We start from the raw sequence: 72,089 nt of genomic DNA on the forward strand, positions 1-72,089 counted from the left end.
ATAAGTCCTTAATGGTCTCTAAACCAAAAATCTTGTGATCAAGTTGAGATAACCTGGTATAATGCCTAGAAAGTGTATCAGCAATCACATTGTCCTTTCCTTTCTTATGTTTTATGACATATGGAAAATACTCAATAAATTCTATCCATTTAGCATATTGTTTATTCAATTGAGCTTGACTTCTAATATGTTTCAGCGATTCATGATCAGAATGTATAACAAATTCTTTGGGCCAGGCCATAGATAATGTTGCCAAGTTTCAAGTACACGAACAAAAGCATACAATTCTTTATCATAAGTGGAATAATTCAAACTTAGCCCACTTAATTTCTCACTGAAATAAGTAACGGGTTTACCTTCTTGAATTAGCACACCTCCAATTCCAATCCCACTAGCATCACATTCTAGTTCAAAGGTCTTACCAAAATCAGGGAGTTGAAGTAATGGAACATGGGTGAGATTCTCTTTCAACAAATTGAATGCTTGTTCTTGTGCAAGTCCCCATTTGAAAACTACTTTCTTTATCAACTCATTTAATAGAGCAGCAATGGTGCTGAAATCTTGCACAAATCGCCGATAGAAGCCCGCATGACCATGAAAGCTTTTCACTTGAGTAATAGTCTCAGGGGTTGGCTAGCTCTTTATGGCTTTAATTTTTGCTTCATCCACCTCTATTCCCTATGGAGTAACAACATAGCTAAGAAATGAAACTCAATTCGTGCAAAAGATGCACTTTTCGAGATTACCAAACAAACGTGCATCTCTCAAAGCGTTAAAAATAGCACATAAGTGATCAAAGTGTAATTCATATGACTTGCTGTAAATCAAGATGTCATCAAAGTAAACGATCACAAATCTCCCAATGAAAGCACGTAAAACTTTGTTCATCTAGCGCATGAAAGTACTAGGTGCTTTAGTTAACCCAAAAGACATTACTAACCACTCATACAAACCAAACCTAGTTTTAAATGCAGTCTTCCATTCATCTCCAAGTTTCATTCTAATTTGGTGGTATCCTAATTTGGTGGTATCCACTTCATAAGTCAATTTTAGCGAAAATTATAGAACCACTCAACTCATCAAGCATATCATCTAACCTAGAGATAGGGTGACGATATCTTATATTAATATTTTTGATAGCTCTACAATCAACACACATACGCTAACTACCGTCTTTCTTAGGAACCAAAAGAACAAGAACGGCACAAGGGCTAAGACTTTCTCGGACATACCCGTGGTCCAAAAGATCTTGAACTTATCATTGAATTTCTTTAGTCTCTTTTGGGTTGGTCCTATATGCAGCACGATTTAGCAATGTTGCTCCCAGAATCAAATCATTTTGATGTCCAATCCCTCGAATAGGTTGTAATCCTGGGGGTACTTCAGCTGGAAATACATCCACAAACTCCTGCAAAAGGTTAGCAACAGCAGGAGGCAAAGAGCTAGATATATTCTCGAGTGAAACTAAAGCATCTTTGCATATCAAAGCATAGCATGGCAGCTCATTATCACAAATTTCAGCAAGATCAGATTTAGTAGCAAGCATAACACACCCTTTTAGTCTAATTCCATCAGACTTAGAAGTTGTTGTTGCTTTCTCCTTTTTGGGTGGAAAAACTTTTTCCGCTACTTGATGATTTTCAGATTCATTATCAAACTCTTTTCTCTTATTTTCAGCTATCTCTTGTTCATATTTCACAATTTCAACAGGGGTTAACGATAGAAAAGTTATTTTCTTTTCTTTATGCATAAGGTTGTACTTATTACTTCTACCATGATGTGTTGCATCAGTATCAAACTCCCGTGGTCATCTATCAAAAGAGAGCATGTTTGAATGGAAACTATATCGAAATCAGCATAATCATGGTATGAACTAATAGAAAAATGCACCCTAGCTGTTTGTATTACCTTGAACTTACCACTGTTGTTGAACCATTGAATATGATATGGGTGAGGATGGTTTCTTGTCGGCAAGGCAAGCTTCTTGATCATATCTGAACTTACCAAGTTGTTGTAGCTTCCCCCATCAATAATGACTCGAACACGATAATCCTTGACTATGAGGAACATCTGAAATAAATTGTGGTATTGTAGCTATTCCACTTACTCCATTTGAGTACTTAACACTCGCTGCACAATGAGTGTCCTATAATTCTCCGTAGCAGCTGAACTCAATTCTTCCTCATTGTCGATATCCATCTCATGTTCGTCCTTATCGCTTGCATGGTTAGTTGCAAGTGCATATTCATCCTCAACATCACTAGCACTAACATATCAACCATCTTCTGTTACAATGTACGCTCGCTGACTTGGGCAATCCTTCATGACGTGGCCCATTCCTTACATCGGTGGTATACAATCCCGTTCAATCGGTCTGTAGAAGTAACCGAAGAAGAGCTCTTGGCTAACCCCTGCACACTTACGGATTTGCTTACCTCGGGAGCGTGTGACGGTGTCGAAGGTACTGCTAAACGCCCCCTACTTGAGAAAGGGGCAGCAGACCGTGGGGCTGAACGTGGGGCTATTTTGACTTGTCACGGTGTTGATTTTGAAGTGGTTGTGCTTCCAAAATTGCTCCTTGGTCTCTGTTGTCATCCCTGCAATTTTTTTTTGCCAGACATGCAAGTTAGAATAATTTAAGAACACTATTGTATTCTTTGTAATCAACTATGTCCTGAATTTCATGCCTTAACCCCCCATAAAAGCGTGCCATTGCAACCTCTTCATCTTCAATAATGTCACAACACAACATACTAATTTGTAGCTCCTAGTAATATTCTTCTACGGATCTATCACCTTGGTTTAAGCGCTGCAATTTCTAATGCAAATCACACTTAAAAGAGGGTGGAATAAATCTGTTATGCATAGCAACCTTTAAAGCATTCTAAGTAGTAGGAGCTAATCCGTCGATGCATACCCTATTCCACGAGATGATTGCAAAATTTTTAAATTCACTAGTGGCTTGCCTAACTCTGTACACTTTAGGAACTAAATGAGCATTAAACTTCTTTTATACCGTCATCTCCCAATCTAAATACCTTTCAGCATCATAAGCACCCTCAAAATATGGTATAGTAAACTTAACCTTAGCAAATGGATCATCATTAATACATGGGTTATATTGCTGAAAATTATTATCTCTCATATCTTCATGGTTGAAGTTCAATCAGTTTCTTTGTCATTCATCAAAGGTGTCATGTTCTTGTCTCAAAATTTTATCATCCGCGACAGACTCCTCTTGTCCATAGGCTGCATCATGATGATCCACTCGACCATTGTTCGGTGGTGGATTAACCAATCGATCAAAGCGTGTAACGATCATTGCAATGATTTCATTAAGTTGTTGCAATGCGGTATTGGTTCCCGCAAGCTTCTTGTCGATGTCGTCATTAATAGTTTGTCGATGATCATCCAACAACATTGTGAGTTCTTCCCTCAAAACAATTTCTTTTGCATCCGATGCTTCTCCTTCCATGGTTAGTCGAAGATAAAAAATAACGAAAGATAAATTATCCATATCGACTACTAGGTGGTGGAGGTGGAGTCACACACTCTCAAGCGTCTTACCACGCTATTGCAAGTGTTCTTACCAATCACCGCAGTTGGCACAACCGATGGCTGGTTCGTGATACCTTATCGGGTGCGAGTGAGGTAGTTGAAAGGGGAGAAACCGTTCTGATTGAGAGAAGGTGTAGCTTGGATAGGAAATATTTAGTAGCAAGGAATGACAATAATTGAAATTAGATTAGCAAAGCTGAATAAAAGTCCATAATACTCATCACAATTGCTAGCCCGAACACGTTCCTAAAACTAGCTCAAACAAGCTGAAAACTATAACAGGCACAAGTACAATAGAACAAAATTTGCAATACAAACTAATTCTCTTTTTGTGAATTCTCTCTCTTCTTTTTTTTTCTTTTTTTTTTTGCACTCTTTGCTTCTTTTTTGGCGAATGTGACACAAACTCCAAAACTCTTCTACTGTCTTTTCAAACTTTGGCTACCTCTATGTGGGCTATCGAGTGATACTCAAACTTTGTCGGACAATGCTTGATATGATGAGTTCGTAGGATGTCCGAGAGCAGCCAGAAACAGAAAGACTCTGACTAGGTTTGGAGGCAAAACAAGTGGGTAGTTGAATCTGACTAGTTGGTCGAAGTGGCTGGTCAGGACCCCGAGTGGGTGGTCGGAGTGGCCGGTCGGACCCTGAGTGGGTGGTCGGAATAACTGGTCGGGACCCCGAGTGGGTGGTCAGAGCGATTAGTGGTCGAACCCGAGTAGATGGTCAAATCGACTAGTGGTCGAATTCGAGTAGATGGTTTAAGCGACTAGTGGTCGAACACGACTTGATGGTCGACTCGACTAGTGGTCGAACTCGAGTAGATGATTAAAGTGACTAGTGGTCGAACACGACTTGATGGTCAACTCAACTAGTGGTCGAACTCGAGTAGATACACAATCTCGGCTATAGCAAACAAGGCCAGACTGAGATACACGGCGACTAAACAGCAAGACTCGACACTAGAAACTAGAACATGATGACTCGACCAGCAACAAAGACACCGACGATGGACTCAAACTCAACGACGCGAATATTGAAAACAAAATTGTGAAGGCTCAATGTGGTTTGGACAGAGGAAAAACTAAGATCTAAATATTTTTGTGGGGCAATTTTCTGGACTCTAGGTGATGGAAAACGATGAAACAAAGGGGATAACTGAGATTACCTAACATGCAACCGAGGCTCTGTTACCACTTGATGCTTGTTTGCCCGATCTTTCGAAAGGTAATATGATAAGTCGATTGGTGGAGCTTCGACGTTGATGATCCAAAGGCTCCGAACAGAACAGATCGAGAACCCTCGCAACCACTACACTACTACTCTGTGGTTATCAACCGTGCCAAGACGCGGTTGACCTCGCCAAGAAGGCTTTTCCTGCAAGCGAATCGAGAACACAAGCAAGAATAGGTAGATGCAATCTGAATATTGCTAATTACCAATGAAGTACTCAAGTTGGGGTTCAACAAACCGATAAACGGTAGAACTGTCTAAAACAGAATAATCTAAGCTAAAACCCGAGCCTAAACTACGACGACTACTATGTATATATAGGGGGGGTGTGAGGAGATCGACCTAGGTTGTGCAGCCATGGAAAGAGGCGTTTACAACCTGGACTCCGACTCTGACATGATTACAAGACCCAACTAGGTCCAAAACGATGGCACAACACCTTAGTCCTTCGACTCTGACTACACCATAAGGAATTTCCAGAATGTCCAAGATTGCCTAAAACGGACTTCGTATGAGAGAGTTATGCCCGTTTTACTGACGTGTTGTCTTGGGACTCGACCACAACCACAACCTCGACTACGACCACAACTAGAGCTCAGCCTCGAGTCCGAGTAGTGGCCTTCGAGGGGTGACGTTTGAGTAAGATTGTGCTGCTTCTCCCACGTTCCTGAGCAATAAAAAATCATAAGAATTTAGTAGTAATCCATTCAAGGAAGCATGAATAGCAAGGGACGAGTTCCCCTAGTGGTCTAATTATCGTGCACATGCTCTTGTAATTGGACTTTGTATGATTTGAGGATTATTTGCGGTATTGATCGTATCCGAAGGAGTCATGGGCTCATCACATACTGATGGGGCTTGGGGCCTCTCGGGTGCAGGAGCAGCATGAGTCCTAATGTCGCCCGGAGGGTCAAAGCTTTGCTATGTAGCCAAACTTTGCTTCGAAGCCACCAACAGTATCGTGGAGTACGAGGTCATTCTCTTAGGTCTCTGAAAGGCGAAGACCCTAGGAGCAAAGCGGGCCATAGTAAAGATGGACTCACAGTTGGTGGCATGCCAGGTAGACAAGACATAATAGTCAAAGAACTCGAAGCTGACCAGATACTTCTAGATGGTAGTACAAATGCAAGAGTACTTCACATGTTTTATGCTAAAGTCCATACCAGGGGGGACCAGGAGGTGGATACCCTTGCTAAGGCTGCTGCTCAGGGCATTCCGTTATCATTTGAAGTCTTCTTCAAAGTCCTCAAGTCCCCAATGTCTGGACAAAATGAAGGGCCGGCTAACATCACCATGATAATAGAACAAGATTGGCGGGAACCTTTGGTAACATATTTGCGAAGGCAGGCACTGCCTGAAGATGATGTGGCAATGAAAAGGGCTTCCTGCAGAGCACAAAATTACCAAATCATTGACGGAGTCCTGTACAAAGGGGGAGTATGTGCGCCATTACTCCGGTGTGTGTCAAGGGCTGAAGGTATAAACCTCATCAAGAAAATACATCAAGGATTGTGCGGATCTCACTTAGGACCAAGGGCCGTAGTAGTGAAAGTGTTCCACCAAGGCTTCTATTGGCCAATGATGATTGCAGACGTGGAGACCTTGATCCACTTGTGTTCGGGATGCCAATGGATGGGACGACAGACGCACATTAAAAAATGTCCTATTCAGCCAATACCCCTAGTGTGGCCGCTAGCACGATGCGCAATCGATATTATTGGCCCTTTCCCTCAAGCATTAGGAGACCTTCGCTATGTTGTGGTAGCAATGGACTATTTCTCAAAGTGGCCCAAAGCTATACCATTGGCTCGCATCATGGCAAAGAACATTCAACGTTTCTTTTGGCTGAACATCATTTGCTGCTTTGGGGTCCCTCGAGAGGTAACCCTCAATAATGGGACTTAGTTCAACTCAGCACTATTCAAGAACTTTTGCGATGGTCTGGGAACCAAGCTGTATTTCGCATCAGTAGGCCATCTGCAGTCTAATGGAGTAGTAGAGCGGGCTAACAGGGGAACATCAATGGCAGTAGCAAAACAATTGGTAGGATTGCCTAAAGGAAAATAAGTAGAGGAGCTGCTAAAGGTTCTATGGTCCCTTCGCACAATGCTTACCAGGTCAAAGAGCTTCACACCATTCTGCCTAATATTAGAAGAAGAAGAAATGACACTGGAGGAGGATCAAGTTAAGTCATTAAGGGTTATATTATTAGCCAACAACGGCGATGAAGAGGTGTTGAAGGATCTCATGGAGGAGACTCACCTTTTTGCGATCGCTAACTTTGCAAAGTTTCAAGAGGAGATTAGGCGTTGAGTTGATAAGAAAATCACAGGTGTAACCTATCGGCCTAGTGACCTAGTACTTCAGCTCAAACTAAACCATGAAACAGTAGGAAAGCTACAAACTAAGTGGGATGGTATGTTTGTCATAGTGGAATTCCGAAGACCAGGTTCGTACCACTTAGCCACCCTAGAGGTGAAGCACTAAACCACATGTGGAATGCGGACTCACTCCGCAAGTACTGGGTCTAAGGACCGGCCTTTGTGCAACATCGCAGGATAGGTAGGATTAGCCATGGCTTTTTACTTTTCTATAAATTATATAACTCCAGAGCTATACTTTTTTCCTTGCAGGAGAAACCTCACTCTGGGGTGCAAGGTTTTTAACGAGGCACCTCCTATGTAATTCCTAAGAGGAAATGAAAATTATTTCTCCAAAAAAGGAAATGTGCATTTGTGTTTCGATTAGCCAAAGGTGAAAGTGTAAGCACTCACCTATGCCTAAAACTGGATGAGCCTGAGGGCTTTGGAGGTTCAGGCCTAAGGGACAACAACAACAAAAGACCTAAGGGTTCCGAATGATTGATGTCTAAGAACTCACCCATAATAATCAAAGGTCAATACACACTTGAATGGGGTTGATCCTCCCGATAAGTCGCCCAGACCTAAGGGTTCTGAATGGCTGATGTCTAAGGACTCGTCCATAATAATCAAAGGGTCGATACCCACTTGAATGGGATCGATCCTTCCGATAAGCCATCCGGACCTAAGGGTTTTAAAGGGCTGATGTCTAAGGACTCACCCATAATAATCGAAGGGTTGGTACCCACTTGAATGGGGTCAATCCTTCCGATAAGCCAGCCAGACCTAAGGGTTCTAAAGGGCTGATGTCTAAGGACTTGTCCATAATAATTGAAGGGTCAATACCCGCTTGAATAGGGTTGATCCTTCTGATAAGCCATCAACACCTAAGGGTTTAGAAGGGCCAATTTCTAAAGACTTGGCCACAATAACTGGGGGTCATTACCCACTCATAAGGGGACGACCCCTCCAATGAGCTATCCGGGCCTAAGGGTCCTGGGAGGGTTAAAGTCAAACAAATCCCACATAACAAAAGAGGGTGCACCTTCACACATGGGCCTGATTTTTTTCCTAAAAAGCCAACTGAACCTAATGTTACAAACACTCAATAACTCAGAACGAACGAAAGAGTACGCAGTTTCACGATGGATGCCAACCGAATTATGGACCATTATTGAACATAAATTATTACAACATTAAGGAGAGGCCGGGGGCCGGCCAAAGATCCCGAAGGATCACGGGGAAAAATCTCCTTATACCTACGGCTGCATTCAGATTGAAAAGGGACGTCGTGCCTCACATCAAAAGGTGCTTTCGAATCCTTTTCCTATGTAGACAGGCTCTCAGATGAAGGCGACTTCGATGACAAAGACACAGCAAAGCCTTCGTTCATCACAACCTCATCTTCTTCAATAGGCTCCTCTTTTGGGGTAAGGAACTCGGTCGCAAAAAGATGTCAAGCTCTCCTGCGTTCTCGTCGAGCCCCTAAAACTGACCTGTCAAAGGCACTCCAAAATGCACGAGTCAAGCATCAGAGGCATCTTGAATGGCACTTCGCCAATGATAATAGTCTTTGAACTCCCCTTGCGGATACTAGCGCAGAAATGTTTGCCATGTTGCACAACACATATAAAGACCTTCGTACTCCATCTCAAGAGGAATTTCATCCAAAACAACTCTCTTCGGGCTAGGCCCGATGACAATGTCTTCTCTTGCCTATAAACAGGATGAGGACCATGTCCGGCTATTTGTGTGAAACGTTGAAAGACGCGAAGAGAACAAATAACCAACCCTAACGAAGAGTCATCTCATTAATAAGGGTTCATATTACAAAAGACCACAAAAGATCCATATCCTTACAAAATCAGGGCACATGCTCTGGCCTACAACCTATCATATGACCTCATAAAGCATATTTGTGCAGCCAGGGTTACAAAGTCACACCTAGGCTTCACCAATATTAACCTCGCCACCTTAGATGCCTTCTATGGCATCTCCATCACACACTCCATCTGTTCCAATCACCACTAAAGTCAAAGCGCCAGACCCAACATCCTGGGTGCTAGTGATGACTTCAGGTTGCCCACGGATACACCAGTACTTGTTGAAGAATACACGAGTGGTTGTCTTCACCCTGTGACTTGCAAACTTCAAAGTGGCTCTCGTTGGGAGCTTATAGTCTAGCATGCCAAAGGTCTCAACATGGTTGCAACCGACAATATTTAGAGCAGCCAAGGTATCCTTGATAGATACCCTAGTGCAAAAGTAACCAAAGTGGTGCACGCCAGTCTTCAAGAAAGACGTCGGCTCATTGATCCACTTGAGGGCACCTCAGAGTTCAGACCCAGCTGCAAAGGGGGAGTGTCAGTCAATCCCAACTAGATGAATACCTTAGACATTGCCTCAGAAATGGTGTAAGCAGTCTATGTGTGCTCGGACAACTTATTTTCCAAAGTTGCCTTCTGATGCTCGAGTGTCGCCTTCTCCTGCCCGAGGGTAGTGATGAGCTTCTCCTTTGTCGCATTCTCTAGATCAAAGGAGGTGGCTAGCTTTTCTTGCTTCGCTTTCTGACCACAAGGGTTGCAGCATATTCAAGAACTAGCCCTTGCTCCCGCTCGAGGGCAGCCTCAATGTTGAGCCTCCTTCATTTTTCCTCTTCTTGAGCGGAGTCCAGAGCGCATTGCTGCTTCTTCTCCACCTCGAGGGCATCTTCAGAGGCATGCCATTTTCCTTTTTCCACTTTGAGGGCACTTTCTGAGGCAAGCCAAGCTTGACACTCCTCCTCTATCATAGCCCGGAAGTCCTTAACCTCATCTTCGGCGTGATAGTATCAGGTCCTAGCCTCGTCAAGCTGAGCCACTATGTGGCTAATGACAGTCCGAGCGCATGTTAGGATTGGATAAACGACACAAAAACGCAATGAATCGTGAAGTCATACCTTCGTTTAAGCCATGAAAAGCTTACCAATCAGGTCATTAGGGGCATAATGAGTCACCATTGTCTCAGCTGCAATTTTGTCCAGCGACTCACCAAGCGCAATGAGATCCTGATGCGTAGAGGGCCTAAAAAAGAAATCCCTATTGTTGAAACCCTATAAAGCGGAGGTACTGCCACTCAGTTGAGGAATCCTTCGGGTCCTCATCAATGATTTACCCTTCCCCAATCCTAGCATCGACGAAAAGGCATATGGGGAAATGGCATTCTCTAATGAACAAGCATAAGTATAATATAAGACATAGTACATAAATCAAATAAGTGTACAAGAGAGGTACCCGAAGCATTTTCTCCACTCGCGTCCAGATGGGTATCACCTCCATCGCCAGAAGACCCTTTGGGATCTGCAATGGGGCTTTCGGCGTCTATGGCTGAACCTTCGACATCCGTGACAAAGTCTTCGGGGTCCAAAGTAGAGCTACTACGAGACGCAATGGACCCTGCGGGGGCCACAGTGAGGGGTCAGTTTATGACATCCCCCTCTCTGATGCCCTCCTCGTCATCACCCCCGAAGTCAGAATCAAAGAGCCTATCACACACATCGTCCGTTGTGCGAGCACCCATACCAGTAGGAGTCAAGGACGTAAGAGGCACCATGGCGATGGCAGGCCAGCTGCGAGGTATGGGAGCCGAAGAGGTTGGTGTCGCATCCCCATCGCCAGTTACATTCAAAGGCAGGCCGCTAGAGCTATCACCATGTCCTTCGATGACAAGCATAATTTGTCGCTTCTTCGATCTTGGCTTATTGCATGATAGAACCACATCGGGGGGCCCTTCGCGTGACCACGAGAGGCGCAGTTCGAGGCCCATAGCACAAAGATGCACTTTCCATGATGCGTTTCAAACTTCCACCCGCTACCTTCAACATCAATTCTTTGTGCTTGCCCTGAGTTTACGACCCAAGGAGAGCCTCTGCCTCTGCCACGATATCCTCAATGCTCTGTACGATAAAAGGTAGGTAACCACAACATCCATAGAAAAGAAGGGGGATATTGAACGCATGAGGATACTTACTAGGTGCCCCTTCGAGACGTATTTTAAAGATCTAAAGTTTGGTCGAAGATTCCTTGGGTGCTACTTCAAACTTCCAGCTGAAGGAGAGCAAACTAACCCTAGCTGCACAATACTCTTCAACAAGGTCGCGAAAGCCAAGATGCTTCACAACAAGTGTGACGGCCTTGAGCTTCATGTCGATCTCAGTACTCATCTCCATAGAGGGCCTCCTTTGAAATAATATCTCCTTTTTTTCCGATGCAAGACAAACATGACGTAGGGTTATTATCCTCATGGAGGCTCCAATATGTATAAAAATCACTGTGTGTTTCCCTTGTGATTCGTCTACTCAAAGCATCCCCCTATTCTTTAACAAGTTCAATAGATCAGCGATTTACCAATCGTCGACAGGTGGCATCGTCCGTGGGGATCATGACAAAAGGCGTTGAAAAGTATACACATGGCATACCGTCGACATCGCCTAAAGCTTCGCTGAAAATTAGTTTTTCAGATAAGGGGTTCTACGATAACTTTACCGCCCTTCCCAACAAACCGGTGATCAATCAGGTAGATTTTAGCGGCGAACTTTCTAGTGACAATTCAAGCAACGAGGTAAGTCAATTTATAGATAAATGTGCCAAAGATTATGGTATCGAGTTCAAACCACTTGGTTGCCAAGACAACTATGGATGTCTGATTCATAGTAAGTCAGGATCAATCCCCGCATTCTCTACCAACATGGATTGTCAATATTCCAATCTAGAGCAATATGATGAAACATCTATGATGGATCTAGACACCTCCTCCAACGGAGGTTACCCCTAAGAAGTTTTCGCTATCGGAAACGAGGGAGATGATCTGGCTCATCATGACAACGACCCTGCAAATGCTCAGGGTACTCTGGCCACAGCGGCTAGCATGAGTTTGTCCGACACTTCATCAGCACCTAGAATACTATCCCAAGATTAGTGACCATGACATTATCGAGGCATTCACTCAAGGGGTTAAGAGTCGGTGTTGCACTGAAGATATCGCCCAAAAGGAGTCTGAGACGGTTAAGGAGCTCATGCAGATTGTTGATAAGTCTATCGGGGCCGAGGATGCATTCCTTTACATCAAGGAAAAGACTCAGGGCTCAAGCGTCCTCAACCCGGTACGAAGTTTATAGCAGATTTGTCTGATGTTAGTCCTGACTAGCGCTTTGATCATTCTTGGTGCAGAAGCTTTACACCAGGTTCTAGTGAATGTGACGGGAAGCCGTGGGGCGACTTCCATAAAACCAACAACCATAACATCTTCGAATGCCACCTCTGAAAAAAGTTGGTCAAGGCGGAAGTCAAAAAAGCGGCCAAGCGAAAGAAGGTCTAGGTCGCGACCCAAAGCTGGGGCTCCGACTCGGATGATAGCAGGGATGACATGGACACGATGTCTTTCTAGCCAGGCGAGAGTACGATGGACCACATGTTCAGTGGTTCTACGTCCTACGAGTCCAAGCGGTAGTACAAGACAGTGGGTAGATAAGTCCTAGCTGCTATTCCAAAGGGTCATCAAGCCGTGAAGTGGTCAGACACAGAAATCTCTTTCAGCCAAGAAAACTGCTCTGATAATTTCGTACGGCTAGGCTGCTTTCTGATAGTGGTCGAGCCTACGATAAACAATTGCAGGGTAACCCGAGTCCTTATCGATGGTGGAAGTTCCTTAAATATTCTATTCGCTAGTGCACTCAGAGGGATGCAAATCTCATGGTCTGCAATCAAACCAATTACTTAAGCCTTCCATGGTATAGTACTTGGATCTTCAGTCACTCATTGGCCAGATATCACTACCCGTTACCTTTGGGAAGCCCAGCAATTTCCGAATAGAAAAAATCCTATTTGATGTGGTCGATTTCGAGACGACATATAATGCCATCTTAGAAAGATCTACTCTTGCCAAATTCATAGCAGTCACGCACTACGCTTACCAGTGCATGAAGTTCCCAGGACCCAATAAAGCAATCACCATCCAAGGTTGCACAAAAATAGGCTTACGCTATGACAAACGAAGTTTAGATATGGCCACATAACATCAACCCGACAATGAGACGAAGGACTCCAGGTCAAAGTCCATTGTGAATTCTCACGACAAAGTCAAATCACTTCCTTTGGATCCAACAGAGCTATCCAAGACCGTCTGGATCAGTTCTAAACTGATTCCAAATAGGAACTTGCGCTCATCACTTTCCTCCGGGAAAACGCTAACATGTTTGCTTGGCAACCATCAGACATGCCCAGTATCCTCAGGGAAGTGATTGAGAATAAATTAGCTATCTGAACCGATGGAAAGCCAGTTAAATAGAAACTCCAATGGTTCGCACCTGATTGAAAAGAAGCTATTAAAGAGGAAATTGAAAGGCTCTCTAAGGCAAGCTTTATTTGAGAAGTGGATCACCTCAGGTGGTTTGCAAAGCTTGTTATGATAAAAAAAATCAAACGCTAAATAGCGAATGTGTGTCGATTTCATGGACCTAAGCAAAGCCTGCCCTAAGGACACTTTTCATCTACCACGAATAGATCAGATAGTTGATTGTGACTATCTAAGCCTTCTTGATGCTTATTCTGGTTATCACCAGATTAGCATGAATACAAAAGATGAGGAGAAAAGCTCCTTTATTACCCTGATTGCACCTCCTTTATTACCCTATTTGGGGTCTACTGCTATATTAAAATGCCCTTCGGATTGAAAAATGATGGTGCCACATACCAATGAGAAATGCAAATAACACTACATGATTAGATCGGTCGAAACGTAAAGGCCTACGTCGATGATCTCGTTGTCAAAACCAAAAAGAAGGAAATTTTCATCTCTGATCAATGCACGTTGGGAGTTGATACAGGGAAATTGCTCGGATATCTAGTGTCTTACTGGGGAATAGAAGTCAATCTCAAAAAGGTCAAAGCTATCAAAGAGAAGCAACCACCCAAGTCGGTGCGAGAAGTTCAAAGAGTAACCAGATGCATGGCAGCCCTTAGTCGATTTATTTCTCAACTCGGAGATCGAGGACTTCCCTTCTTCAAGTTGTTAAGACAACATGACAAGTTTGAGTTGTCAAAAGAAGAAGATGAGGCATTAAACAATTTAAAGAGGTATCTTTCTTCTCGCATTTGTTAGTCGCTCCCAATCCTAATAAAGATTTACTCTTATACATCATGGCCAGACCATGAGCTGTAACATGGGTATTAGAGATGGAAAGGGAAGTGCAAGAGAAGTGAGAGAAGAGCTAGCGACTGGTGTACTACATCACTAAAGTACTCCACAGTCATAAAGAATGCTATCCGCACGTACAAAATTCTTATATGCGGTAATGATGGCTTCTCATAAGTTATGACATTACTTCTAAGCTCATAAGATCACCATACCATCAATATTCCCATTAGGCGTGATCCAACACAACAAATATGCAATCGGCCAAATTGCCAAGTGGTCAATTAAACTTGGAGAATTCGATGTCCATTTTGTGCCTCAAAGAACAATCAAGTCACAAGCACTTGCTGACTTCGTCGCCGAATGGACAGAACCAGATCAACCCCAGGATGACTGCAACAATCTATTGGATTTATGGACTTTATTCTTTGACAGATCACTCATGCTTCAAGGCACGGGGGTTGGGATTATATTGATTTCTCCAACAGGAGAAAGCCTGCAATACATCTCTTAGATCGATTTTTCGGCTACAAATAATGTAGCCGAATATGAGGGTATGCTCGTCGAACTCTAAGTAGCTTCTATTCTTAGCATCCGCTGCCTGCTTGTGAAAGGGGATTCACAGTTTGTGGTGAAGCAAGTTAGCAAGGAGTATCAAACTTCAGATAAAACCATGACAGACTACCTAGTAGAGGTGAGGATGCTGGAAAAGAAATTTGTCGAACTCGATGTTAAGTATATCCTAATTAAGGAAGGATAATTGTCTTGCTAATAGTCTTGCCCGCACGACTTCCTCATAGTTTCCAGGACAACCCGGGATTTTCATATAGAAACTCTCGAAGCCGTCTGTGAAATCATCCTAAAACGTAACCAAAGGAGTGGTGGTCTATGAGACTTATAACCAGTTTGAGGTCTTGCCAGTGCTTGATGCCCTAAAGGGAGTCGCAGGGGAACTCGTGGCTTAGCTCCAAAGCGAAGTTTCATGGATGACTACAATCCACAAGTACTTTCAAGATCAAGTTGTTCCTGAGCAGGAAGCACTAATCGAGCAATTTTCTCGTCGATCCAAGATGTATACCTTGGTGGATGGCGTTCTTTATCGAAAAGGCACTTACAGAGTACTCATAAAATGCATCTCTCAGAAGTAGGGTAGAGAACTACTCGATAAAATCCATGAAGGGGGTGTGTGAAGCTCACGCTTCCTTCTGAACCTGGTCAAAAAGGCTTTTAGACAAGGTTTCTATTGGCCTATGGCTCTCTATGATGCAAGCGAGTTGGTAAAAAAAAAATATGCAAGCTGTCAATTTCACGGCAGAAGAGTACATCAACCCACTCAAGCCTTATAAACGATCCCTTTCTTGTGGCTATTCACAAGGGCTGGATATTCTGGGGCCCTTTCCAGTAGCACCTGGAGGCTTAAGTTCCTATTCGTTGCAATTGACACCTTTATCAAGTGGATTGAAGTGGAGCCAGTTGGAAAAATCACATCTGCGACTGCCAAGAAATTTATCATGAAAAACGTCATGACAAGATTTGGCGTCATGAGTAGAATCAACATCGACAATGGCACTCAATTATCCAACACGACGTTCATCGATTATTGCAAACAACTCGGCACTACAGTCTACTTTGCGTCAGTAGCACACCCATAAAGCAATGGATAGGTCGAGCATGCAAATGGCCGAGTACTTCAGGGAATCAAAACCCGCATCTTCAGGGCCTGTTTGTTTGAGCTTCTGCTTTTGAGATTTTCTGAAAAGCTGTGCTTTTGGCTTGTCTGAAAAACTGCTTTTGGAAATAGGCTGTTGGCTTTTAGAACAAATTTTTGGCTTCTCAGCACATAGCTTCTCAGAAAAGTGTATCTCAGCGAGCTTCTTAGCTTTAGTTTATTTTCCTCAGAAGTAGGCTTCTGGCTTCTCCAGAAACCATTTCTCCAGAATCCTGTTTGTTCTGACTTCTGGCTTCTGGCTTCTGCGAGTAGCAGAAGCAGAACCAAAAGCAAGAAACAAACAGGGCCTCAATCACTTATCCACCTACGCTAAAGCCTGAGCTTCTGAGTTAACTAATGTACCCTAGGCACTTCGAATAACGTCTAGTAGGGTGATGGGTGAAATGCCTTTCTTCGTTATCTATGGGGCTAAAGCAATGTTGCCCAACGAACTAAAGATCAAGTCTCCTTGAGTCGAGTTATATGCTGATAAGGATGAAGTCCCAAGAAGAAAAGATTACCTCAATGCTCTTGAAGAAAAAAGGACACAAGTGTTGATAAGATCAGCACGGTACCAACAAGCTCTTTGATGCTACCACAACCAGAACATATGTAAAAGATCTTCAAACCCAGTGATCTGGCTCTATATTTTGTACAAAGCCAAAAAAAATAGCAATAAGCTATCTCCGAAGTGGGAAGGTCGTTATAGGGTGGTTGAATCCAATCGACTAGGGTCGTATAGGATAGCTATGGAAGATGGTCAGGTTCTTAAAAACTCTTGGAATATCGACCAACTTCATAAGTTATATGTGTAAATACTTAGAAAACATTTGGTAATATTGATATCATATTATTGATATATACCTTTTCGCCTATCTTTGAACGAATACCTTTAAAAACTGAGATAAGTTGCAATTCAGGAACTTATACCCACACACACACTCGATTTTTTGCACTGCCCATCCGGAAATCATTTCCCAATAGCCAGTCGGGGGCTTCATACATATTAGGAGTACAAAACTTGTCATACAAATCTTTTTCTTATTGAGAAGGGAATAATTTTTCTTTTAGGGATTACAGAGGACGTTATTGCCGAAAACTCAAATGTTTCCCACTTGGAATCGAGTCTAAGGTTGTCGCGGGTAGGCCTGAAAATGGTTCGGATATTTTTCGCTCCAGATCTGAAAAATAGATATGGATTGTCTTATCCGGATACGGATACGGATATTTTCGGATCGGATATAGATACGTATATTTCTTATTCTAATAAGGATATGGAAACAAAAGCGCTTTTTGAGACGAATACGGATACGAAAACAGATAATATTCGGATAATATTGTTGAAGATTAGTTCTCGATAATATGTCCGTAAAATAACTAGGTACCTTCAAGTGCAGGGATTATTCACGACACGTGACACACAATGTATACAAGTTAGGGCCTCCGATTGGAGTAATACCCTACGTCCTGTGTGAAAGGACAATGATGTCGCCTAGAGGGGGGTGAATAGGCGTTTTACAAAAATTCGTCCCCTTTTACAGTTGGTCTAAACTTGCAGCGGAATATAAACTAACGGGTTTTTCACAAGTGAGAAACCTAAATATGCTAGGCTCAACTAGTGCACAATCACCCTAAATAAGTGTGAAAATTACAATCCTAAGGTGACAAAAATTATTCAATTCTAGCAAGAGATGCAATAAAACTTAAATTGAAAAAGGCTAAAACACTGTTCATATACCTGAAATTACTGTTTATCCGGAGTATCCGGTGTAGTCCGGATACTCTAGTGTGTACAGGTCTGGAAACTCCGGTAAAGTCCGAATTCTTCGGTTTCTGTACAGAACAGAGCTCGAAACTGAATAAAAAGGATGGGTAGAGAGTTCTAGCTCAAACCAAGTGATGTCGTGTGTTCCTGGAGATGATTCCAAGTAGATCCATGGAGAACCTACACTCAAATACACATAAACAAGTAGATCGAGCAATATGCACAAAGATTTGAGCAAGAATTCAAAAATAGAGGAACAAAGAGGAGACACAAAATTTGTTTCCCGAAGTTCGGATTCACCACCGTAAATCCTACGTCTCCGTTGAGGAAGCTCCAACGAGCCGGGTCTCTTTCAACCGCTTTCCTCGATCCACAAGCTTTATCTCTTCTCTTTCGGAGGCGAGATCGACCTTCACAAACTTTCCCGTAGCTCACCACACGTGCGGGAGCTCACCGGCGACACCTAGCCGGCTAGGAGGCTTCACCTCCAAGAGTAACAAACGCTTCGAGAACTTCTTGTCAAAAACTCAAGTGCTCAAGATTGGATTTGGCTCACTTGCACTGAATCTTCCAATCTCTCAACCCAACTAATTTTTCTTCTCAAATCACACACTAGAATGGAGTGGGAGGGAGTCCTTTTGGCTCTAAAAAGTGTTTCTTTCGTGCCCTTGCAGCAGCCCCAAAGGAGGGGGTGAGTGGGGTATAAATAGCCCACTTCAAACAACTAGCCATTACTGTTCTGACACACATACACCGGAGTATCCGGTGAACACCGGAGTATCCGGTCCTAATTCCAAAAACGACGTCAAAACGGTCACAGAACGTGTCAGAACTAGCCGTTACGCTCTTTTCTGGACTTTTACCGGAGTATCCGGCCTACACCGGAGTCCCCGGTCGGCACTTAACACAGAAAACAGCCCCAAAGACTTCCCGGAGTCTCCAGCCACTCCAGGTACCAGAGTATCCGGACTTCACCGGAGTCTCCGGCCTTTCCAGGTACTGGAGAATCCGGCCTACACTGGAGTCTCCGGCCACAGCACAGCTGACCTCCGAAAAACGGCGATAACTTTTGATCCCGGAGTCCGATTTCGACGATTTTGGACTCTATGGAAAGCTTATTCAGAGGGCTACACATCCCAACTGAATTTATGACCTAAAACATATATGATCAAATTAGGAACACTCCAAAACCCATTTTGGACACTTCCGCACTTTCCGCTCCGGACTCTTAACAACAAACTCTCACTTTGGGTTTGGTTGGGAACTCTTGAGCACTGAGACGTGACAATTAGCTCACGTTGCATCCCTCTTAATAGTGTGGCATACCTAGACTCAATTTCAAAGATAAAACACATTTGAACCAATTTGAGCCTTTTGAATACTTTCAAGTACCGCTTCTTTCTTTCAAACCTTGAGGGTTGCCAACTTCCATATATTCTTCACTTGATTCTTCATATGATTGATGTGAATCATCCATAGCTTCCCATGACCTTGCACGGTCCATCGGTGCAAAGCCTTCACTCGCTCTTCACCACCGTCTTGGTCCTTCGGCGCCAAGCCATTTGCTTGCCCTTCACCACGGATGGTCCATCGCAGTCGAGTCTTGCTTGCCCTTCACCGTCTTGCTATAGAAAACCACTTTGAATTCAACATCTTCAAGGAATTCATTTTATCAAATATGGAGTCCACTCTTGTTCTTCACTCTTGGCATATATGATTTCAATTCAACTTATGCCTTCTTATGCATCCTAACCCCAACTCACTCTCAAGCATAAAGCACATGGGTTAGTCCATAAAACCTAAATGACAGCATTTATACCTTAAGTTACTTGATCTCCACAAGTAACTTGTTAGACTTCATGCATATTGTCAATCTTCATATAGAACCTAACCCCACTCATTCTTAAACACATAGCACACGGGTTAGTCCATAAAACTCTATTAAAAGTCATACCTTTAGTTACTTGATCTCCACAAGTAACTTAGCCTTCAAGCTTATTACTAATCTTATTGAGCTTCTTCTTCTTCTTATGAGCATCACTAAACTCTCAATGACTTTTGATGCAATTCTTTGAACTCATGGCATTTCTTAAAGAATCCATGCTTCATCATTTATGCATCTTCTATGGAATAACCTAATAGCAATTCTCAATATGATTGTTAGTCCATAGGCATTATCATCACTTACCCGAGCATCACCTAGAGCTCATTCATCTCGATGCATTTTCAATCTCCCCATTTACCTAGAGCTCATGCATATCTCTCATCCATGCATCACCTATGGAACAACCTACTAACAAACTCAACACCATTGTTAGTCCATAGGTATTATCATTAATTACCAAAACCACACATAGGGGCTAGATGCACTTTCACTGTGGGGGTGTTGTTGCCGTATATTGATGATCTCGAGTACAAACAATGTGGCTAAGACTATTACAAGGAGTTAATCGGATCTAATCTAACCTAGAGCTAAAGATATCGATTAGCTCCTCTGCTAGGGTCTTGATGCTTGCCTCTCTCTTTTCGTCATCTTTTCTGTTGTCCACTTCCTCTCCCAGCCTTTTCACCTTATATAGGGGTGAGATACCAACTACTATCCAGCCGTAGTCGATAGTGTGTTGTCTTCCTTGATGTCCAAGTAGATAGATCTGTTTAGAGTACTGATCGTATCAAGTTGGGTAACCAATCTAAACCTTCCTAGTATGTACTTCCTTGATTCTGGGTGTGTCAGGTACTGCTGATTCAGTTCCGTGATATCTGGAGCTACCTAATATGTGTTATACATACCCTGTCTGTGTATGATATACTCCTTATGTGCATATACCCTATAGTTATATATTCAATAAATATCCAAATAAGGATACGTATAATATCAGATTCACCCGACCCATTGAAGAACAAACCCATCACCATTGCCAACAGGGCAAGAGCCCACCACGGCCCTAACTACTTAGACTACATTATTATTTTTGTTGTTTTTATATGCATAATTTATTTCCCTTATGTGTGATGTTATACTACATTGTTATTTTATTATTTTTATACGCACAATTCAAGGGGTCTTAATAACTTGACAAATATCTAGAACCGTATTTGTATTCGAATCATATTCACACAATATTTGTTTCCGTTACTATCCATATCCGCGATTTCTATATTCGTTTTTGTTTCCAATTAAAAATAAGGATAAGGATATGGAATGACCATTATCCATCCGTATTCGATCTGTTTTCATCCCTAGTCACGGCAAACATCTCGATAACAAATTTCGCAAATCTCAAAACTATCCGAAAGAGATGTCAAACACTTGTTAAAACCTCCTTGTATTCAAAAGAAGGATTACTGTCATACACATGTACTCTAGTAGAAGTATAAATCTTCCATTTAACAAGATTTTTTTTGGTCTTTTACAGATAAAACTAATGGAGAGATGACTACAAAAAGTCCTAAAAGAGCTACCCAACGAAGAGGAAGGAGAGACTGCTTTAACATACCCAATGAGAGGTTAAGGTTAGTGACGCCCTAACTCTCAGCTGAACTTGCCAGTGTCGCAGTCCGAGATCATTGACATCCCCGATGACAATGATTTGGAATCCCCACCGTGGGTTGCTACTCTACGACCATGGTTTTGGTGAGGGATTTTCTACTAATCACCATCGTCGGAGTCGCTACCCTTGTTCCTCCCTCCGTCCATCCTCACCAGAATAACACGAGGAAGGAGAAGATGAAGCCGCGAGTGTCTTGCCGTTTTTAACGGAGAAGCCGTCAAGCGCCTCGTTCTTCTCCACCATAGTGCTATATATTTTGCCTTCAAATTCCCCCCAGGCGAGCTAATAAACATATTATTCTTCATCATAACCATAGGCAATCCATGCTTTGTGACATATTGAATGGTGATAAAAGAATGCGAAGCTCCAGAATCAAACAAAACATATGCAGGTCAGGAGTTAACGAGGAACATACCGTACACCACATCTTGAGCATCAATAGCCTCTTCTACTGTGACATGGTTGACCTTCCCATGCACATAGTTCTGTTGTCCACAATTATTCTGGCTGGGGTTCTGACTTCCATTGCGTGACTGGGCTGGGGTTGGAGTTGTCCTTGGTGTGTTGTTGGTTCGGGCCAGATCTTGCGTCTTCTTAGGGTATTTATTCACATAGTGCCCTTCTTCTCCACAATAGAAACATCCTTTGTTCGGGCCTGGAGTTGCTGGGCTGCTCTTGATTTGAGGTGTGGCCGGTGGGGTCGATCGGGGCGTCTGGTAGTTGGAGCGCTGAACGGAGTTTTGTGTCTGAGTCCGATACTGAACGATGGAACGAAACATGGGGCCTTGCGGAGACATCTGGGTAGCTCCACGGGATCGTGTGTTGCTTCCTTGTCCTTGGAATGACATCTTCCTCTTCTTCTCTTCCAGCTGGCGGCGCTTGTGCTCAACCATTAGGGCTTTGTTTACCAATGCTTGGAAATTGGAAAACTCCTGGGGTAGCAAAGCATATTCTATGGCGTCATTCAGGCCTTCCAGGAAATGTTCCTGTTTCTTCTCCTCCGTGTCCACTTCATTTGGTGCGTATCTGGATAACTGAGTAAACTTGGTCAGGTACTCCCTCACAATCATGGGTCCTTGCTTCAAACTCATGAACTCCTTCTTTTTCAGACGTACATCTCCAGAGGAAAGATGATGGGTGCGGAAACTAGCTTTAAACTCCATCCATGTGAAAGATGCAGGGTTTTCATGTGCTACGCAGTAGACTTCCCACCAATCTAGGGCTTGACCAGTGAGTTGATGTGAGGCGTAGAGAACCATCTCCCTATCATTACACTGTGCAACGTGTAGCTTCCTATCTGTATCCTTCAGCCAATCATCTGCATCCATTGGTTCCACTGCATGACTGAAGACTAGGGGTTGAGTTCGTTTGAATTCTCCAAGCCTTGATGGTTGATGTGGTTGAGGAACATGGTTTGGTTGTTGTTGTTGCATATGCACCATTGTTTGAGCTAAAGCTTGCAAGATTTGAGTTTGCATAGCCATCTGCTGCTCCAAGGTTGATGGAGGGAGCGGGGATGGATTCTGGTTGTTGTTGTTCTCCTCTTGAGTGTTAATGCTCCTCCTTGTGTTAACCATCTGGTTAGGGTTGAAGAAAAGAACAGAAGTAGATGAGCAAGTCTGGAGAAGTTTAACTAAAGGAACCCATCTATATTATATTATATAGAAATAAAGATGCGTCTGTGGACAAAGTGCCAAAGCATCCCACAGCTCGCATCAGCACTCAAGCAAAAACTCCAACTTGCACACTTAGCACCATAACAAAGCTCACACTAACATTAATATTACCCTTAACGATTACATCGATGCTAGGTTCTAATAAGGAAAAGACTACTATGGAAAGACTACACTACTGGGACTCCTCTCTAGTGTGGGACCCTGAGGGGGAGGAATCAACTGATCCATCCTCAGAGGTAGCGGGGGTGTTGAAGCAGATCCTCTTGCGCGGGGGTGAGTGGATAGACAAGTCTTCTTCGTCATCTTCAAATTCCTCTTGATTTGCATCTTGTTCATCCTCAAGGGAAGCGGAGACGAAGGCAAGGTGCTGGTGAACTTCTCCCAACTCCCATAAAGCACAGTTGAGCTCGTCCTCCAAGGCCATGGTAAGGGCAACTTGCTCTCGTAGCTTGGGGTTTTCTCCAAAGGTGCTCTTCACGAACGGTTCGTCACTTCCCCGAGTTCTGCGGGGACAATAAGCATACGGAGAATTGTCCATCTTGTTGTTGTATTGATCACGAACACGGGATATGGCTTGACGAGCCGCATCTCGAACTCCAGCGGTGAAGGTTGCTCTCGGGACCATTGCTGAGTGAATGCCCACCACTCTTCGAACTTCCATACCCTCGTCTTGACTTCGTTCGTAGTCATAAATAGTGACTTCAACCTTCCATTCCACATATCCAGGGTATAGTTTCTTTACTCCCCTGTAGACTGGCTTCCGAGTATGTCCAAGTCCAGAAAGTATCCCCCAAATAAGACGCGAAAGATGTCCAGCATGAAGACCATCACTCTCATAAACATCAGGAACGGGATCCATATTCCGGAAGGTGGGGTCATCAATCTCCTCTTCAGTTGGCACACGTGGTAGAATAGGTGGACGTCCTCCGGTTAACTTGCGGGCAGTAAGTAGCTGGCGAACCATCTAAAAAGGAAGAGATGGGATGTAAGAAATAGTCTTATGGATAGCAAGAGACAAGTTTGAGATCTATAGAAAGGCTTGGATGGGTTTAGACGACTAGGAAATTCCTTAGGATGACCATGCTAACTAGGCTTGCGATCCTACAGTCAGTATGACTCTGATACCACCTCTGTCACACCCGGTTTTAACGATCAAAACCAAGTGCGGCTTATGTGTGCCCAGGAAGTTTAACACACAAAAGTAATACTTTATTTATTTAAACATTCACCTCTTACAATAAAAAGACTTTACCTAAGCAATCTCAAAATTTAACCTAAATGACATCATCTAAACGAGGGCAGCGGAACGAAAGCATTGGCGACCAAAACTCCACAGGCACTGACTGGAAGATACGCTCCTTAGAACACCAGGTCGTCGTCTTGGAAATCCTCAAAGTCTTCCACTGAGCAGCATATATTTTTGGTAGGAGAAAGCAAAGGTGAGCACATAATGTACTCAGCAAGTGTGGGAAAATAATGACATGCAGGCTTATATCAAGAGTAGGATGACACAAGGTATTATTTGCGCAAATGCGAGTAATGAAAACATATTTGGACTCAAAAGCATTAGACATGTATTAAATGAATGTAACCCAGCAATCCATCATCTAGCATACAAGGTTCTCCACCCTGCATACCACAACCGTCTAGTACTCCCCGTACTAAGACTAAACCACAACATCTAGTACTCCCTGTACCAGAATCAAAACCAAACCACCATCTAATCATGTGAGGATCCAAGTCTCTCATATCCGTGAGCACGGCTGTTATAACAGTTTTACACTCTGCAGAGGTTGTCCAACTTTACCCACGAGTCAGTGAATTCCATGTTGCCGTGTTTGCAAGACACTTAACACACGCCAGTGGTGTGCCGCCAAGAATCACTGTATGACACTTTCCACTGACCGGAGACTAATCCAGTGCATGTCTGCCCACTAGGTTTCACCACCAGGCTTTACGCAAGCAAAGCTCCTACCCAGAAGCCCTCTTTTGTGCTGACCCAACGCACACTGGACAGACTTTAATCAGTATATCACACTTTACCCATATCAGCCTCGTGGTTGGTACGTTACTTCTTGGGTTGTCGCTCCACGAACCGGTCCTTACTTAGGTTACTTGAGCAAACACAAAACCAATATCATAACCATGACAACCATCACCAACATCCCTATGCTCAAGACCTAAGGTTCCATGTTGCTAAAACATTATCATATTAACCATCATTACTGCATATGCTCATTAGTCAAAATTATGACACTTCCCAATATCTCAAAAGCAAGGCTAAGAAATCTACCCACAAAGGACATCTAACCATATACCATCTAGGTTCCAAAGGATGATAAGGGAAAATCTAGGGAAAACCCTAACATAGGTGACTACCCATCATATTGAAAGACATTGCATGCAGTTTTGTAAAACAAAACATTTAAAAATGTAGGTTCAATATGATCAAGGACAGTTGCCTTCTCCTTGCTGCTGCTTAGTGTATTCTTGCTCCTGGTCTTGATGTTCTTCAAATTGATCCGGGACGCTATCGGCTAATCGCACAATTACCGGCAAACAAACAAACAAGATATACTAAGAACAGAGCACAAAACAAAAGAACAACAAGATAAAAACTGGCTAAAAAGAAAGAGCACTGAAAAACGAATCCATCGACGCAAGAATCGCTTAAATCGGAGTTACGATGGAAAAATTAGGGCTAAAACAAGTCTAGGGTTAAATCTGGAAAAAAGAAAAGAACTTAAATTGAATTATCGGAAAGTCCAGGGACCTTTTTGTAAAAACAGAGGGACCAAAAAGTAATTATGAAAAAGTATAGGGACCTAACTGTAAAAAGATAGGGCTCTTTTATTATTTCAGAAAAGTTCAGGGGCTAAATTGCAAAATTACCAATTAAAGGAATTAACAGATTTATTTTTATACTGAAAAAGGTTTGAATTACTGACTGGGTAGCTCAGGCTGACGTGGCATGGTGACAAGGGTGACACATCAGCTGAAAGGCTGAGGTGGCGGCTGAGGTGGATGGGTGACATGGCATGACTGATGACTGTGTTAAGTGGCCACACGTGGCAGCTACTGATTGGTTGACCGAAGGGGTACGATTAGATCTAATCTGGGCCGATGAGGTTAGATCCAACGGCTGAGCTCAAAGGGGATGGTCGGCGGAGAGGTTCTCGGCGGAGCCGAGCTCGGGCACGGCGGCGACTCACTGGCCGGTCTCGGATCACGACGACAAGCGGCGGAAAAGCATCAGGAGGGAACGACGATCTCGTTTTGGGGCTTACCGAAGGCTGTGCGGCACAGGAAGGTGGTCGGCGACGGAAGGGGGCGGCGGCGGCTTCGGGAACTCGTCGGAGAAGACTCTCCGGCGGCGCAGAGATCAAATCGACGATGGGAAAAGCTTATGTGGTGGCAGGCACTCGCAATGGTGGGCTCGGATAGCACTGCAAGGCTCTGGAACGGCGTGGCGGCGAGCTCGGTCGAAGCGGCGGCGAGGGCAGCGCGGCGAGCTCTGAACTTGGCGTCTAAGGCTCGGGTTTTGGCGAATTCTGTTTGAGATGCGTTCGGGGAGGGAGGCTCTACTTATATAGGAAGCTCGGGGTGTCCAGGGCGACGGCGCAACGCGTTTGACTTGGACACGGCGGCGGAGGACCAAATCCGAGCTCGGTTTCCCCGTTTAAACGCGGAATCCTTAGAGATATGGTAGGTTAGAGATAGAGGGGATCCCGGGGGTTTGATTTGGCATCTCTCTAGAAGCTCTCAGGTTCGGTTTGGCCTCGGATTCGAACGAAAATCGGCGGCTGGCGCGTTCCCGTCTCTGAGTCGGAGTCCGACTGAGGAGGAAGAAGGTCCTGACATGCGGGAACCGCATGTCAGCGACTCGGGTGTGGGCTGCTTGGCGCGGTGTCTTCGGCGTGTGGGCTGGCGCGCGCACGACTGGGCTGAGGCTGGGTTGAGGCCCAGGTGGGAGAGGAAAGCCGGGGCGGCTGGGCCGAGGCCGAGGAGTTGGGCCGAAAAGGAGAAAGACAGCCTGTGAGAGGTTTTAATCTTTTCCTTTTTCCTATGAATTCAAAATCCAAATTCAAATTCAAAAACCAGGCAAAAACTCTTCAAATAAATTCATCAAAAATTCAAATAAAATACCACTTTCCTAATTCAGCATGAATGCAAAATATTCACTTATATCCTATGTCATTTTCTTTTTCTTTCATATAAAATAGGGTTTTCTCTCTTTTAAAATAAAATATTTAAATTCATTTGAATTTTAACAAATATTGAGAAAAATTTGGAATTAGAAAAATTAGTGTGTTACAGCAAGCATCATGGTGGCAAGTCGGTAGCATAGACTGTTGGACATCAGAGCCAATGGAGGAGCTATGGTCATGGATATGGCCCAAAGGGGAAGAAGCTTCGCGGATCATTCCAACGGGAGTGTAGCGAAAATGGCCCTATTAGGCTATACTTGTGATTTTGGTGATTAATGATAACATAGTTATTGGGACTAACGTGTTTGTCAAGAATATATGTTAGAAGGTCTCATGGATGCAATATATGAAGAAGCCACCGCAGCTGGGACAAAGTTTGGTTGAATTGGAGAAATCCCACGAGATTTTTTCTCACCGGATAGTCCGGTGTACTGAAGGCATTACTTACCAGAGTATTTTCAGCAGAGGAGAAAGACCTCACTAGATGATCTAGTGTTAGGCACTGAGCATCACTGGAGTGTTTTGCTTTCGAGCAGAAGAAGAGCAACACACCGGAAGGTCCAACGCTTGTGTCAAACACACCGGACTATTTCTTGCAGAGGCGTTTCGAGAGTTGAAGAGTGAAGATCAAGGCATCACATGGTCCGGTGATCAAATTTGTGTGCACTGGAGACTCACACTGAAGCATTTAATAGAGTGTGTGAAAAATCCTGAGAAGATGAAACTATACACACCGGAAGGTTCAGTGATCAGAAGATCAATACACTGAACAATTGAACAGTGAAGAAGTTGGCTTGGTCAGGTTCAAGTATACACATTGGATAGTCTGGTGATGAAAATGAAGTATACACCAGGCAATCTGGTGTTGAGAAGAAATTTGAGTGGAGTTTCAACGGGTAGTATTAACTGATGTACACACCGGATTGCCCGATGCTTGTACTATTATTATCACCGGATCATCTAGTGTTCACAATAAAATTGAGTCGTTGGAGCAATGGCTAGTTGGCAAGTTTAGGGCTATAAATACTCACCCACTCGTCCATTTGAAGGTACTGGAGTCCAGAGAAACCCATATACACTTGAGAAGACATCCAAGCCATCAAAATGTTAAAAGTGCTCATCCAAGGTAATTAAGCACACAATTAGAGAGTGATTAGTGCTTATAAGCCTAGAGAGAAGTGTTGCTAGGCATTGCAACCTAGAGAGTGGATCAAGGAGTGATCCAATCGTGTACCGAGAGGTACGCTTGCGTCTTGAAGTCTTTGTGACTCGCCGTTAACTTGTTGACGCTCCGACTTGGTGTGGAGCGGCGGTAAGAAGATTATGTGGGGACACGGAGGCCCTTATCTTTGTGACTAAAGCTCTGAAGTGAAGGCAGCGTACAAGTGACTGGAAGAGAGGTTAGTGGTGAAACCTCGCCTTGGTGGCATAGTGGCTCATCGTGCTTGAAGCCTTGTCTTGGTGACTTAGTAGCTCAAGAGTCGTGACCGAAAGAGACTTGGCGATCATGAGCATATCCTTTGTGGAGCTCCAATGTGGACTAGTGGTGGCTCGTGGGCCACCGATATGACGGGATAAAAATCTCTTGTGCCAAGTTTATCTCTCTACCATATTTACGTTTTCGCATTTACATATTTGCAATTTACCTTGCTAGAGTAGGTTACAATCCTCTTCAACATAGAGTAGACACACTAGATAAACCTATAGCACATTTAGATAGAAATTAAGATAGGTTTATCTTGTGAAGTTTTTGGAGCCATTAGTTTCTATGTATCCTAATTCAACCCCCCCCCCCCTCTTAGGATGTCATCGTTCCTCACAGGGAGGTCACGTAATCCTCTCCAAAGTGCCACGCCTGGGGCTATGTCACCAGATAGTGTCCAGTAGATGTCACTTCCGGAGGCACCATATAGCTTCCAAGGCAACAATAGGGAATGGAAGCTCCCCGGTTGTGAAAACTAGATGGCAACCCCAGAGCTCCATAACAAGATCATATTACAGAGCTGGGATGACACATGGTACATCCTAGCAGGAGAAAAGGACCTCATAGGCCTTCGCAAAGGCTGCATTCACTTCATCAAATGGCTCAATGACCAAGGCAGAGCCCAATATTAAGTATGGCAGTGGGACATTATGGCGAATGCCCTAGCCATCGCCTAGGCAGTCCCCGCAGCATATCAGTGGGCGCCGGGCACTTGGTTCATCCCAAGTCTGGAATAGGCTGCCTTGCTAGAGGAGGAGGAGCATCAACCTTCGTGCCATGCATAGATATATTGTATAGGTCACGCAGAAACTATATTTCAAAGACCATTAGCAAGTACTTGAAGGGTTGATGTCATCGGGCACTTAATGTATTTTGTGTCTTTTTCCACCACATGATGGCAGAGGGCTATGCCTTTTATCTAAATATATATATAATATTTTTTGTGTCCTCTGTTTCGTAAGAGGCTAATCCTGTCATTTTTGGGAATTGACATCGGTCAACCGAAGGGAGGAGACCGAGGCCAGGGTACCACCCCACCATCCAAAGATTCTCAGCTTTGTCCCCTGAAGTCAAAACCAAAACCGTGAAGATGATCACAATAGCAGGATCTCGCCAAGTCCGAATATTGATGGTACAGTAATCTTGTGAGCCTGGAGGTAATGTCACAATTTGCGAGAGGCCATTAGTATAGCATATAGTAGCTTCTGCACCTACGAGTAGTGTTCTTTAGTACCATGGAGCACTTCACTAATGTAGTACACCGGTCGTAGGCTTTTCTCTAGTTTGTCTTGCTCTTTTCTTTCCACCATCAATACCCCACTTGCAGCACGTGGTCGGGCCGTGATGTATAAGAGCAGATCTACATTAGGGTTGGGAGCAATTAGCACAGGGGGAAGAAAGATACCTCTTCAAATTTTTGAATGCCTCATCTTCCTCTTTTGACAATTCAAACTTGTCATGTTGTCATAGTAGCTTGAAGAAGGGAAGTCCTCGATCTCCAAGTCGGGAAATAAAATGTCTAAGGTTTGCCATACATCCGGTTAGTATTTGAACTTCTTGCACTGACATGGGAGGTTGCATCTCTTCAATAGCTTTGATCTTCTCAGATTGACTTTGATCCCTGGTTGGACATCAGGTAACCGAGTAGTTTCCCCGCATCAACTCCAAACGTGCACTGCTCCGGGATTAGCATGACTCGATTCTTGCACATGTTGTTGAATGTTTCTTGCAGGTCGGAGATGATATCTTCCGTCTTTTTTGGTTTTGATGATGAGATCATCTACGTAGGCCTCGACATTCTGGCTGATCTGATCATAGAGTGTTATCTGCATTTCCTGTTAGTATGTGGAACTGGTATTCTTCAATCAAAAGGGCATCTTAACATAGCAATAGACTCCAAACAAAGTGATAAAGGAGGTATTATCCTCATCCTCTAGATGCATGCTAATATGGTGATAACCGGAGTAGGCATCAAGAAGGCTTAGATATTCTCAACCAGAGGTGGAGTCAACTATCTGATTTATTCATGGAAGAGGAAAATCGTCCTTAGGGTAGATTTTGTTGAGATCAATGTAGTCAACACACATTCATCATTTGTTGTTCGATTTTTTGACCATGACGGGGTTCGCAAGCCACTCGGGGTGATCCATCTCCCGAAAAACCCGCTTTGGCAAGCCTTTCAATTTCCTCTTTAATGGCTTCTTTTCAGTCAAACACGAACCGTAGGAGTTTCTGCTTGACCAACTTTACATTGGGTTGCATAGTTAGTCTGTGCTCAACCACCTGCTTGGGGATCCCGGGCATGTCTAATGGTTGCCAGGTGAACACGTCGGCGTTTACCCAGAGGAAGGTGATAAGCGTGAGTCCTATTTGGGATCCAGGTTGGAGCTGATCTGAACGGTCTTGGATGGCTCTACTGGGTCCAAAGGAACTGCTTTAACTTCACTGTGAGACTTCATGATGACCTTGGGCCTCGAGTTTTTTGTCTCCTTATCAGGTTGATGCTACGTGGCCATCTCCAAACTTCGTTTATTGCAATCGAGACCTACCATGGGACAACCCTAGACGATGATAACTCCCTTGGGTCCCTGGATTTTTATGCACTGATAAGCATAATACATGGTTGCCATGAATTTGGCAAGAGTAGGTCTTCTCAAGATAGCATTGTATGTCATCTAGAAGTCAACCACGTCGAATAGAATCTTTTCTATCTGGAAGTTGTCGTGCTTCCCAAAGTTAACCGGGAGCGATATCTGGCTAATGGGGGTGGCTGAAGATTTCAGTACTATATCGTGGAAGGCTTAAGTAATTGGCTTGATAGCAGATGGGAGATATGCATCCCTTCGAGCACGTTAATGAAGAGGATGTTTAGGGAACTCCCTCCGTCGATAAGAACTCAGGTAACCCTGTAGTTATTTATCGTAGGCTCGACCACTATCGAGAAGCGGCCTAGCTGTACAAAGTTATCAGGGCAATTTTCTTGGCCAAAGGAGATCTCAATGTTTGACCACTTAACGATCTGACGACCCTTGGGGATGGCAGCTAAGACTTCTCGGGCCACCGTCTTGTGCTATATTTTGGACTTGTTGAAGTAGAACCACCAAATATGTGGTTGAGCGTCCTCTCGCCTGGCTGAAAAGACATTAGATCCATGTCACCCTCACTACTGCTGGAGCTAGAATCCCTACTCTATGCCATGTCCTGGGTCTTCTTTCCTTTGGCTACTTTCCCAACCTCTACTTTGACCATCTTCTTCCAAAGGCGACACTCATGGAGGCTATGGTTGTCGGTCTGGTGAAGGTCGCACCAAGGTTTACCGTCGTGTTTACCAGAGCCTGGTGCAGAGCTCTTGCCCTAGGAAGAACCGAGATGCTTGTTGGGATGGGTGTAAAGCAGATCTACGAAAACTTCCTCAGAATTATTTTTCTTACCCTTACCTCCCTTGATGTTCTTCTTGCGCTTGGCCTTGACCCTTGAGCCTGGGTTGAGGGTGTTTGATGCACTGAGTCTTCTCCTTCATAAAGAGGAGTGCATCTTCAGCCTTGGCTAACTCATCGACGATCTTCATGAGATCTTTGACTGTCTTAGGCTCCTGAATTACGATGTCTTCAATGCATCTTCGGCTCTTGACCCCCCGAGTGAATGCATGTATGACGTCGTAGTCACTGACCTTGGAGATGTTGTTATGGATATTACTGAAGCGACATACGAACTTGAGCAAGGTTTCATTCCCCGTCCGCTCGCAATGGTAGAGATCGTTTTTCATGCCGGGGCGAACTTATGTAACCTAGATGTTGGCTTAGAATGCATCGTAAAGTTGCTCCCATGAATAGATTGTTCTCGGTGATAGGTTTTTAACCATGTCCTGGCTACCCTGTCAAGGATGGTAAGGAGGTAATTCGGCATTACCTTCTCGTCCCCACAACCGCTTAGATGGTCATGGTATAGATCTAGAGAAACTCAACAGGATTTGTACTTCAGTTGTATTTTTCGATTGTCTCGGGACGGAATCTTACTGACTAGCTTACTTTCTATAAATTTGGAGAGAAAGCTAGGTATCAGTTGATGGCGCCCTGCTTGGTTCCAGTAGCCTTATGATTTTTCCCACAGAGATTAAAGATCGGTCCTAATTTGATCGATGTCAGGACATCCCCCGATTAGATTGCTAAGGGTTAGATGAAGCCCTTCAGAGGCCCTCATTCATATTCACAGATCGTCGATGACCTCGCACAAGTCACTAATTGGATGACCATTGATTGGCGGCTCAACGGGGGTTACGCCTCTTCGAGTTTGATACGCCTTGCGATGGGGGATTACGTGGTCTGCCCTGATTAGCACTGTTTCCAGCCAGATGAGAGTTCTCGTCCTAGATGATGACCTCTTTCATGAAGTCGATCGTCGAGTTCATCCAATCCTAACTGGCTGGGGTCACTAGATCTGTAGCCGGAGAACGTATGAGGGTGTCTTGCAGAAGAAGGATCCTCTTAGCGGTTGCAGATCTAAAGCATTTAGCACCCTGCTGATGGTTATAAGATGATAAGACCGATGCTCTATTAATGATGTGGGGAGGTATGCTCATGTGGTGCTGACCGTTGCCCGCACCTAAAGCTAGAGGGCCCTGTCCGTTTATAGGGTCATAATCATGATTACCTAGACCGTCATCCCTGTCTCTGATAGCGAAAACTTCTCAGGTAACCTCCGCTAGAGTAAGTGTCCAGATCCATCATGGATATTTCATCGGATTGCTCCAAGTTGGTGTCTTGACAATCCATGTTGTCAGAAGCTACAGAGATTGATCTCAACATGTTGTGAATAGGACATTCACAATTGTCTTAGCAACCGAGTGGTTCGAACTCGATGCCGTAATCTTAGCATATTGATCCATAAATTGACTTAATCTCATCGCTTGAATCATTGTCAAAAAGTTCATCATGGAAATTCACTTGGTCAATCATCGGCTCGCAAGGAAGAGGGATAAAGAAGTTGTAGAACCCCTCATCCAAAAAATTGGTTCTCAGCGAAGGCTTGGATGACGCTGATGGCATGTTCTGTGTAGACTCTTCAACACCTATTATCATGACCCCACGGACGACACCAGCTATCGACAATTTGTGAACCGCTGATCTAAATAACTTGTTGAAGAGGCAGGGGATGCTTTGAGTCAACAAATCACAGGAGAACACATGGAGGTTTTATACAGGTTCGGGCCTCCTTGAAGATAATAATCATATGTCTTGTTTGTCTTGTATTGATTTGAACTTGTTAAAAGGGGGTATGTGGCTAGCCTAGATTGATATAAACCTAGTCGGCGACTTCCTTGCTTAGCTTTGGGTGTCTTCTGGCTTGTAGAAAGGCTTGTATGACTTATTCCACCTCTCCTCCGTAGGGGCCTAGGCTCCGTATATATACAAGGGTGTCATACGTCCTATGTAGTCTTCCTTCATGTTCTTAGAGATAAACTCTCCTATTTACATGTTGTTCTGGGTACCTACGTATAGTTTTTTTCATCTAGGGATCCCCTTCCTAGAGATAGAGATATACCCCAAGAATTGCAGAAACACTAGGATGCTCGGATATGGTAGTTATCTTATAGTCATCATCACAATGTTCTGCCAGAAAAAGCGTTGAATGTTCTTTGTTGTGATCCAACCAAGCAGAGCAGCTTCGGGCCACTTAGAGAAATAATCCATCACCACCACAGTTACCACAAATCCCCAGGTACGTGAGGAAAAGGACCGATGGTATCGATTCGCCATCATGCTAGCGGACACATGGGGGATGGGCTAGAGAGGATTTTGCCAAACGTGCGATTGTCTTCCCATCCACTGGCATCCCAAACATGAGTGAACCAGGTCCTCTGCGTCCAAAGATGCCTTGGGCCAGTAGAAGACTCGGCTCCAAAAACCCTCGCCTTTCAAAGACCCAGTAGAATGGTATTGTACTCTACGATGTTGTTGGTGGTGTCAAACTGAAGCTTGGCCGCGTAGAAGAGCTTCGACCCTCCAGGTGACGTGAGCACCATTGTTGCGCCTGCACCCGAGAGTTCCTAGGCTCCATCAGTGTGTATGGACTATCTAGGAAGGTTGTGGCTCTTCCAACTCCTTTGCTCTGGGTGTCCAGTTGGAGACAAAGTCCATCAGGGCTTGTAGTTTCCTGGCTGTGCGGGCCGTGAAGGTGACGCACAGTGGGGAGAGTTTGACAACTTGCTTACTGATGCGCCTAGTAGCCTCATGGTTTGAGAAGACCTCCTTCAGGGGGTGCGAGGTCGGAACCATGATAGGGTGAGCCGTGAAATATTTCTTTAGCTTCCGAGAGGCTATGACCATCGTGTAGGCCATTTTATTGATTTTGAAGTACCATTCCTTCACGTCGTTTAGTGCCTCGGAGATGACATAGATCGGTACTTGCCGAATGACCCTTCACCTTTCTTCTCTTGGACCAAAACAATGCTTACTACCAAGGGTGATGCAGTGACGTATAGCAGCAATCCACTTCTAGGCTCCAGGCTGGCCAGAGTGGCCAGCTTTAACAGATAGCTTTTTAGGGCTTTGAAGGCCACCTGTTGTTTGTCCGTCCATCTGAAGGGGTCCGACCCTCGGAGAATCCAGAGAAACGGTATGCTCTTCTCCGCAAATCGAGCGATGAAGCAGTTCAGCGAGGCCATCCTCCCCACCAACCGTTGCATGTCCTTGATAGACCACGAAGGCTTCATGTCGATGACTCTTGTATCTTCTCCGTGTTTGCTTTAATGCCTCTGCGAGATAGTAGGCATCCTAGTAGCTGGCCTGAGTGGACACTAAAAACACAAATTTTCTGTATTCAGCCACATACCTGTCTTCTGAACATGGTCCCCTCCGCACTAGCTTTGGACCACAATGTCATCAACATACGCGGCCACGTTGCTATCCAGCTAGGTACAAAGTCTTTTGCTCATTAGCCTTGCGAAGGTGACCCCAACATTGCGTAGGTTGAAAGGCATCTGGACATAGCAATAGGTCCTCGAATGTATGATGAAGCTCATCTTTACTCGTCCTCTTCAACCATCCAAACTTGGTGGTACCTGGAGTAGGCATCAAGGAAGGCCATTAGCTCTGATCCAATGGTGGCATCAACCAATTAGTCTATCCTGGCTAATGGGAAATCATCCTTCGGGATTGCCTTGTTCAGATTAGTGAAGTCCACACACATGCATCACTTATCATTGTGCTTCTTCATCAGCACAGGGTTTGCTAACCACTACAGGTGCATCACCTCACGAATCACCCCCACCTTGAGAAGCTTCTTGACTTCCTCCTTCGTAGCCTCCTGGCGATCAACAGACATTTTTCAAAGCATGTGTACCTTTTGTTGGCCTGGAGCATAGCCATGTTCGATATTGCGAGCCATAACTTGATCCCCCAGGCAGAGATGATACCCTCCGAGCCAGGCATCTTCATGCATAGATAACCATTATGTACTATTGCGCCAAACTTGGACAATGTTCCTCGCCCGAAGATGGTATTGTAGTGGTAAGTTACATCCAATATGTCAAACATAACTTCCTCCATTCGTACTCCTCTCCCCACACCAAAGGATACTGGAAGCGAAATCCTTCCAAGAGATTTAATGGGATTTCCCTCGAAACCCTGTAACAACATACCAGCCAGTTGCAGACAGCTCCTAGGAATTCCCATTTGATCAAAAGCCTTTGTGAATAAGAGATCAAATGGCGAAGGCATCCGTGTGAGGATAGTTGTGAACTCAAAGGTCTTCTTGAGAAAAGGTGATCAGTTGATGCGACCACCTAGACTTGGCCATCGAGGAGCTGGTTCCCATAAGGTTGACCCTGTGTACGTACTCCCTTCACTGCCTTTTGGACTCGAAGTCGTATTTGGCACTGCCAGAGATGGCCAATATCACGCTCCTTGATCCCTCCACATTATGTACAAGCCTCGTCCCTTTAGAAGGGCCCTCGATAGCCATCCTGGGTGGGGATGGTGGCAACTCTGGCGTTTATGACTGACACGAAGAAGGGGCTCCAGCCCACATCGTGAGGTAGTAGGGTGAATGGGAGAACACAGGGGCTGCTCCAAAGCCAGATCCATTTTGTGCCTCCATGTGATGCACTATTTGAGGGTCATACGAGGACCCTGAGCCAGGAGGTCCATAGGATTGCTTGCTTAACCCTTCCCTTAGGGCCACTACATGAGGCACAACTTGGTCGTGTGACTAGCATCTTCACCGTGTACCGTGCAATACAACGGCCAGAGACGCCCGGGACAGTGGCCTCTGCCCCTCATCGAACCTCCGCCTCTTTGCTTGCTTTTATCCTGCCTTTCCTCAATGCTAAGCACCTCTCGCTTGTGGCCCCTTGGCTGGTGGAAATGACGATGATGGGACTTGTGCCTGTCCGAGGACCGGTGAGTCTCCCTTGGATGATCTCCTTTTTCCTTTCTGCGAGATGCTTTTTCCTCGCCAGTCCTATATCTTCCAGTCTCTGGGGTAGGTCTGTCGGCGTGCCTCTGAAATTCGTCTTCTTTAGCCCTCAAATACTTCTCCATCTTGGTGGACAACTCGTCCACGTGCTTGACCAGCTTCCACACCAGGCGTGATGCCAGGGCCCCTAGACGGAGGCCTTGTCATGCGGCATCTATCACCATGTCGTCGTTGAGGCCCTTCATTTGGCACTTCACTCGAACGGAAGCGCCGAGTGAACTCTTTCAGGCTTTCACCCTCCTTTTGTTTCACTACAAACAGATCTCTAACAGTGATTGGTGCCGCATAGTTGCCCTGAAAGTATGAGGAAAGTGACTTCCGGAGTTGCTCCTAGGAGAATATCGTCCTCGTAGGGAGGGAGATGTACCACAAGAGTGCAAATCCCTTAATGGCTAGGATGAAAGCCTTAGCCATAATTGCTTTGTTGCCCCCCCCCGCCCCACAGACTCCAGTCCAACCTCCAAGCTCGTCACGAACTCCTTCGGATCAGTTTCGCTGTTGTATAAGTGCAGTCGAGGCATCTTGAACCCCGGCGGCCACCATAGCATTTGCAGACCTGTGGATAGCGGAGAACCTTGATCTACAGTTCGCAACCGATGGGGTTCTTTCAACCCTCGGTGAGTTAGCTCTAGGTCTCTACTATTACTGAGTCCCCTTGAAGGCCTCTGCTGTGAAGAGAGGGGCTAACGAAGGGATCTGAGTTTTTCGCGTACTTCTCGAATCTGCTTGTTGGCCTCTTCCACCTGGTGCCTGTATTACATGTCGTTGTCTTTGTGACCTCTTGTTTGGTGGTCCCCTGGTGCGTGCGGGGTGGCTAGGGGGTTCTCCCAGACATTCGATGTGGCTATCTGAAGATCCTCTTAGGTGCTCGCAGCGATCACCTCAGATGCCCCCGTTCTGCCTTCCACAACTATACCGACCTCGGGTATCTCAACCCTGGGGGCCTCACCCAAAGCCCCGGGGCCCCCGATCGCCATGACTTCTCCTTGTTGTTAGGTTACTTCTGAACCCACCCACCCACCCTCGGCGTCCCTAGACCCTTGTGCTTTTCCTTTCTTAGTCTTTGATGGCATGAGATCGCCACGTGATCGTAGGTTCGATCCCCACGGATGTTGACAAATGTTAGGATTGTGATCGTAACATAATGAACAATACTCGTGGCCATGAGCGTAATAAGTATTCCTCTCTTATTGTTGCATCAGGTAAGTGGGGTATATATATGCATACATCAACTACTCACATCATCATTACACTTATGCCCCTTATCTATAGGAATATCTTTCTTAACGCTAAGGAATATCCTTAGGGTATTACAGTCATTGTCTTCCTACGGTGCTCTATTGAATCTAATCCTGACATGTGTCCTAGAGGGACCCACGTCGAGCCCTCCGTCGGGGCTACTAGCGATCTCCCTCCGGCTATCTCCTGGTCGAATTTTAGCTAATCCGCAGATGCCTTCTCAAGTGAGCATTGGCTCCATCTCTAAAGGTCCTTATGTCGTATCCCTTCGTCCTTGAGACTTCATTGTACCTTTCGTCATTTGGGTCTTGTCGCGTCCCTTCGTCTTTCAATCCTCGCCTCCAGGCTTCGTTCCTTTGGAGTTCACTATGCTTCCGTCCTCATGTGGAGGCTTTGCCCTTAAGCTCCACTATACCTTATCAAATTTAACTTCTACAACGCATAAAAAATCTATAACTTAACGTTAGCCTCGCTATTTTACTTTGGATATTAAATGTTATGGCCAAAGTCAATAGAACCAATATATTCACCCAACAACCTCTCTTTCCATCGCCCTCGTCCCCATCGATCTGGAGACGGTACTGTTTGCAGGCCTTTAGCTGCTATTGGAGAGAGCCGATGCTTTGTCGCGGCAGAGCTTCACACGGCTACCTGGAGGGCACCAATGGGGAAGGCTACGCAGAGATAACTTTCCACAGGAATTCATTCCTTTGAAATTCCTCCAATCCAAAACCGGGCCAAATAATCATGGTTTGCGAAGGGCCAAATCAGAGTCGATCCACCACCGATGAAAGCCCGGAGCGGCCCACAGCTGGCTTCACGCGTCACGCCGCCCGAATCTAGAAGCATCCCCGCAGCCACAGCCGCCGGCATATATCACCACCGGTTCCTTGTCGCAGCCTCGCAGAGCCGCAGGTGCTTCTTTCCATTCCACCCTCCGGAGTCGTGAGAAGCTTCTCGACCCCTCTCCGCCCCCCTCTCTGCAGGTGCGCCCGCCTAATCTTGCACCCCACCGGAATTTCTTTTTGTTTTTTTCTTTGATTAGTTTTGATACGGTAATCATCCGTCCGTTCCTCTAATCGTGCACCGCCGCGCCGCAACCTCACCGCCGGCGGCGGGACGCGACAAGCCGGGCCTTTCGACCGAAGTCTTGTCCCGTCGTCTCCTCTTCTTCCCTCTCTGTGCTGCAATTGCGGGGCATCGAGTTCAGATCTTTCTCTCCGTTCAGTTCGTCGCGTCTTTGTTTGCTGCGTAATAATACCCTTGTAGTCTATTCCATCAGTGAATGTTTCGATTAGGTCCTTCGTCTTCTTCAGCGCGCAGGATCATTGTGCCTAAGATGCGGGTGCGGTTTTTCCCACAAATTTTTTTAGGGGTTTAACTCAACCCCTATGCGCTACGTTAAGTCCACCCCCTGTTTATGTGTTTTTAAGGCCAAAACTATTATCCCTGTCTTCTTGATGAAGCATCATTTCTTTATTGTTAGGTATTCCTTTCTATTTCATTTTTATATAAAATTTTCTAGGTCCAGTTACAGCTGTAGCCCAAAATTTTTGCAAAAATGCTAGGTTTTACATCTAATAATGAATCCAGGGGAAAACTTGTGATAGGGTGAACTGTAGCATTGGAACTACGCTCAGGGTACTGTAGCAAATATACTATTCGCAGAAACAGCTCCACTTCATGTGTCCATCTACGATCCAACAGCTCCACTTCACTGCTCCACTTCACTCCACCTTGAAGTCAGAGAATCTAGGTATGTAGACACATGGATCCATACATCTCGATTGGAAAAGAATCAATAGAAGGAGAATCGGACGATATCTTTTTCGAAACAAACAAAAAGGAAAAGAAAGAGAAAACAGAAATCATGATCAACTAAGCCCTCTCGGGGGCTTGCTTAAGAATAAGAAAGAGGAATCTTATGGAAATAGCATGGAATAAGGTTTGATCCTATTCATGGCGATTCCGTAAATATCCCATTCCAAAATACATATATCATATATGTAATACGATACACAACTTGCCAACAGAAAGCGTAACAGAGAAAATGGTCCATTAGTGACCTGTCTATTGAAATTGTGTACAAAAACAAGCATGATCGCGAATAAATTTTCTGATCGTCCATCTAAGGGTTACTGCAAGTGGTACTCCCTCCATTCTTGAACAATAATTATTTAGCCCTTGACACATGGAACAATGCCTCGATCAATTCTTCTTTCGGTGACCTGTTTACCCTCTTGCTTGCTCCCATCTCTAAGTATTGGTACTCATTTCACCACCCTTGTTCAATTCAAATTCCAGTTCCCAATAGCTTTTGATCGGGGATTTTCGGGATAACATTGCCCAGAAAACCGTAAACTACATCTATTTTAGAGTAGAAGCAAGTTTGTAAAACGACATCTATTTCAGGACCAAGGGAGTAGCAAGGCGGCGATGACGTTTTTCAACATGTTAGTGACCATGATGTCATCAAATGCTTTCAAGGCATGTTGAATCGTCATGTCAAGCTTTAGGTTTTCTTGAAATTTATTTTGTGTTGTGGTTTTAATGAGAACATGTAATTTGTTTCAATTGAACTTCCGTAATATCTATGCCATTACGACAATTCTGCTCATTTGTTTAACTATATCACTTGAGTTTTGTCGGACCGTTTCACTTAAGTCCACACCCCTATCATCGAAATCCTAGCTCCACTGGTGCTTAGCATGTAGTTTTCTCCGACCATGTTTTTCTTGTGCTTTCAATCGTGATGCACTAATTTCCTTCTTTCTTTGGCATGTTGGTTTGTAAAGATGTAGAATTTCTGCTTGTTTTCTTGTGATTCTCATTTCATTTTTCAATGCTGAGGTTTCTAATCTCTCTTTCCACTACCATGCTGTCACTTGGAAAAATTGCTGTAAAGTTTTTAAAAAAAAAAAAAATCTTCTTTTAGATCTATCCTCTTTTGTGCTTGTACTAATTTCTGCATCATGTAACTAGCCATTTTGTGAAATTTCTAAAATTTCATTGGGCTTTCCCCCTATATTTTTCCATCTGTGACTTACTTGACCTTTAACTGCAGAAAACAATGAGCAGGCGCAACAGCCGCACCATCTACGTAGGCAACCTCCCTGGGGACATCCGTGAGAGGGAGGTTGAGGATCTCTTCTATAAGGTGGGTTGTTAGTGGTTTACTCGTATTTTTGTCGCATTTTTCCTTTCTGTAAGTAGGTAGTAGATCGGTCAGGGTAGATGTCTAATACCTGGTCAATTAACAACAATTGTCTGTCTCTGCAACCTCCATATCCTATTAATGTGAGAATATTGTTCGAAGTTGAAGGTTTTAGTTTGATTTATTACATTAACTAATATTCTGTCTGCAATTTGGTTTAGGGGTTGCATGTGAATTATTTTTTTATTTTTAAGCTGTCAATATGGGATTTTATGATTTTGTGTGTAGTTGTTTCAACCAAAGAAAGTTTGTCTACAAAGTTGTCTTTGTCTGCAGTAGCACGACCAACATTTTTAAGCGTCTGGTCTAATTCTGCATCAGGCGCAGTTTGCTGTATAGGAAATGATGCCGGCAGCATAGAGAAAAACTTGTCCCGTCTTGCAGAAGAAAATGTATTGAAATGTAGATTGATATATTTCATGATTCAAGTGTGATAATATTGATGCATAATTTTTCCTCCAATGTATACTTGTGCAGTATGGACGGATTTTGGATATTGACTTAAAGATTCCTCCAAGACCTCCTGGTTACGCTTTTGTTGAGGTGAGAGATTTTGTTACGGCCAGGTCTTCTGTAAGAATATTTTATTTTTACCAGGCTTATGTTTAATTTTAAAACAGAGCTTTATTATAGTTTTTAGTTTTTCATATATTTAGTTTAGATTGTGTGTTTTGACTATTAAAAAACAAAGTAAATTGACTGCTAGAATTTGGTTTTGATATAGCTAAACATGTGGTGTTAACGAAAATGTGATGTTTTTGTAGTTTGAGGATCCCCGTGATGCCGACGATGCAATTTATGGGCGTGATGGGTATACCTTTGATGGCTACAGATTGCGGGTATGTATATAAAGATGTATTTTTCTTTTATTGGGTGATTGTCTCAGAAGAGAGGACTGGTTTGGCTTGTCTTGCGCTTATGAGCTGAAAAGTTTTTTCTACTCAGGTTGAATTAGCCCACGGTGGAAGAGGTCAGTCTTACTCTTATGATCGTCCAAGCAGCTATAGCAGTGTGGGCCGTGGAGGTGTTTCTAGGCGCTCTGATTACCGTGGTTTGTACCTTCATCTTTTGACTAAGTTGACTGATAGATCCTTATAGAGATTCTCATGATTTCATTTTGTGAACCATTCAGTTATGGTCACTGGTTTACCTTCATCGACGTCATGGCAAGATCTGAAGGTACTGCCTTTGTATCTAACTTCTACTTGTAGCTTTTGCTGGAAAGAACTTCATTTTACTGCTCCATTCAGGACCATATGCGAAGCGCTGGTGATGTCTGTTTCTCTGATGTATACCGTGAGGCTGGAGGTTAGTGATTGATACTCCCAAATTAATTTTCTGCTATTTCATGGTAGCATGTGGTCGAAAACACTTTGTTGATCACTAATTGTTTATATCATGCTGCCTAAATTATAGCTCCACTGTCCCTTCAAAATAAGAATCCTTCACACTTTATTTTGAATTGCCACATATTGATGACATTTATTCTTTGTTCTTCTTTGTGATGCAGAAACTATTGGAATTGTGGATTATACAAACTATGAAGACATGAAATATGCAGTAGGTTTCTCGTGTCTTTTACTCATTGCTTTCGATATGATCGGATTTTTTCAACTATTTTGTCTTATCTATTGTTGTTTCATAGGGTTTGTTTGGCTGTTGAAGAGAACACTTTGATTAAGTGTGTGTGTGTGTGTGTGTGTGTGTGTGTGTGTTTCATGTTTCATTTGGCATGCTTTACTCTTATGGTTTACTTTGCACCTTGCAGGTTAGGAAGCTTGATGACTCGCAGTTCAGAAACGCATTTTCAAAGGCGTATATCAGAGTATGAGTTTTCGTGTTTTTCCTCATTTAGTTTTGAAAGTTGTTAAGATGCCTTGCGTGTCCATTTGTTTGCGAACTATTGTTATTATTATTCTATTATAGGTGAGGGAGTATGATGCTAGATCACGAAGCAGAAGCCGTAGCCACTCGTACTCGAGAAGCCCCAGTTACAGCAGAAGCAGGAGTCCAAAGTATGTTTAAATTTCCTCGTGTTTAAATTTCCTCGTGTTTGACATCTAAGTCTTATGGCAGCGCCAATTCTGATTTGTTGTTCCTTACTTAGATCTGTTTCTCGGTCACCCTCACCTGTGGATGAAAGGTATATGAGTTTATATTGATGGGAAACATACACTTGATATGCATCTGAGAAGAATAATAATAATGATGACAGCGCCACATCAACTAATTTTTTTCCTATCACCTGATATGCATCTGACAAACCAAATGTTCTTTTAGAGTTTAGAGCCTAGCTCGTACAAACTTCTATGTATGCAGTTGTAGGATTTAACGCCCATGCTCTACCCCAAGCTTCTGGAAAATGCTCCTCAAAAGTTGAAGTTTTGGCTCTACCACAAATTTCTAGAGGAATCTTGTAATGGTGAAATAGGGAATGCTACATCCTTCAGAAGCATGCCAAGTTGAAGAGGGGAAACCAGGTTAGAGTAGGCAATGAGAGGCTAAAGAAAAGGAGGAGGATGACGACAACAACAACAAAGCCTTTGTCCTAAGCAAGTTGGGTAGGCTAGAGATGAAACCCACAAGATCCAACTAAAAAGATGAAATAATAATAATAATAATAAATGTACTAGTAATAGTAAAAAACCATTCTTAAGTTAAGATCAAAGTCGGGCGGAAAAAGGGGAGAGCTCCCCGTTCCTGGTTCTCCTGTAGCTGGATTCCCCGGAACCACAAGAATCCTTAGAATGGGATTCCAACTCAGCACCTTTTGTTTTGAGATTTTGAGAAGAGTTGCTCTTTGATAAAAGTAATAACGGTACAAGGAGACTAATGATAAGTTGTAGTTCTAGCACGTGGATTGCTAACTTCCACGTGCTTCTATTTGTGGATAGTTCTTTGTGGATTTTTCATTCCTTTAAGTCTCTCTTTACAGACTCCTGCTATGTTAGGTTTGATCAATCCCTGCCTCTTATCACATTATCAGCGTTATACACAGGTGACTCTGGAGGTCTCCGTTGGATATGTTCAAACCATCCCAACCAAGGTTGGACAAGCTTTTCTTCACTTAGTGCTACCCCTATATCATTATTTTGGACCTGATCCTTTCTTGTATAGCCACATATTCATCACAACATACGCATCTCTGCTACATTTAATGGTTGGACATATCGCCTTTTAGTTGGCCAATATTCGGCGTCGTACAACATCACAGGTTGAATCGCTATCATATAGAACTTACCTTTTCAGCTTTTGTGGCACCTCTTGTTACAGAGGATGCCAGAAGCTTGGCGTCATTTCATCCATCCAGTTTTGATTCTATGATTAACATCTTCATCGATATCACTATCCCTCTGTAGCATCGATTCCAAATATCGAAAGGTGCCCTTCTTGGGGACCACCTCTTCACCAAGACTAACACCTTCTCCCTCATGCCTAGTATCACCGAAATCGCACTTCATATACTCGGTTTTGATCCTGCTAACTCTGCGTATGCATCCAACAAACCAAATGTTCTTTTAGAGTTTAGAGCCTAGCTCATACAAACTTCTATGTATGTAGCTGTAGATTTTAACGCCCATGCTCTACCCCAAGCTTCTAGAAAATGCTCCTCAAAAGTTGAAGTTTTGGTTCTACCACAAGCTTCTAGAGGAATCTTGTAATGGTGAAATAGGGAATGCTACATCCTTCAGAAGCATGCCAAGTTGAAGAGGGCAAACCAGGTTAGAGTAGGCAATGAGAGGCTAAAGAAAAGGACATCACCAGAATTTATTATCTTTCAAAGCCGTGAATTCTCACTTTTACTGGCATAGTTACATACATATCAATAAGTCATTTCTATAGCATGGGAGCATCTATTAATTTCTTCTTTTTGACCATGGACAGGCTCTAGTCCTCTCTTTGTTTTTCAACTTTATACATCACTAGCCTTTCAGTTTATCTTTACCTTATTTAATTAACAAATGTAAAATGTATTCAGATTATATTTCATACCATATATTTTTTTAAAAATACTCTACATATTTAAATCATATATATTTCCCATAGATTTAAATCATAACATGCTACAAAGCTCAGGGTTCATTCTTGTTTTTAGTTAAGACCAGAAAGAAACAGAATTAGGTGCTAAATTTTGATTTGGTATATTTTGGAATATTTCTTCTGGTTCATAACACATGATTAATTCTTGTGATGTATCAATTTCTCTCTAAATTAGCATGGCTTGAATTTACTATGTGGTTCGGTGATTAAAAATACAGAGCTTGCTGGCTAACCTGCACTGCTCAAGGTTTGCTTTTGTTTTTCCTAGATCTGGCCATGCGGCGATCTGGGGACTGCATTGATAGAATATTGGATGTATTGAGAAACGGAAAGGATGGTTTGGGACTTTGGATAGTAGAGCTGGATTGTGATGCATGTATGACAAGTGGGCAACAACCCAGTCCTAGGAGCAAGATAGGACTGACAGTAAGGATATGTGAAATGGATATTGTGGTATTATTAAAAAGAAATTGTTGACTATAAGCACTTAAATTTCAAAGACTCCATATAAATGAGCCTGAACTCATAACTTTGCTAGTTTTCTTTTAATAATCTTGTCATCCTGGTAAAAAAGATGAGAAAATCCAAATACTATGGTGCTTGGTAAGCACTTTCTTGTCAATGTGGATCCTAAGTTTGCTTTAGCTCAAAAAAGTTGACACTAAGAATTAAGATTCAATATACACCTTGCTTAGTTTTCCTATTTGCAGTTTCTGTTTTAGTTGAATTACACGACCTGATAGCCTGATAGGATGAATAAGAATATTACTTTATTGAAAAGTACATAAAAACTTGTATTAAGCATAAACACCAAAATGTGCACTAAACACTGTAGCTCTCCTCCAGAATCTCTGATGGGCTGGTTAGTTTTGTTGGCAATTTTATATCACAATACTACTAATGCAGCATTAAGTAATGAATTTTGTTTCTGGAACCTTCTGCAGATCGCTGTCAAGATCCCGATCCCCTGTTTCTTCTGTAAGTATCGCAAGCTTGTCATAAGTCAGCCAAATCATTAAATCGCTTGTTCAATGCGGTTATATTTTTTTGCAGTCTTCTCCGGGAAGATCCACAAGCAGAAGCCCTAGCAGGAGCAGGAGCCTATCCCGTTCTCGATCTCCTGTAATACCATTATACCAAACGTCCAAAAGAATAGCTTTTTACACTGCTCGGAACTTCATGCTAATCTGACGTGTTCTTTGCTGGCAGGTGAGATCTGATTGAACTTGGAATCCCTTGAAGCAGTGAGCAACTAACGAGAGACCGGACTTGAGGAGAACATGCACTACCATTACAATGTTCTGAATGACTACACTGTTGTCACTGCTCTCCCTCATTTGGGAGGTTGCCTTTTATTTAGTACTTAGGCTCATGCGTTGCATGCTGGTAAAACTGAACTCGTGTGTTGGAGCAGTCAGGTTTCATTTACTATTAGCATGTGAAGGACAATCTGTACAGTCTGTCGTACCGTAAGACTATTGTTGCTGAATGCACCGCGGCTCATTTGATCGCTGGTAAACCTTTTATCAGTAGTTTGGTTGATGTACTCAATTATATGTGCAGCTGGTATATTTTTTTAATGTTCTGAATTTGAGCTTGTTTGGGGCATCTAGCAAAAATTGCCCCCTTTTTTTGGCAACTTCGATCAGGTTGGGTCACCACTTTAGTAGTTTCTATGCTAAAATACTGGTTAGGTTATGCTTTGTTTCCCTCTCTACTTTATGTTTGGAGCTGAAATGTGTCATCGAAGCTCATGCAACGATAAACTTATTTAGTGGCGAAGTACATTTGACACAAAGAAGTAGTTTATCATATGAACAAGGTATCTAGGGTGGCAATTCGACCAACAGGAAGTGTACCATTTCAAATAAGAGAAGTATGTGTATCAAATAACATAAATATATGCTGTCAATGTGCTTAAGTCTGTCAATCAAAATTAAGAAAAAGTTTTACTAGCATAAATCCTAAAACGACTTAGAGCTAAGGATCAATGGAAAACCCTTTGCATCGCATGCCGTAAAGTTGCCTCAATCCTCAGGTGTTCCAGATTTGTGTGTGGGGTGAGTGGATGACGGCAAGGGGATGCGAGTATGGAGCGAGGGCACAGCTACAGGGAGGGTATGGACATGTGTGCTCATAGCTTGGCACGCGCAAAGGGGTGGCTGTGACCCCCTTGCCGTCTGGGATCGTGCGTTTGAGTTTTAAATTTCAAACAGAATTGTTGGATCCCTCTAAACTTGAACTATTATTCGTATGGATGGCAAAACAAAAACCTCGAATTCATAAAGATATGAATTTTTTATGTGTATGTAATGCCAATTTCACAGAAATTTTGCGAAATGAACTCATCCTTGAAAATGAACGGAAAAAGTCAAAATAAAAAGGAAAGAAAATTCGTACTTGAGTGGATCAGTGGTCTTCAAATTCTAAAAACTTGTCTGCAATATATATCTACTACATAAAAAATACGAGTAAAATTGGTGGTGATGACGTGTCTAGTACTAGTAAGCTCATGTTTGTTTTTTCTTTGGATTGTCACAATTTGAATTTTGTGAGAATCTTTTTACTATCAGATTATGTATTGTAAGATTTTGTAATACAACTTGATTTATTTATAGTGAGAATTAGTTTTTAAATATGATTTGTTTTTTCTTTATTTTGAGGCTAGAATCCATGAATATAATAAAAAAATAAACAGAGCCTAAAGCGTAAAACTCCAATTCGTAAGGACTCGAACGCAATTCTCAACCAGCATTCAGCAACTTTCTTTAGACAGCTCGTAACAAAAACATAACTTTACATATAGACCCCTGAATATAACGACTCTTATAACAAACGCCCCGTTCAGCTCTCCTCTCCCCTCGCTTCTTCCTCTTCCCCAAGCAAGCACCCTACTCCTCAGCGCGCGAGGTGCGTCCGATTCCCCTCGATCTCTCCTAAATCGGCCGCCAAAAACCCTAATTTCCCTTTCGCTTACTAACCCCACCGATCTCTCCGTACTCCAGGGTTCGTTGGACCGTGTTGCGGGCGTAGCGAGTCTTGATGGCGGAGCCGGCGAAGCCCGAGGCGACGGAGGCGGCCAAGATGGACCTGCTCGAGGACGACGACGAGTTCGAGGAGTTCGAGATCGACCAAGGTATAGTTCCGCATCGATTCCTCGCTTTTTTCTTCCCTTCATTCGTTGTCGATGCCTCTCGCAGTGTGTTGCTGCGCTTGCAGATCTAAGCGTGCTAGTAGATGACTCCATTGGTGAGATCTAGCTAGGCTTCCTGATATATTATCTCTTCTCCGGATTTGTGGTTGGGAGAACTATGGCTGTGCGATCTAGGGTTGTGTTCGTCTCTCTTTTGCTCGAGTGGTATGCGATTTGGAGCAGGGTTAGTTCATCTTGCACGCAATCGACTGATCTATTACTTAGTTAATAATGAGAGAGTTAACTTTTTCGGTCCATGTCAGATAACGCACCTAGTTATTGATCCTGTCTGTGTGGGTGAGTAGTAAAAAGTAGCTTGGCATGACATTTGGCTGACCTGCTGCTCCAGAGTTCTGGATTCTGAGGTAGCTCTTCTCTGCACTGATGCATGTGTCGTAACACTCTTGTGCTGCCTACTTAGGGAATTCGATATTACATTCCGATGTTTTTGATGATAGACGTTTGGGACTTCAGGTCAAGTCAATGAGATTATGGTCTTTTGTCTTTTCATAATCTTTTGTGGGTTTTTTTTGTGTCTATGTCCGTTACCAAATTCATTTATTGGTTACTCCCTGCAGCCACATTTTGGACATTTATGTGGTCTCCAAAACATTACTTTGACCATCAATTTTTAACCTAATGTATTTGTAAAAAATAATAAATCATAATATTTATGAAGAAGTTGCAAGACATATCTGTCCATATCATGTTCATGTTTCCAATCTAAATATTCATGGAGATATTCGTCATCAATATTAGAATGGTTTGACTGAACACATTCTAGGATGAGACTCTGATTTTTGACTGGAGGATGCAAATGTGGGTGCTTCAATTTTTAAACAAAACCTGAAGAATGACCAGGAAAGAAGGATATTGACAAAACTTTCTGACTTGTGACTTTTAACCTAGTTTTACGTAGTTTGTCTTCATTTCCGAATCCATAATGTATATTAACAATATGTACATGTAACCTGATCAAGTTGAAAGAACAAGTCACAGACCCAATTAGCTTGCCTTCATGCTTTTCTTTTTAGGGCCCTAATGATGTTCAATTTCAGCCTCATAACCTGTTCCTTGCAAAACACTGAACATGGTGCTGATAAATATATTGTTCAAATCAACGACATTGTTAAAAAGGAATTATCATATATGCAAACTATATGCAGTTGTGTTACTGTTAGTTGAAAAGAAAATTCATCAGCCTGACGCAAGTTTTGAATTACAGAGTGGGACGACAAGGAAGAAGGCAATGAAGCTGTTCAGCAATGGGAGGACGACTGGGATGACGATGATGTCAATGATGACTTCTCCCTGCAGCTGAGGAAAGAGCTGGAGAGCAACTCGTCCAAGAATTAGCATTTGCAGTCATGTCTTGGTGTCTGTTGCCACTTTCTGGGAAACTGCAACTGCTATTGTTTCGATCTTCGTGGCATGTTCACTTAATATAACATATAACATTTACCAAATCGAGCATTTTGCTTTTGCCGTGGTATTTCATCTTTTCACACACCTATCTAGTATCGTGGTGCCAACCAATTATTTGTCTGCATATATCATACGCCTAGAATGCGTCAACTTGACCTAGATGAATTTCATTGGTTTGGTGGATGGCAGGTGATTGCTTTTGTCTGGCATTAAAATTTTCTATAAATGGATGAACTAATATGATCTGCGTGAACATTTCGTTCTTGTTGGATGCCGTTGGAGTGCCCAAGGGCATACTTATTGTGTCTTAGGTCTTGTCCAGGAACGGAGTGTCGCATGTTACAACCTTGATTCGCACTCTTACGAATGCGGCCACATTGGGAGGAGGCACGCATTGTGAGGCTCAGTTTAAACAAAAATTTTAGTGCCAATATAAGATATTCCTATCTCTATTCATTCGCAATTCTAACCAGATAGTAGCGATTCATGACATGGATTGTTCTGATATAAAACCAGTTTGCTAACATGCTCGAGCTGCTATTAGTTTAGCTTTAGGGAATGGCTGTTCATTTGACTGAGTTGAGCAATCTGCTGATTTCAACTTTTTCTTCGTGGATGGCTAACACTTCGACTTTCTTTTTGGGATCTCTTCATGGAGCATTACATTTGCTGAAGTGAGCTTTCTTAATTTTGGGAAATTTTTATCATGCTTATGATTCCTAGATGAATGATTGATTGACCATCTATGGACAGACTTGGCAAGTTACTAAGAGCAATTTCAATCAAACCCTTATCTGGTTTGCTATCCTACATTTTAGTGAACATGCATAAAAAATGGCCTCCAACTGGTTCGCTACTGATGCCTCCTCATCCCTATAGCTTCGATCGTCACATCTCGTAAAGGACGCATCCTTGATATCGAGCAACTGCCACCACGGAATTCTCCTTCGCGTCACCGTCCGGCAGGTTTGTTTCCATCTCATCCTCTTTTTTCCCGATTTGTGGTAGTCGATTTGAGGTAGGCTCATCGGATTCGTCTAGACTTGCCAGATTTAAGGGGAAGAGTCATATCGGAAGGGGAGTTCACCGGTTGCTGCACTCGCACCGCACTTGGCCTCGCGCTAACTCGCCGTCGCCCCTGCGCTCACGCCACAGTCCTCCCCGTGCTCGCCCGCTGTCGCCCCTAGACCGCCTGCGCTCGCCCGACCGCTAGCTTTCTCAATCCAGCTCAGTCTGAACACACGCACCAACTAGCTTCCTCCGTTCGGCTCGGTCCGAAAGCACGCATACGAATTTGATGGCTAGAAGTTATAAAAGTAGGATTTTTTTTAAAAGAATTTTAATTAAATATTGGCTCAGGATTTTTGGATCAAACCAATTAAAATAGGTTGCTAGTAAGCTCTAGTTAGCTCATAAAAGCTTTTATAATTTTTGGACCACTCTTATACTTAAAAAAATCGAAACTTAAATGAAAAATATAAACTTACATTAACAACATATAGCTAACTAGCTTTCCTTTCCAATCGGCGTAATTTTACAGATCGGTCTGAACGTTTATGTAGTGGATGGCGAGTTGAACAGATCAGCTATTTTTGCCGACCGAGCGAATCGAACAGACTAGAATTATGTATATCTAGAATTGAGCATTGTTGTATGTGCTGTGAAATTTTAGTCACCTAGGATGAAGCTTATTTTTGCTTTGTTCTCTGGTTTAGAACAATGAGCATGTACTTAGCTTTAAAGAGATCATGGTGTTATCTGATTTTGCACTTAGAATTTGTGCTTGTGTTGTTGCTGGTACATCTTCTAAGTGTTGATGAGTGCTATTTTGGTTAATAATGTAGGTAGTTTATTGAATGGACAGATAGCTATATGCAATTGTTGAGTGGCTAAAATATTGGTAGCAGTCAATTTTGAGATGATAACCAATTTGCAAGTCCACCTGAGGAACAAACGATCGAGGAAGTGGAAGTTGTGGATGGTACACCGAATGTGAAACCAAACAAGAAGATAACCAAAAAATTTAGTAAAACCAAGGCGTCTATTTGCATTTCTTTTTTGCACAAAATAATCATCATGTTTCTCTACAACTTTCACTATGCGAAGAAACAAAGAACGAGCCATTCTAAACCTAAGCAAAAAACAAGAATGAGAAAACATGCGTGAAGAAATAGAATGAACATATGATATGAAAAAAAAGGACTAGTTGCAAACCTGCGCCGAAAGAAAGATGCCATGTAGGCCGGATCATCTGAAAAATAGTCGTTGTACAACCTCCAATACCCACCTTCTCTGTCGTGATGGATATACTAAAGTCCAGGCACAGAACCGCCCCATCATAGAGAATTTATAGTCCAGTATTGTGTGTATGATTGGTGTAGTGTGGTAAGATTAAATTCATCATCGTAGACGACGATGACAAATCTAAGAGAGAGCAGTGACTCATTTGAGACAGAGAACAAATGATAAGGCCAATGACTTAGTGTAGGACTTAGGTGAATGAACATGCATATATAGAGGTGAAAAATGTAGCCCTTGGAAATATAGTCGTTAGAAATATATCTGTTAAAAATATAGTCGTTGAAAATATAACTGTTGGAGATATAGCCTAAAAAATAACACCGTTTAAATATGAAACGGTTATTTGTTAGTTACAAGATAGTAATAAAATAGAGTTGAGTAGATTATAGGGAGATAAATTTAGGGAATTGATTAGAGTGTGCTAAAAAATAAGGAAGAAAATATAGATAGAGAATTCTCTATTAAGGGAATAGGAAATCAGAAATAGGAAACGGGTTAGAATTACTCTAAGATGATGAAGGAACATATTTTAGGCAGGAGAATAAAAATCCAGGGAAATACGAGCACTGCTACACGTATAAAATTTTTCTTACAACTCAAGTACAATTCAGGATTGGATGATTGAAATCACTTGGATGGAAAACTCATAAATGTGTTAGATGGTTTATGTGTAGGGTTGTACTCGAATTGTACTAAAATGATTGTGCGCAAACCATTTCCCACTTGAGATAACTTCACCTGACCAACCACTGTGCACAGGTCCAGCAATGGAGGGTGGCCATGATCACACGATGTAAGGCATGTTTGGTTTCAACCCCCCCCCCCCCCCACTCTTATCCATTAGTTAGGATTCGGATCCCTAACTTTAGGGTGTGAAGTCACGGGAGAAAAATAAAATATGAGAGAATAAACAGTACTCGAACGGTAACATACTGTAGCACGATCACTGTAGTAACGGTACTGTAGCAATTCAGTCAGATTTTACCGTCCATAGTGTATTATAGCGTCAAAATCTTATCCATCACTTTACAATCTAACGGTGCACAACAATTTGAAGTCACCTAACTTCATTCTCTGGTGGTGAAGTCAGGAGATCCCATTCCCATTAGTTTTACTTGGTAAAGTTAGGTATGTCAAACTTTATTAGAAGAGGAGAGTCAATTTGTATCTCTCTTAAAACCAAGAAAATCTTTATCCATCTTACACAAATTCAAATCAAGCAAAGGAACCAAACACATTTGCTTGTTCTCTATTTAGGTAAATATGGGCAAATAAACTAAACATACACATAAAAGAGCACATAACACAGTCAGGATAGCATTAGATGAGGAAACACAACTAATTGGATTTCAATCTGCAATGATCATCCAATGAAATAGATATTTTTTTTAAAGTACAAGTCAAGCACATATGCACCGACGCACGCATACCACACTCGCGTCCACACCTATCCATATAGGTGCATTTTAACACTTATAAAATTAGAGGCATAACTTGATGTAGCGCGGATATGAACTTTAACCACCAAACACATCCACGGTTGCATGTATTATTTCTCGAGAAATTTAATCCTAAAAAAATACAACATATGTGTCAAGTTTAAGACTCAAATCTGGATGAGCAGATTCTAATAAAAGAACCATAACCAGCCGAGCTTATGCTCGGTTCGTAATGAAATAAGTAATTGTTGAAACAAGATCAAATAGAACTCTGAAAAAAATAAGATGTAGGACTATCGGTAACTGAAAAAATACAGAGAGATAAGATAGCAAATTCCAACGGCATCTAACAAGAATGTAATTCTTTGGACAAAAATTACAGGGAGGATAAGACAAGCAATTACAGGGAGAATAATAGCTGAACAAATGCAGTAGGATAAGCTAGGGTAGCATGATTTTTTGGACTAAAAGGATTCAATTTTAGAAGGCATTATGAAATTGAGCACCCTCAGACTAGTTTGATCAAAAGCATGTCAATGGCCAAGTACTTAAAAAGAAATCGAGAAGAACAACCAACATTACATGCCTCTCTTTCTCTCTCAGCAAAAGGTACAAATTAAAGCAACCCAAGAGCAGGAGCAAACCCAGCAAGAATTTGGTGCGAGAAATAACCAAAACCCAAGAAATTTTATCACTTCTGAAACAACTTCCCCAATAATTTTATCATCCCGCCCGCATAAATACTTTTATTGATTCGTTTCTCTTCCTCTTTAGTGGAAGTTGGATCTTTCGCTTCGGTCAAAAATCATTTCTACTTTACATGCATTCTCTCCGTATTTCCATTTTCTTATTTACAAGAAGGATAAAGTGGTACAGTACTACTTCTCGGTGCTACCGTACGCCAGGTCTACTGTAGTGCTGTACCATACACTGGCCCCACCGTTCGTATACTGGGCCCATCGTATTTCCATCGGTCTGCACGAATCTCAAAGCGACCTGGGCCGTCAGGCCCAGAATACCGTAATTTCCGCGGCAGTTTGTTTTATTTTCCCTTTCCCTAAAAACGAAAAACAAAAACCGCCATCCCATTCTTCCGCCGCTCCATTTCAAAGCAAAGGCAAAAACCCCAACTTCCCAAGATCCGCGGCGATCATGCATCGCGGCGGTGGCGGCGGCGGCGGCCGGCGCCTCCCCAAGCCCTCCCTGGCGCCCTCCGCCGCAGCGGCCGAGAGCACCCCGTTGCTGGACCCCAGCGTCATCCGCAACCTCGACCACGCCTTCTCCCGCCGCGACTCCGATGCCGCCAGCCTCTGCAGCAGCCGACCCCCCTCCTCCATCGGCGCGGGCGCCGCCGCCTCCAACTTCTCCGACCGCTCCACGCAGGCCGCCGCCCTCCGCGTCGTCAACGCCTTCCTCGCCCCCGCCGTCACCCTCCGCCCTCCCCTCCCCGCCGCCCGCGACATCCAGGCCGCGCTCCGCCACCTCCTCGAGCGCCTCCACTTCCCCCTCAACGAGGCTGCCTTCGAGGACGACCTCCTCCACATCCTCCGCATGCTCGAATGCCCCTACAAGCTCACCCGCTCCGCGCTCAAGGCTCCCGGCACCCCGCACTCATGGCCGCCGCTCCTCTCCGTCCTCCACTGGCTCACCCTCCTCGTCCAGGTCTCCGATGCGGCGGCCTCTCAGCCCTCCGCCGCCGCCTACAATGATCTCATGCTCTACACCACCCAGAGCTACTGCCACTACTTGTCGGGTGACGACGACGAAATCGCGGCCCTCGACGAGGTGTACGTCTCCAAAGCCCGCGCGCACGCTGAGGCGGCCGTCGAAGCCAACCGTGCTCTGGAGAAGGAGGCCCAGGAACTGGAGGCAAAGGTGATTAAGCTCACATCGGGCCCCTCGCGGCGGGAGGCACTGGAGGCGGAGAAGGATGTCTTCACTGCGGACGTTCACAAGTTTGAGGCGGTGGTCAAGACTTGGGCTGCTAAGATCAACGAGAAGGAAGAGGCTCTGATGGATTTGGAGAAGGAGCTGGAAGCAAAGGTGATGGATGGACAACGCGTTGCGGCTGAAAATGAGGAGCTGTTGAAGAAAGTTGAGGCGCAAGCGGTGAATATGAGGGATGCCAATAGGATGCATAGGGAGATGCAGGCGGTGGAGCGTGACATTGGCACGGCGGAGAATGGGAAGGCTGTGCTAGAGGAGAAGGGCTGGGAGCTTGAAGCTGAGCTGGTGAGGAAGTTTGAGGAACTTGAGGGGCTTGCTGAGCAGTGCAACCGGGCCCTCAGAAGGTATGAATGTGCTGCAAGATCTCCTATAATTTCTTCATTTGTTGAATATTCTTATCCATTCTTCTTGAACCTATCGATTAGTCGTGAATGATTTATGCACCTAGGAACCCATGGTAACCATATCATGCTGGGCAGGCAGCACCCCCCAAGCCGGGGCTGGTTTACTAGTTCCTGTTGTATTGTTTCCAAAAAAGAAAGAAAGGTGCATCTATCTGGTGTGTTTTGTCCAGCTGAATTCGACTTGGATTAGGGCACTTAGTCAAGTTTTCCCAGCAGTGAGCATCCATAAAACCAACAGCCGTCCACCACTCTGTGCAGGAGAAAATCCAGAAGCCTTTAACTATTTAGCATCCCTTCGCTCAATTCCTGGATCCGCCAAACTTGATTTTTCATAAATTGTTCTTGAGGCTATTATAATGAATGAAAGATAAATCTGCTTGGCCTCAAAGAGCTATTATGAATGATCTATTTTGCTGTTTTCCTTATCATAATGAATGGGATGTGAATCAGCACAATAGAGGTGTTACGGAATCCTACAAAACTTTAAAAAACGATTGTCAAAGAAATTCAATACACAATGTAAAAATGAATTATATATATATATATAGACATAGTCTGTTATTTTTTCTAAACAACTCAAGTTTTAAGTTCTTAACCAATTGAATCATGTGGACCAGACATGGACATCAGTATAGGATACTTTGGCTCGTCTCAAACAATTGGGATTAAGTGATCTCAAAGAAAAACATGGGACTAGGTGGACTATGTGTTTAACTGCAAATCCTGTGATTTTTGACAGTAAAACTTATTGAGTCGGTGATTAAAAACTAAGTCAATAATGTGGTAAATTATTTTTTTAAAAAAATTGAGGACAATTAATATTTTGGATAAAATTTGGAGGCCTTTGTATAACCAGACGAAATCATCTGTGATCTGTTTGTGGTCATCTAGTTAGCTGAAACATAAAAGCAAAAAAAAGTTTGAGATGTGATTTTTTTTTTTTTTTTTACTATGGTTTTGTTGTTTGTATCTGCTTTATTGGCTCCTGTTAGCTCACTTTGTATCGTGAGCTCATTTTTACACTTCTGGGCCACTTTTCAGGTTAAAACCTGGTATTGATTTCCAGTACATGCTAAATGTGAAAGGATCCTCTCCTGCTGAGATACTAGGTCTCAGTTACAAAACAGTGCTAAAACCTGCACTCAAGGCTCTTGCTGAGGAGAACAAAAGGGTCTCTGTCTCAAAGCTTAATGAGTTAGTTGATCTACAAAAGCAGTTTCAAGAAAATGCTAAAATCCTAGAGGAGAAAAGGAATAACCTTTCCAGTCTCCTGGCTAAAACTGATGAGGTTAGTCCATCTTATATTACAAATACTAAATTGCGTTTTACAGCTGAAAATAAAGTATGATCTTTGGACCTGTTATTATTGGTCTGAACTCTGAACTTATTTGTACTATTGGCAATATGATAGTACCCACCACAGTGTTGGAAAGAGCTGCACTACAATTTTTCTGTATATGGGTTAATGGGTATTATGCAGACAATATTCAAATCAAAATTGGAGAATAACTGTCGTTTTCTATTTTTTGATAGGTTACTCTAGTTACACAGTTTCAGTGGCCAATATTTTCTTAGTACTATGTTGTACTGCTGGTATGTGGATTGTTTTATTGCTCACTCGCAGAAACTGCAGTGTAATCAAGTGAATGGTTTTCAACCTGTTACTAGCGACGATATATGTATATGTTCCTAAGCAAATATGGGTTGGGTAGACTGGTAGAGATGCGTGATACATGATAACCTTACAAATGTGGCTTTATCCTTGACCTTTCATGCAGCTCTTCCGATGTTCACTTGTTCTGATTGGCTCATTAGGATAGTCAAATATTTGGTTCTTTGCTAGTCATTAGTCAAACATGAGGTTGAGCATAATAATTATTAAATCAACACAAAAACAACTAAGCATAGTTAGACATTAATGTAGATTCTAGAGTCAGTTACTCCAACTTGATAAAGCTTCTTGCTACTCATTTTAGTATTTTTTTGGTGACCAATAACAGACCTTCTGAGCAGATAATTACCAAAATTAGGAAGAATGGTGCTTTGTATAAATGGAGGTTGGCCCTGGGCATATTTACCCATCAAATTTGTGGTGAAGTAAGCATTAATAATTTGACTTTGACTAACGAGATTCATTGGTGCTGTTATTTGGAAATTGGAGTTTCGGTTTTTGTCATGGATTATACTATGATGTATTGTGATTAGGCTTGAGGGCTATCTAGGTTATTGCTTTTGTAAAGATCTGCCTTTTTGTTAGATCAGTGGGCATGATCTATTTATAAACATGGGCAGATGTCCTGTGACCCTTTTATCTGAATTTATTTTAGCTACTGGCAAAATGAAAGTACCGATCACAGTTTTGGAAAGAAGTGCATTGCTACTTTTATGTATGTGGGTTAATGGTTATTATGAGGGCAATGCCCAAGTCATAAGCAATAAAACAATCAATACACCCATCAGTCCGTCTCAGTGTTGGAGCTGTTGTCAAATCTGTTAAAATGGATTTTGTGTGTTCCTATGCAGTAGCATTATGTTCATTACGGTATTCTGGCTGGCAGCTTTTTTTGGGTGTTCATGAATTCCTGGTCTCATGCTCTTTTCATGTTGATTCCAAACATTTATCAATTTAAGCAAGTGCTGGGCACTGTTTTTACCAAACAGCTCAAGTAATTCTGGACTCTCTTACTGAATACTCACAATAACTTATGCCCTCCTGCAAAATTATTGCAAAAGATTGAAGTTGAAACTTTTTCATTTGCTCTTTATATTCCAATTTATGTTCCCTAGATGGTTGCTCGACTGAATTCACTGGATCGTGAAATCACAAATGATGACTCAAGATGCACAACTGAAGCTAGACAAATGGAAGATGAGTTGGAGAAGAAGGAACATTGCTTGAGTACTGTTGAAAAGGAGGCAGCCGATCTTTTAAAGGTACTTCTCATTTTTATTTTGTTATACTTAAACGTGCTCCTTTAATAGTATAACACATCCAAAATCAGATAACTTACAGAAATTTGATTTGACAGAATTCTGAAAAGAGGCTCCATGATGCATTACGCAAAGCTGATGAAGAAACTCAGATGTGCTTGAACGAATTGCTGCAACTTATTGTTTCCTTTACCGAGTATAAAGAGTTCATGGAAGCATCAGTTTCTCAGAGGAAAAAGGACCTGTATGAAACGGCAGATTACATAGCCTCTTTGCCATCCAAGATGTCATCAACCAGTCAAGCTTCTTGTACCTGAATATGAAGAAAGTTTCACATCAAATTGTGGATGCCTCTTATGATCATTGCTATGTTGAGTTTGTTTGACCTGCAGAAGCTAACACAGTGTACATAATTCGTAGATTATAAAATCACTTCGGTTTCCAATCTCGCGTGCCACATATATTTGCGAGTTGATGAATTGATGGTTTAATATCTAAGATATAAAGCATTTGATCGAAATCTTCTTTGGCGTTAAGGTTGTAGTTGTGAATAGCCATCGACTATTCGAAAAGGATAGAAGAATGAGACCTATTTTAGGATATATATTACCTTTCAATCGGGTTATTTTATTCCACTTTTAGATAGAGAAAATAAATAAAGAAGAATACTTAATAATACAATGAAATATATATATATATACAGAACATCTATCTTGAACACACGAGAGGGAACTGTAGATAGTTATGGTAAAGGTCATAAGTGTCTATACTGTAAAATTGATCTTTGATGAAATCGAAAAGACATGGTAGAACTGTAACCATAGAATATGACCTTAATCGAAATGTATACATTTATCTCATACACTATAGGGATAGTGAGAAGGGATATATTTTACATCCCAGAGGAGCTATAATTGAAGATAGAGTGAGTGAATGTTTCATTAATAATTTTGTGTAAGAACAGATTCCATATTACGTTGATACAACCCAAGATGTAACTGCTCTTATTTATTTATCTCACGAGTAATTAAGTTGTACACTTAGTTCCTTTTACCACTTAAATGCGCGTCAAAACTATTTCTTCCCATTGTTCATGTAAGGCACTGCGTCTTTATGAGATATGGTATTACTCCACCTCGGCTAAAGCTTGACATGTCCGGGATTAAGCTAAAATATAGTATTGACGAGGCTCTAGAATATGATGCTTGGTTATTTTGATGTAATTGAGCTTTGTTGGTGACGTATTCCATGCAATCAGTCTATTGGTTGCAATCAAGCCTCCCAGAACCACCGAGCTGTCAGGCAGCCCTGAGCTGGTCAATCTGCACTGCAAGAAATCGTGTGCATGTTTTCTTTTCTTTTATATGGGATTGAATCGTGTGCATGTTTGTATTACAGTTTATGTGTAGCATCTGCTGTGTATTTAAGCACGTAAAATTTATGGTCGTGGTCTTGAATTGTGAATTGTGGTTAGATGTATCTTTCATTTGGCATAGATCTGTGGACTACCGAGTCTTTACTTTGAAAACTGAGTGTATCTTCCATCTGTGTTATGCCGAATGGTTTTAGGTTGATGAACTGGGCATGCTCAATTTTAGGTTGCGTGGTTTGACAAATTGTTTCAGGTTGACGATGAATTTTAGCAAAATGCAATGGAACTTCAGATCGATTTGTGAGCAAAAGACATACTCTAATGCTATGAGCAAAAGACATACTCTGATGCTATGATTTATTCTGAGCAATGCGCTTTATAGTTTGTAGTGCTTCTCGGCTTTCAGGTTATGGTACTATAAGAAGAGAACGGTAGGAGATTCTGTTTCTAATAAAAAGAGTTTTTGATGCTGATAGCACAGCAAAAAATATAGGTTTTGTACCAAAAAAGAGTGGCTCACAGATCAAAAGATGAATAATGCGTCCCAGACTCTAGGTACATGTCAACATTCCAGAACATGAAAATAAAAACCGTTCAAACCAAAATTTCAGACTCCAGTTATATCCATAAATTGCAATAGACTGCTACCAGTCTATTGTAGAGATTAGAGAATCATAATTAACCTGCATAAGAGCCTCTAACTTCTACTCTATGATAGAGTCAATTTTCACAAAGTTCTCATATTTGAGCTTCCTTGACTTGCTGAAGGTTCCATATAACACTGAACTTGCCAAACTGTCAGAAATTCATGTTTTTCCTGCTTTCCATTCTAAGCTTCTTGAGACAATATTATCACAAAGAGAAATATAAATCCCTATGGAAGAAGAAAAAAAGAAATATACATCAGAATGAATGCTCCACACTGAGAAATTTCATTTTGTAAGGCAGGGAGGGCCCTTGGACCTTCAGATTCCATTTAATGCAAGAGTTCATAGGACATTAATTCTCCACTCTTAGAATTAGACCCATAGAAAGAAAGGAATTACATCAAGGTTCTCCAAACATTGAAATAAACATGGCAAAACGGCGGAGTCCATGGCAGAACACAAGATGGAGTTGAAATTACCATAACAAAACACATGTAAAGTGGGCTTAGTCTTGTCATTACAGATAAGCTGATGAGCTTACAGCTAGCAGCGTCCATTGTTAAAAAAACATTGCAGAGGCTTCAATTTTATGAGCAACTAGAATACAACTAATAACATTTACAAAGCAAATAAGCAAGGATTGTAAGCATAAAAGTCATACCAAAATTGCTAGAACGGGCTCTCAGGGCTCATAATTTCTTGGACCATTGAAATTTCCTGGCCCTCCATGTTGTACGACATGATCTTCCCAGGTATGCTGAAAATTAGCATACCATGCTGCTCAAACTTCCCAGTTCCTCAAATGACATGGATTGGTGAAAGAGCAAGGTAGACAATTATCTTGTGCTGATGGTTCCGTGTATCCCACGTTGGTGTTTCGATGTTGGGGTACAGTTCTTTCACTCCATTGAGGTCGACGCGATACAGAACTGACCACTCTGACTGACCTTCCTGCAGCTCTAGGATATCGAAGCAAGCAGTGAGCTTCTCCTTGTTTGTGTAACCAATCATCTGAAGATGGCCAGCCGACTCTCCAATGTAGCCACAAATCCAGTCTTTTTGGCATTGGCATCTTTATCACATGTTCTCCCTCGATCACAAAGCGGACCACAGGCCCCTTTGGGCATTGGGTTGAAGATCTCTGTGAACACCGCAAACTAACAAGGCTTACGGTTATTATGTATTTATGGTATTGCAGGAACCATTTGACAAGCCAAAGGAACCCTTTGGATTCTCCGCGCCGCGGGAGCGGTTCCGGCAGCTGGGACGGGCGAAGCCTTGGTCGGACCTTTGAGCTCGGCCGAAGGGCTTCGCTCAATGTCGTGATGGAGTCACTCAAAGGGACGCCAAAGCTGTGGCCGAGCGGGGACCTTTGGAATTCCAAGCAAAGGGTGACCCAAGTCCAACGCGAAGACAGAGGAAAGGGCGAAGGCCTGGTCGAAGGGAGGACCGATGTCAGCGACCGAAGAACATGAGGGGCAAGATTGTAAATAATATAAATGTACTTAGGATAGTACCGTATTACCCTTGAATATGCTGAGAATGTAGCAGTTGGAGGGATAATCTCGTAAACTGTAACATGGAACGGTCAGATACGACCTACAAATATGGCGTAATTGTAAGTGATAAGATGGGTGATATTAATATAGTAAAGGCTTCCCCATTTTGTGTAATGTTCCCTATACCCTTCGGATCCCTCTAGGGTTCGAAGGCCCATCTCTTAGTTGGTGATGCCAGTTCCCAAGAGTTGGCACCGTCCGTGGGGACCGACACATTCATAAGTCATGCCACCTGAAAAGAAGCTGAAGGGCGTTGATACATTCACACAACAAACACAGCAACTTGCCATGGGGGGGGGGGGACGCGACCACGACTACCACTTTGGACACGACGGAGCTGATCAACACTTCGATCGAGGTAGTCAGAGAGCGTCAAGAAGAGCAAAATTATGTGGCTGTGCTGACCAATGAGGACGGTTGAGTTCGAGTAGAGCTAACTTACCATGAAGATGCAAATGCTTTGATGTGAAGGTTGGAGGACGACCTTCATGCTCATTACAAAGCTTCGGCAGCAGTGAAGGAAAACACCCCTCGTTTTGAAGAGTATGAAGACTTCAATCATTTTCAAGACCCTGAATACGAGGAAGAAACCGAAGCAGAAAGAACTGCATGGCTAGAAGACGAAGACCTAGAACGGCAAATAGCACAAAAGAAGCGTAGAATGGCAAATAGCACAAAAGAAGCGTATTCTAGAGAGCTTGATAGTGAGTTGGAAGGCGACTGAATACCGTCAATGAGCTGATGAAGCTAGAAGAATGCTGGAACAACTGCAAGGCCAAATTAATGTGCTATAACGCGAGGGCGAAGAGAATCAATACACCATCACCCCTTCGTCAGCGTTTGCAACACGGGCTGCGCTAGATCTTTGGCATCAGTCACGCGCAGGCGATCCAGAATCCCCGCTATCCTTTGGTTTGCATAACCAGCCTTGGCCTTCGGGTCTTAAAATGCCAAGAGTGGTGATGTTTGATAGAGAATCAGATTCAATGACATTCATCATGAGCTTTTAGGCAGCAGTCAAATCTGCTAGCAGAGATGACACGATATTAGCGAAGGCTTTCATGTTGGCAGTAAAAGGAATAAAAGTTCTTGGTACTCCGTCTTACTTTCAGGGTAGATATATTTGTGGGAGCAGTTGCATGATGCCCTTTTATTCAATTTCCAAGGCAATCATGCAGAAAAGTCATAGCCCGTGACCTCTTCGCAGTTAAGTAGCAGTCGATGGAGCCACTTAAAGACTACATGTGTCATTTTGTATATGTGCGCTGTCAGGCGAAGGGCGTGAGTGAGGACACAATCATTGATGCCGCTATCTAGGGCATCAGAGGAGGGTTGCTAGCAGCAAAGCTAACACGCAGAGGGCCAGAGAGTGTCCAGGAACTCTTCAACAAAATGGAGGAATATGCAAGATCCAAAGCAGACCATCAGTGAAGGAAGAGCGAAATGGCAACATTAAAAACATTGAAGCCTTCTCCCTTCTTCAAGGAAGGAAGTAGTGGCCAACCGAAAGATAGTCCAAAGCACTCGAAGAAAAGCGATGCCTTCGAGTATGTTTTGAAGCCAAAAGAGATCAACTAGATAGAATCTGGGCCTGAGGACGCCTTGCAAGAGATAATCAAAGCCCCGGATGGTGTAGGCCATGGCGGCCGAAGCGGTATAGGTCATGGAGGTCGAGGAGGACGGGCACCACGTGACCCGAGCACACTGTATTGTGAGCTACACGGTGAAGGTACTAGTCATACAATTAAACAATGCCCACACGTTGTAGCAATGAAGGAAAGCATAGGGAAGCAACTCTTCGACCCTGCAAGAGTAGTGCATCACACCACACCTTGTAGGCTGGACAACGCGTGGAAATTTCAATAGGGTCAGAGCTAGGTTCACGGGCCAAACCCTTCGACACTTGCTCCTCAATGGTGTCCAATGGCTTTGACGCAGCCATATGTTCCAGGACATTTGGCTTCACCAGATCAGACCTATGCCCAATCAGTGGCTTGTGAAGCATTGCTTCCACCACCTCCACCAAGGCCTGCAATTGAAGCTCCCCCAGAAACCACCAGTTCATTAAACACACTAACACACGTATTAAACGTGGTGCTTGCAATCACTGGTGGCTCTAACAAGGAAACTGAGTCCAAGAGGCAACGAAAAAATACGTCCGAAGGGTTAACCATATCGGTATAAGCCCTATCGTTGTCCATTCGAAGTGGTCTCATGTCCCTATCACCTTCTCGCAAGAAGACATGAGGGTCCTTGAATATCTTCATATAGATGCCTTCGTCATCGCAGCAAACATTTCAGGAAACAAAGTCCACAGGATTCTGATAGACGACGACAGCTCGGTAGGCATCATCATGGATGCCTTCGATACGATGGGTTTGCAACGAAGTGTTTTACAGCACACTGGATCTCCATTGCTGGGTTTCGGTGGCAAAGAAAACAATGGTTGGGCAAGGTCAAGATACCAGTCTCTTTTGTCAAAGGGTCAAACTTTCGGACCAAAGGTATTGCCTTGGATGTTGTTGATATACCGTGCCCATATAATGCAATCTTCAGAAGAGGGGTACTAAACTAGTTTGGGGCAATACCACACCACAGTTATTTGTGCATGAAAATGCCTAGCCCCAGAGGCATCATTTCGGTGTTGGGAGATCAAAAAATGGCCCGCAGAATTGAAGTAGGAACTACTCCTGGCCGGCGTAATGTTCATGTCATGATGGAACCTTTGTCAAAGCCTTTAGAAGCCAAAGACCTATTCCAGACACAGCGGGTGCTGAAGGCTAAACTCGAAGACCAAACCAAGAAAGTGTTGTTGTGTCAGGACAAACCAAAGAGAGTTGTGTCCATAGGAGCTAAAATGACACAAGAAGTTGAGCGAAGAATGATAGAATTCCTTCACAACAACGAAGATATCTTTGCATGGCCATCGAAAGATTTGCAAGGAATTAGTTGAAATATCATCGAACACACTCTGAACGTTGATCCGAAGGCAAAGCCAAAGAGACAAACCCGATGTTAGTCAAGAAAAGTAATGACAAGTGGAGAATGTGCATTGATTTCATAGACCTGAACATAGCCTGTCTGAAGGATGACTCCCATTGTCGCGCATTGACTAGTTCGTAGACTCCATAGCTAGCTGTGAAATGTTAAGCTTTCTGGACGCATACTTGGGATACCACCAAGTTTGGATGGTGAAAGAGGACGAGGCAAAAACAAGCTTCAGAACCTCCTTCGGGATATATTGTTTTGTAAGAATGGCCTTCGGATTGGTTCAGATTACATTACAGTTGTAGTTGGGAAGGAACGTATCTGCATACGTCGACGACATAGTCATTAAGAGCATCAAAGAAGTGGTCATTTGGATGACAATAGGTAGACTTTCGGTAATCTCCGAAGTGTGGGTTTGAAATTGAATCTAGAAAAGTATGTATTTGGTGTGCGTGCCAGGAGGTTGTTAGGATTCTTGGTGTCGGAAGGGCCATCGAAGTAAACCTAGAAAAATACAAACTATACTTGATATGAGGCCTTCAAAAAATAGGAAAGAGGCACAACGATTGGTTGAAAGATTGGCTACTCTGAGCTAATTTGTTGCCAGATCAGCTGAGCGAAGCCTGCCTTTCTTAAAAGCCATCAAAGGCTCTAACCAGTTTAGGTGGAGTGAAGAGCAGCATAATGCTTTGGATGAGTTGAAAGAATATTTGATGAAGCTTACAACGTTGACTAGCCTAGATCCAAAGGCTAAGTTATTACTATATATTACGGTTTCCCCTTTGGCAGTAAGCGCGGTACTTGTGCAAGAAATGCAAGCGAACAAAAAATTGCAACAGTTTCCGGTGTTTTGGAGGCATTGGCGAGGCTCAAGATGTTCTATTTTGTGATGGAAAAAAATGGCATATGCAATGGTAATGGCCTCGCGAAAGCTTTGGTATTATTTCACAGCACACAAGATAATGGTACCAACCTCTTTCCCCCTTCGTGACATGTTTGAAAATCGTGAGGCTACATGGACAACAGAAAAGTATGATTATGATGCATGCTCGTGAACAATGTTACAAGCATTGGGTTTTGAAAACATTTGCAAAAGAATGCTAAACGATTTGACTTAGAAAAGGTATGAACGTCGGATAAGACGACCTAAATCCAAAGGGATGCTGAGCAGCTGCTGGTCAGACCGGGCCAGGTGGCGGTCAAACCATCAAGCTGCAGAGAAGGAAAATGGTACTTAGTGAGTCTGGCAGTCAGACCATGGCTGGCGGCCAGACTAGCCCTAGTGACGATATGACTCCTAACTGTGGAGTTCGATAGATATTTTGAACCAACGTAGACTTAACTGGTGATCAGACTAGCCCTAACGGTGGTCAAACCATTGGGCCCTACCGGCGCCACCTCGGTGAGGTCACCAGCGAAGGCTCTGGTGTTGCCTTCAACCTCAAAGGGTGCCAAAATGCTCTAGTAGACTAGGGGATTGTTTCTAGGGTGGTTTGGATGACATGCAACGAGCCAAACTCAAAAAACTCCATGTATGAGATCTAGAACTTGGGTTTAGCTCAGGTTTCTTGGTTCAAACCAAAACAGCAATCGACTAGAGCTTAGAATCAATGGAAAAATGGTAGGGGAAGACCCACCTCGACATAGGGAAGCTTTATATTGGATTGGCTCGCTCTAGGGAGGCTCTGATTTGCAGATCGGGCTTCGGGGAGGTGATTGAGCTCGAGGTGGAAGAACTCGCATGGAAATGTATCTAGCGATGGGGAAGAGGGGGAGGATCTAGTGGATGCCTTCGGTAAGCTCGAAGGAGTTTCCTCCATCGATCTCCAGCCGTTGGGGACATCGAGGTGGATCTCTCCTCTCTCTAGGGTTGAGTGAGGAAGAGAGTGAGAGAGGAAGGAACGAGAGAGAGAGAGAGAGAGAGAGAGAGAGAGAGAGAGAGAGAGAGATAGAGAGAGAGAACGTCAGTCAATGTCTTAAATAGAAAATCCTCTACGCCCTAGCGGTTAGACTGCAGGAGGTCCTGGTTAGACCGCGGGAGCGGTCTTTTTTCTTTTTCCCTTCCTTTTCTTTTCTTCTTCTTCTTCAAAGTCTTAGGGGCTTTCCTTAAATTCTCTAGGCCATTTCCACTCACAAATATAATATATATATGTGGTGGAAACACACACCGATCTAGATGTATATTTTTTCAAACATGTTTTAAATACTTAAATTAATAATTAACCGTGCAAAACATGATGCCATGATGATTATGAATGCTTAATCTAGATTAGGATTTTTTGGGGTGTGACAGAACGCATTTGAGGGGTCAATGGTGACATGCACGCTGGTGAAAGGGCTCGCCGACGGCAATGGTGGCGGTGGCATTCTAAGAGGACTGTGGCGGCTTGATCCGACGAGGAAGAGAGAGAAGGGAGGAGAGCATGAGCTTCCTGGGAAGGAGGGGGATGTCACCACGGGTTCGGCCTAGTCGGAGAGTGGCCGGAGGTGGCTGTCGGTGTGGAGGTGGAGGAGGAGCTCGAGATGCTCAGCTGGAGAAGAAGGAGAGGGCACGAATGAGCTCCTCGTCTGGCTTCCACCTGAGGAAGGGATTGAGGGTGAGGTCCAGGTGCAACTCCTAGTCAGGTTTTCCCCCAAATTTTGAAGTCTCCAAGCGCAAGGTTGAGCTCATCTCTGTTCTGTTCGCATTAGGGGGAGAAGAAGGTGCCTTTTCATAAGCTGCAGACTTATTAGTGTCGGCCCGTAATACGAACCGGCACTGATACAGAGTATAAGTGCTGGCTCATGGTTACCAGTCGGTACTGAAGTGTTAGTGCTGGTTTGTTCCAAGAGCCGGCACTGATACTAAGTATCAATTCCAATTCAACCCGGCTCCATCATTGATTGACCGTGAAAAGTTATGAACCGGCACTGATACTTCATCAGTGCCAGTTCTATCCTAGTCGGCACTGATGACCCAGCTCGGATGACTATTTCTGTTATAATGCAGTGACCAGACCCCTGCAGCGATGAACTCTTTGACGAGGTCGTGAGTGCTCGAGTGCTTTGCACACCTCGTAAAGGCTTTGAATGCTGCTTGCTGGAAGTCCTTCAGCGGCACATACGGGGCGCGACTACCTTTGTAATCTTGGCTTTTAGACATGAGGTACTCCCTCTTATCTACGTTATGGTAGAACCACTAATGTGTCCAGTCCTTCGGCCACTTATTTCTGTCTGCAACAATAGGTGTAGCCAAACCTACTTAATAAGAGAAGTTCACGCATACATAGTGGGCTTCGCAATGCACGTCATCCACAAAAACTGGCTTCAGTTGGTGATGGAGTTGGTGGGCAGAAACAAAGGCTCTGGCTGAGTCCTTTGCTTCTTTTGATCTTGCCGCCTAGGCGAAAAGGCTGAGCCGAACAATGCCATTCGGTGTCAGCTGATGGAGAAAGATCTCAAACATCTTGAGGACCTCCGCCACCATCTCATCACAGGGTAGGTGAAGTCCAGCTTGGAAGTAATCCACGAAGACAAGGGCTTCTTCATCTTCTGGCATTGGAGTTTCTTGGTCCTTGGGCAGCCTAACATTCGAAATATCACTTATCAACCCTTCTTAAGACCAGCCAAGACTCTCTAGTCAACCTTCAATCGCCTGATCCAGTATGTCTTCGACTTAGCAGCCTTGCTCTTTGGAGCACTAGGATCAAACTGCCTTGGTTCCAGTCTGAAGTGTTAAGGATTGTGAACATCTTTGTGCAGAGTGTAGAAAGCTGGGCACGCATGCTTGAACAAAGAGTTTCGTTAGTCGACCTTCAATTGCCTGATCCAGTATGTCTTCGGCTTAGCGGCCTTACTCTTTGGAGCACTAGGATCAAACTGCCTTGGTTCCGATCTGAAGTGTGAAGGATTGTGAACAGCTTCGTGCAGAGTGTAGAAAGCTGGGCACACATGCTTGAACAAAGAGTTTTGGTAAAAACCAAATGAACTGCAGGGTAATCTATATATAGCGGTCAGAACACCATCTCAAGGGCAGTCGAAAAGGCACGTGTTGGAAATTGAATCGTCACATTAATGGCAGTTAAGACAAATGAATAGTAATCAACATTTTAGAAATGGAACTGCCTTACCAGAGTAAAACTGTCATTTATAGAAAAGTTAGACCCTTCATGTGAACAAGGAGTGCTGATTAGCAGAAGGTAATTCATATAAAAAGAGACCTTTGACGGTCTGAAGGTGATGGCGTTCGGTGATATCATCTAATTCACAGGTTCAACCCATCGAGAAGGAACCTTGCCTGTGGGGGGCTGCATTGGGAAATGGTCTCACAGGCCCCTTCGGGCATTGGGTCGAAGACCTCTACAGACACTGCAAACTAACAAGATTTATAGTTACCGTGGATATGTCGTGTTGCAGGAACCCTTCGGCAAGCCGAAGGAACCCTTTCGGACTCTCCACGCCGCGGGAACGGTTCCGACAGCTAGGACGGGTGAAGCCTTGGTCGGACTTCGGAGCTCAGCCGAAGGGCTTCGCTCGATGTCACGATGGAGTCACTTGAAGGGACGCCAAAGGTGTGGCCAAGATGGGACCTTCAGAAGTCAAACAAGGGTGACCCAAGTCCAATATGAAGACGGAGGAAAGGGCAAAGGTATGGTCGAAGGGAGGATTGATGTCAGCAACCGAAGACCATGAGGGACAAGATTGTCAATAATCTGGATGTACTTAGGATAGTACCGTATTATCCTCGAATATGTTTATAATGTAGCAGTTAGAGGGGTAATATCATAACCTGTAACAGAGAACGATCAGATACGACTTATAAATAGAACGTAACTATAACTAAAACAAAACATGTGACATTAATAAAGTAAAGACTTTCTCATTTTATGTATTGTTCCCTATAGTCTTCGTATCCCTCCCTCCAGGGTCACAAGGCCAGTTCCCAACACTACTGAGCCATTCCAGAAGATGCCGCGGATGGGGCAGAGGCCCTGGAGTAGGCTGGCAGAGCCATCCGAGTGGACGGCCATCCGCCGAGACCGTGTCTCGGAAGAGTAGACATGGGTGTTGTGCATGTCCCCAAGCGCGACCACCTTGTAATGCCGTGACTTGGATGGGTCGAAGGCGAGGCTGAAACAACAACCCAGGCACCCTGTTGGTACGGCAATTGGGATGAGGCTCTTGGTCAGCGGGTTGCAGATATAATAAATAGCTCGGCAATGCTATAGCCAGCAGATGAGCAGGAGCAACCTATTGCAAGAACCGTAGACCAGCACTCTGCCTATGCCTGGATTCGCGGGCCGGCTGCTGGGGAAGAAGGAGAGGTCAGGGGCGAGACGGTCCCCGGTGGCCTCGGCGTCGTGGTTGAGGGGAAAGTATTCGATGGCATCGTAGGAGTGGTAGCTGAAGAAGGACCCGGCGGCGGGGTGGTGCCGCGATCGCGCGACGCGAGAAGATGGACGAAGTGGTGGTCCGCTGTGAGGGCGTGCCACCGCCTGCAGACGAGCCACGTGCTGGCGACCTGCCTGGGAGGGAACAAGGCGAGGATGCCGGCAATGAGATCGTCGGGGAACTGGGAGAGGTGCGCCCTTCTACGAGGCATCGACTCTACTCTCCAGCAGCTGCAAGAACACGGGAACAGGAATGAGATGAGGGAGGGGAGAGAGTAGAGAGTAGAGACGCACATCGGTTGCTCAGGGGAGGGGACCTTACGTATTAGAGACGAGAACGCCCCCGGCGCTGGCCACCGGTAGTCACACGCCGCCGAACGGCAGAAGAGCACCCAGGAGAACGTTCCGCCGCCGCTGCCGTAGAACAATCGCCACCCTTACCAATCAATCAACACTTCAAGAACCTTAGGACAGGGAACTCATTGTGCTCACTAATGAGGCTTAGGGTCGGCACGTGTTCGACGCCGGCAAAGGTTCCGAGAGGGCCGGACCAGACCAGAAGGCCGCCCGCCGGGGCCCCCGAACGTGGAGCGTCATTTTGGGCTGTGGACCAGGACCAAACTAAAAGCCGTTTCGCAGGCCCACAAAGATTTTGCCTCGCTCCTTACCCCACTCCCGGGCCCCCTTCCAGACCTTCGACGAGCTCAAGGAGTCGTCGTCGTTCCTGCGCGAGGGACAATTGCTCCGTGATCTGATCGTGTGCGATCTCACCGTGATCAAGGAACCACGCGTGGCCAACGGTGGAGTGCAAACCACATGATCTCAACGTGATC

General features: G+C 43.6%; 3 protein-coding genes across 9 annotated transcripts; all 3 read left to right on the top strand.

The window, feature by feature from the left end:
* Positions 1–39,269: 39,269 nt before the first annotated feature.
* On the top strand, positions 39,270–47,232 carry LOC133900525 (serine/arginine-rich-splicing factor SR34). Of its 7 annotated transcripts, none has more exons than XR_009906548.1 (15): positions 39,270–39,412; positions 41,491–41,583; positions 42,118–42,183; positions 42,405–42,479; positions 42,586–42,691; positions 42,773–42,819; positions 42,891–42,948; positions 43,151–43,200; positions 43,409–43,465; positions 43,567–43,655; positions 43,748–43,783; positions 45,929–46,134; positions 46,626–46,659; positions 46,735–46,803; positions 46,891–47,232. XR_009906548.1 is itself a non-coding variant. In XM_062341688.1 (14 exons), the coding sequence occupies exons 2-14, from the start codon at positions 41,497–41,499 to the stop codon at positions 46,903–46,905; spliced, it is 789 nt and encodes a 262-aa protein (XP_062197672.1). In that variant the 5' UTR covers positions 39,270–39,412; positions 41,491–41,496; the 3' UTR covers positions 46,906–47,232. The 7 variants fall into 7 exon arrangements, 2 of the variants coding, with proteins under 2 accessions (XP_062197672.1, XP_062197682.1); XR_009906547.1 differs by having other exon boundaries at positions 45,929–46,107; XR_009906546.1 differs by having other exon boundaries at positions 45,929–46,659.
* Positions 47,233–48,448: 1,216 nt separating this feature from the next.
* LOC133900550 (protein DELETION OF SUV3 SUPPRESSOR 1(I)-like) lies at positions 48,449–50,366 on the top strand. The gene is made up of 3 exons (XM_062341729.1): positions 48,449–48,591; positions 48,687–48,817; positions 50,100–50,366. Exons 2-3 carry the CDS (start codon positions 48,724–48,726, stop codon positions 50,228–50,230), a joined length of 225 nt encoding a protein of 74 aa, XP_062197713.1. The 5' UTR covers positions 48,449–48,591; positions 48,687–48,723; the 3' UTR covers positions 50,231–50,366.
* Positions 50,367–55,127: 4,761 nt separating this feature from the next.
* On the top strand, positions 55,128–59,766 carry LOC133900558 (kinetochore protein NDC80 homolog). The gene is made up of 4 exons (XM_062341738.1): positions 55,128–56,330; positions 57,432–57,678; positions 59,178–59,324; positions 59,420–59,766. The coding sequence occupies exons 1-4, from the start codon at positions 55,192–55,194 to the stop codon at positions 59,636–59,638; spliced, it is 1,752 nt and encodes a 583-aa protein (XP_062197722.1). The 5' UTR covers positions 55,128–55,191; the 3' UTR covers positions 59,639–59,766.
* The last annotated feature ends 12,323 nt before the right edge of the window (positions 59,767–72,089 follow it).

This window comes from Phragmites australis, chromosome 2 (assembly GCF_958298935.1).
Source record: "Phragmites australis chromosome 2, lpPhrAust1.1, whole genome shotgun sequence".
NCBI classification, from domain to species: domain Eukaryota; kingdom Viridiplantae; phylum Streptophyta; class Magnoliopsida; order Poales; family Poaceae; genus Phragmites; species Phragmites australis.

Coding starts and splice junctions, on each gene's coding strand:
- LOC133900525 (XM_062341688.1), top strand. CDS start 41,497: ATGAGCAGGCGCAACAGCCGCACCATCTACGTAGGCAACCTCCCTGGG. Junction 42,949..43,150: donor TGTATACCGTGAGGCTGGAG/GTTAGTGATTGA, acceptor TTTGTGATGCAG/AAACTATTGGAATTGTGGAT. Junction 43,466..43,566: donor TTTCAAAGGCGTATATCAGA/GTATGAGTTTTC, acceptor ATTCTATTATAG/GTGAGGGAGTATGATGCTAG.
- LOC133900550 (XM_062341729.1), top strand. CDS start 48,724: ATGGCGGAGCCGGCGAAGCCCGAGGCGACGGAGGCGGCCAAGATGGAC. Junction 48,818..50,099: donor GGAGTTCGAGATCGACCAAG/GTATAGTTCCGC, acceptor TTTGAATTACAG/AGTGGGACGACAAGGAAGAA.
- LOC133900558 (XM_062341738.1), top strand. CDS start 55,192: ATGCATCGCGGCGGTGGCGGCGGCGGCGGCCGGCGCCTCCCCAAGCCC. Junction 56,331..57,431: donor TGCAACCGGGCCCTCAGAAG/GTATGAATGTGC, acceptor GCCACTTTTCAG/GTTAAAACCTGGTATTGATT. Junction 57,679..59,177: donor TCCTGGCTAAAACTGATGAG/GTTAGTCCATCT, acceptor TATGTTCCCTAG/ATGGTTGCTCGACTGAATTC.